General features: G+C 32.8%; 1 protein-coding gene across 1 annotated transcript; it reads right to left on the reverse strand.

The window, feature by feature from the left end:
* Window positions 1–17,146: 17,146 nt before the first annotated feature.
* Window positions 17,147–46,228, reverse strand: LOC148281460 (multicopper oxidase 3-like). Its single transcript, XM_088226678.1, has 10 exons — window positions 45,961–46,228; window positions 44,691–45,247; window positions 29,692–29,987; window positions 28,722–28,908; window positions 25,979–26,102; window positions 24,113–24,327; window positions 21,815–22,001; window positions 21,343–21,558; window positions 19,871–20,089; window positions 17,147–18,047 (listed from the first exon to the last, which is right to left on the reverse strand). The coding sequence occupies exons 1-10, from the start codon at window positions 46,040–46,042 to the stop codon at window positions 17,755–17,757; spliced, it is 2,376 nt and encodes a 791-aa protein (XP_088082804.1). The 5' UTR covers window positions 46,043–46,228; the 3' UTR covers window positions 17,147–17,754.
* Window positions 46,229–72,089: the final 25,861 nt, after the last annotated feature.

Consider the following 72,089-nt stretch of genomic DNA (forward strand, 5'->3'; position numbering starts at 1 on the left):
GTCTAGGCATTTACAGGGCTCATGACCTGTCATTAGCTGGTTTACAGCTCTTTAACTTCACTAAAATCAACAAATGGACGAATTGAATAAATATGGATGTTCATGTTATGCCCAGAACTCTCCACTTATACGTTTTGCTCGTGAAAACATACTTTTTTGTCTTATACTTAGTTTTAATAATAAAGTCTTATTTTATTTTATCTCTAATTCTTAAAATGTTATATATATTTATTTTTTCGACCCTTGTGCAATAATATTTACACTCATGTCCACCCTCATTCCAATATAACACCCACTCACCCACCCTCTCACTCACTTACACTCACACAAACACACTAGTATGAATTGTACTTAATGTATTTCTGTGGATATCTGTCATTGGTTTTATTCTCTGTATATTTTATTTGTTATATTTTTGTTACATGTATTACTGTTGATATCCCCAATAAATAAATAAAAAAATAAAAAAAACAAAGGCAAAATGGTGAATGTTACACAGTGTGTAAAGTGGCCACTTAAACCAGCCAATGACAGGTCATAAGCCCTGTAAATGAATAAAGGAATAATTAAATTGGTAATTAAAAGGTTTCGCAACTATTAATATGCCTTGGATATTTTTTTTCACTGTTTTTCCCGCCTTATCAAAGTACACATTAGATAAAAAGATTAATTTATTGCATTATATCGAAAGGTTACCATAGAGATTCGATACTAATATATACCTATCTATGAGGTATTATCGACATTTTTTTTGCAAATTAATTTCTCTTTTCCACTGCCACACGAAATACAGCGAATTATGATTATCTGTTACCTAAAGGAAAGGTGATTAGTCTTACGATTCAGATGCTAGTCCATTAATATTTCAATATTGCAGTGAACCAGGTCAAAGTAAGTATCTAACGTTGATCGTGCCAGGAATTCGACCCAGGACCTCAAGCACGTTCGAGGGACCTCGCACATTTCTATTTTTATTTATTTATTAATTTGTTTCCATTATAAACAAAGATTAATTTTAAAATCATGTAACCTCACTGACACTTAACAATATACTTTTTTGAAATATTTTTACATGTGAGAATAACAAAAATGACTTAATATCCAGAGATACTTAACAAAATGTTCAGACAGTTTTAAATACCACGCATTTAAGTTTATTTATTCATTTATATCCACCTGTACTATTTTTAGTATAAATCGTGCAATTAAATAACAAAAACATTACATAAACTGTACATTTGTGGAGCAGATTATTCAATATTGGTTTGTCAACAATATTTTAAGTTTGTCCAAATTTTCGTAGACAAGGACTGGATTCAACTCCCTGGAGAGCTGTTGACATTAACATATTACAACAGAGATGAAGAACATTTTAAAGAAGGCAATATAGATGTCTAGGCATCTACACGGCTTATGACCTGCCATTGACTGGTTTAAGTGGCCACTTTACCCACTGTGTAACATTCACCATTCTTCCCATATTTGAACATCTATATTACTTCAATTCTTTCATATGTTGATGTTTGTGAAGTTAAAGAGCTGAAGCCTTTATTTATGCGAGTGAGATTCATCTAATTGAATTATTTCAGAACAGATCAGATCAGATCTATTTCAGGAGACTTCTAAGAGATATTGCATAGATTTATATACTATTAAGTGTGATGTTTAATAATGTTCTAATTCTCAAGGCACTCTCTTAATACCCATCCACCATTCCTCTTTCTTCTCTAACTCATATGGTGTCCATGCGGCTCGACTGTGGAATCATCTCCCAACCACCATCAGAGATGTTACTACATGATCTCTGTTAAAATCACGTCTGAAAAAACATCTTCCTCTTCCTCAATTTTTCCTCCTTTCCTATTTCCTCCTTTTTCCCATTGAGTAATAGTTTTGATTTAAAGTAATTTATAAACAAATACGTTTATTTGTATGATTGATTGAATATGTTCTGTAACTTGAATTATAAAAATAAAACTATTATTTTATTGTTTGGTTGGAAAAAAATTGGCGTTTGGCAATAAGCCTGCCAATGTACAAATATCATTATGTACAAAAAGTTAAATAAATAAATAAAATTAATATGTCCAGATTGAGTAATCATTTTTATTTTTGCTATTATTTAATTATGTACGTGCTTCCACTTTCCATTCTGTTGTATACCAACTCAACACAGGACCCTTGGCCTCATAGAGTTTGGAATACGTTATTATTATATTTTTTGTGATATGTGTGTATTTATATGAATAAAATAAATAAATAATTTAAAATGAAAAATATTTATATAGTAGCAAAGTTAATGTAATGTCTTCTTCTCTCAATATTTCTATTACGCGCTTAAAATGAGGGATCTTCACAAATTAGGAACTTTAGCTCCGCGCATCGTCCATCCCATTCTAATACCCAAAATATTGTCAAAAACTAGGCTGGGGAGCACGTGACCAAGCCAGGTCCACCGCCGCACCCTCAAAACGCTCGGTAAAAGAGACTTCTGCGTCCGTTCTCGGATTTCAATGGAAGTAATCAAATCAGACCACCTTACACCTCACATTCTCCTTAAGCCATACTAAAATATTTAAATAAATACCTTCTCCCCAAATCCGCCTGATCCACTTTGAAACTAAGATGGCGACGAACAAAGGAATTAACATGTAAAGTATGTACACTATGAATTGTTGCATTTTTTATTTTTATTTTTTTTTATTAACGTTTTTACAATTATGATTAAACAGCCTTCTGTTATTCACTTTTGACAAATTCATTCTTTTCGTCGTCAAAATAAATCGTATAATGAAATTCAATGAAGTGTCCGTAAATTTGTGTACTATTTAAAATAAGTTAAGTGGGGTCAAATCGAATTATTTATTAATCCATTGTGGTTTTAAAAATTTAAATCCTGAACATTTTTTTTTTATTAATAAATTTCATAAAAGGTTTTTTTTTTAATTTTATTTAACTTTTTGTACATAATTTTATTTGTACATTGGCGGGCTCATTGCCAAATGGCAATTTCTTCAAACTAAGCAATAAAATTAAAGTTTTATTTTTATAATTCAAGTTACAGAACATATTCAATAGAAAAAAAGACTAAAAAGCTAAAGATATATAAAAATAGAAATAAACGTAATAAATTACCTTAAATCGAAACTATTACTCAATGGGAAAAGGGAAAAAAAGAGGAAAGAGGAAAGGAGGGGAGATTATGGAAGAGAAAAAAGATGTTTCTTCAGACGTAATTTAAACAGAAATAATGTAGTAACATTTTTGATGGTGAATGGAAGATGATTCCACAGTCGAGCCGCATGGACACTATATGAGTTAGAGAAGAAAGAGGAATTGTGGACGGGTATTAAGAGAGTGCCTTGAGAATTAGAACGAAGAATTAAACCATGAACTGATAAGCGTTGAAATTTTTCACGCAGGTATATAGGAGCGTTAGGACTATGAAGTACATTGAACAGAAGTGAGAGGTAGTGATAGTCTCTCCGCTGTCTAATTTTGAGCCATTTCAGTTGCCTACGATAATCAGAAATGTGGTCATATTTCCTAAGACCAAAAATGTACCTTATGCATGTTTTCTGAATTCGTTCAAGTTTATCGAGTTGCTCACAGCTTTAATCAGTCATGGAAACATCAGCGTAATCTAGAATGGGTAGTAGTAATGCTTGTACAATAGTGCATTTAGTATTAATGGGTAAGAATTTTCGCATCCTTCTAAGTGAGTGTAGACTGAAAAATATTTTGCGGCTTAATTTATTAGTATGAGCTCGGCAAAAGGGTACATGATTTTTAAAAATTCTACACATATCTACTATTACACATCTAGTAAATGTTATCACTGTAACTCTCCAAAAAAGAGACTAACTCTTGTGCTTGGAGAGTGACTTACACTGTTGTAGTTGTTTATTGTTTATTATAAGAGTTTATATAATTTTAAATACGAGTACATGAGAAAAAAATAAAAACATGGGATATATAAAGAAACAACATAAAACAATAATACATTCATATTTATTAAAATTTAATGTAGTTTTTGAACGTATTCAAAAAAAATTCTTTAGATTTACTTTAAATACACAAACACCGATATGTTTTTTTTAGTATTTATTTTTATAAGATAAATACGCACGTTATTTCTATTCTAGCTACTACTTGATATAGAAAATATTGCGTTGCCCTCATCAATGTGAAAATATGAGATATTTCTCTGAATTTCGTTACCACAGATGCGAAACTAGCTGGCAGCCATAGAGTTATTTTATTTATTTATTTTTTCAAGAATTAACGATACAAGTACCTTTTACATTATATACATACATAAGTATTTACAGTGGAGTATATACAGTAACAACTTTTTCAATGCTTACTTAGAAAGAACATATTTAAAATATTGATTCCACACTAAAATGTTTTACAAGTAATTGTTTATAAGCTGGAAATTTCAATAAAAATGTGTCACCTAAATCCGAATGCTTATTACCCAGCGCATGTAGACGATTCAGTACTGAATTGCTAGAATATATTGAGATATGATTGTTGCAGTGATAAAGTTGAACTAGCCTAGTCACTCTAACTGGTACTTTAAAACCAATGAGGGCCAAAATTTCAGGGCTTTCCAATACTGAATTAACAATTTTAAATAGAACTAATAAATCATTAATAGTTCTCCTGTCCCTTAATTTAATCAAATTTAATATATTTAATAAACAATCATAGTTACGAAATTCATTACGTATTCCTAATTTAAAATTAACATATCTCAAAAACTTATTCTGAACTCTTTCTATGGTAATTTGGTGAGAGGCATCATAAGGGCTCCATATTGTAGAATTATACTCCAAGATGCTTCTCACCAAGGAGGTGTATAAAATTTTTGAAGTGTTTATATTTTTAAAGTCCTTATTAAACCCAAACGTCTTTAAAGATCTACTACTAATATCAATAATGTGACTGATAAAAGACAATTTCTGATCAAAAATCACACACAAATCCCGCATCTCAGTAACTGAATCCAATGCAGTGTTACCGATTGAGTAGTCAAATAAAATAGGATATTTTATCCTGAAAAATCTCATGATATGACATTTTTTTATATGCAATTGAAGGTTGTTAATAAAACACCATACAGATAACTTATCTAAATTATTTTGCAATATAGCTAGAATATTAGAATATTATTATAGCTAGAGTTAGAATATTTTAGACACCGCGTACGCGCATCAAACTGAAACCGACTAAACTACTTATAAATGAGTAGTTTTACATTTTGGCCATTAGTCGCTCTGTAGACGTCGCTCAGCACGCAATTTTATTCCGATTAAATTGCCGATCTAAATTAAATTAGGCCGTGTTGAGTCGTTTGTGATTGTCAAAATACTGATGGGATTAAAAGGGGAATAGGGTGGGATCACATTTCATGTGCAATTTGATTATTTTACCATCTGTCAGATTGTTAAATAAAACAAGGTGGACATTTTGTTGTTTTTGCCAGGGTGGTCGCTTTTTTCACCCGACTTTCTATAAATAAACCTTAGTTTAATATTGAACGGTATCAATTTACTTAAATAATAAAAATGATTCAAATGAAAGCACCCATCTTTTTCCTGAAACTGTTCAGAAAGACTTGTGTCTTTCTTAAATTTGTTCAAATTCACTACCAATTTTGAAAGAAATTATTAAGCGAAAATGTAATATTTCTTTACAATCAAACCGCGGGAATAACAACACAGAGAATCTTTAAAAGCTTTTATTGTACCCCTCTGTTTGTTCTCAAACCAATAGCGGTACGTAAAAACCAGCACAGACAGAACTTTCAAGTGAGGGGGTCGCTTTTCTTTCTCAAGTCAAACAACTGGTGAACTTTTTTAACTCAAGCACTTTATTATAACAAAGAACAGTTTGTTAAAAATAAAGCGGTGAATCACTGTTGAACCTCCAGATGGTGTCTCGAATTTCTTCTTTGGGCGATCTCCGTTCGTCTCTTTCTTTCGGCTTCTTGTTCGGAACGGTCTGTCTCTCTCATAAACCTAAGCTTAAATAATTACCCTCGATCCCTGGAGCCATTCTCTTTTTTACTACATCTGGGCGCGCCTATTTTCTAGGACACTCCCTTTTTTATGGTTTATTTTTATTCCATACACATATTCTTAATTTAAGATATAATTACACAATACCTAGGGTAATTATTGCTTATATTATCATAGACTTACATATCCTACAATTTTGTATTATGATTTAGATCATAAAAAGTTCAAATAAATCCTTCAAGTCAATGCTACTACTCGTGTTTATCTAGCTAAAACATATGAATGTTAGATTAAAATAAAATTACAATACATTATTCATATTCAGGAAAGACAATGTCATCTTATCATTTACCGGGCCAAAGTATTTCCGTATTATTTACGCAATTATTTCAAATTTACTTACTGTAAGAACACACAAATACCTAGCTCCAACGCAACGATTGCATCCTTTTGTAAAGCGCTGTCTGTAATTGGTGCATTCTTAGCCAATGAGAAGTTGTCTTATGTTTACGTAAATAGTAAAAACTAGCTTCGCCTTTGTCCACGGTATCGATCGTTTACGTAAATTGCATTTGCCAAAAAGAGCCGACTATATCTCCGGTTGCATCCCGCCTCTAGTTCATTTCAGCTCCGACCTTGTCGCCAAAAACACGTGTTCAGGACCCGGTCAGATTTCACAAAATTTATGAGACTCCCTTGGTCCACACTGCATACAACTGCATAAAAAACATTTGTTAGCGAAACAATGTAACGTACTACAATATGTTAAATGGATCTATTTACTAGGTTTTTCAATAAAATCTACCCTACTATATTCGTATTACGTAAAACTAATTTTGGAACTAACACCCTCACTGCAGTATTGTCAATTTGTGATCAATCAAATACACATGGTCAGTACAATCACCTTTTGCTCATTTTCCAGTATGATAGTGAAGGAATACAATGTGAGTTCCAAATTGAGATCGCGGCCATATGCTTCAGATTCCGTTTCGGAAAGGAAGAAAAACGTAGTAGTACAAACAATTTAAACAACGATTCAAAACCCAAATACATATAGGAAACATTGGAATAATTTGCCATATACAACATGCACTCAAGCAACTGAAGAAAAAAAATACGTATACCAAAGTAAGTAGTAAAGTAAAGTAATAAGTACATCAAATTATTAAGACACCACTGGCAAAGTCCTAACACAGATCTCAACATGATCCCTATCGAATTCAGGTGAAATTACCTCTCGTCATGACTCTGATCCCTCGCAAAAACCCTAATTGTCATAATACCAACAGTAGGAACAATTCTGTGCGAAGACCTTAATCGTCCTAACAACCTCTCAGACCTTGGAGCAGACAAAATGGGTCCTAGGGCATGGTCAGCGCGGTTCTCTCGAGTTAGTCGACTATTTAGATTTGTAATTTACCACTTCCCTTCTATGAAACAGGAACAACACAGACGGACAAGAGTTTTTTACTAAATTATTATTTATTAATATTTAAAGCACTGACTTTGAGGTTAAACATTTTACTAAATGTTATTAAATATTTGTATATAACCACTAACCGACTTTTCTATGTCTACCGGTTTTGAGATGTACCCGTCTCTTTGTCGGGACACCAATTAAAACAACATGCAAACCAACATACAAACCAACATGCAAAACAAGGTGTTTACCAATTAAAATGCAATCCTTGTCCTTCAGTTTACGTTGGAAGAACATCAAGAAACTTTTATATTCGTGTTAAAGAACATATGAGGTGTCTTCACAATTATAATTTCTCTGAATTCGCAAATCATCTAATCAATTGACAGGCGCCGTGGCGCAGTTGGTTAGCCGGTTATCTGTGAAACTGGCGTCGCGGGTTCGATTCCCGCCAGTTGCAAGAAAAAAATCCAAGAAAGATTTTTTTCTCAATTGGTCTGGGTGTTGTGGTGTATTTTTCATTACCTTCTTCCATATCCCCTCTATCCCACCTGCTGACAAGCCTCAAAATAGAGGCTTAGCGGGTTATTTCTGTTTATTTATGTTAAATTTATAAAAAAATAAAATTGAAATCTAGACTATAATAAAAATACAGGAGTTAAAATCTTGCATACAAATAATAATAAAATTTAGTAAATACATATTTTTTTTTTACATTTACCCTCCTTTACTATATTTTCATACTGTTATGGAAATACGTAAAATATAATAATCATGATCGGCATTAAGACAATAAATTCATAATGACATGATAAGATAACATGTTTCACACTGAACTAAAACTGTAGATATTTCCTAGATAATAAAAGTGCCAAAGTACAGCGGTGGCCAACCGGTCGATCGTGGCTATTGAGCCCGTTGATCGCGAATCGCGACAGGGCTAGGAAATTGAGCGGTTGTTTGAATTCATAAGGTCATAAGTAAGGTCTTCGCCCTCAATCCTGAGGATCGATTAGCAGCAAAGTCCCGCATCTCATCCTCCACTCTCTCTATTCTCCGCAGCTCTCTTCAGCGCAACGTATGAGGCTCAGTTCAAATCCTCACACACTTGTTCTAAATACACCGTCGGAGGCGCTCTCTGTGATTTGACCCGCAGATATTCCCTCTATTATGTCATGCAGGAGATCCTCATGGTGCATAATATGGCTGATTTGTGGGAAATAAGTTGCTGAGGGTTGGTTGAAGCTCCTACTCCAGTTAGAAATTGACAGAGAAGACACGAGATTGCTGGTTAATGCGGATTTATAACATGCCGAATAAGATACAACTTAGTTGTGTAGCGCGAGCGTGGCGGCGATGATGGGTTGAAGAGACTGCACTGAAACTACATACTGGAGTTGACTGGAGTTGCCACGCCTTCTAGTATCTGTATAGGCAACGTTCCTTTATAGTTCATTTCTTCATGGTAGGGACGATGCGAATGTACTGCAAAACGATGCCCCCGATTTTATGTGCAATACTGTTTGAGTTGCATCGCGTGTTGTACTAGATTCTATAGAAAATTATGACATTGCTTTCTTCGGTCATCGCACTATTTCAGGTGAAACGTTTCAGCACGTGTGTGTCATCGATTATGAACTATGTACCCTACAGATTTATCGGACTTGCCTCTCTGAGATGGTTGTTATTAGGTGCCTCCCTTTGTCGATTCTACTGAGAACTTCGTCATTAATGATGCGGTCTCTCCAGGAAATTCGTAATATTATTCTGGAACATCACATCTCAAAGGCTTCTAGTCTTTTTTTATCTCTTTCGGTAAGGTACCATGTCTCACAACCGTACATCAATATGCTCCATACATTTGTTTTGGCAAATTACTTGCGAAGTTTTAGGTTTATGTTGTTTGACTCGAAAATCTTTTATTTTTTGTTAAACGTAAGCCTTGCTCGATGTATGCAGCAGTCGACTTATCTTTTGGTTCTTTTATTTCAAATGACCTGCTTCCGAGGTAAACAAACTCTTTCGCGTTTTTTCAGAGTGTTAGGTATTCGTTCAATAAATACTTGGAAGTGCACATAACTAAGGATGAAAGCATGCACAAAGAGCTCGCAACCCGCATAGGAATTGCTGGATCAACTTTTAACATGATGCGTGTTTTCTGGAACGCTTGTCTATATTTAGTCAAAACGAAATGCGGATTATTCAACTCTTGTATAATGCCAGTACTCTTATATGGGTGTGAATCTTGGCACCTTACCAAAGCCTAGAACACCAAACTTATGAGTTTTGATAATAAGTTCTTGAAAAGAATATTGGGTATAAGGTGGTTCAATTTTATAACTAACATTGAAGCCGGATGCAGCAGCCTCTTATAACGAGCGTCTTTAAGATGCGGCGGTGGACTTGACTTGGACACATGCTGCGCATGCCTCAGGAGAACCTAAACCCTAAACCCTGTGGCTCTTCTTTAAACCTGCGGGCTCTCGTCATCCTGGAAGGGCATCGATGACGATCTTTCGGCTTTATTCGGCGGAACTTAGGAGCGCTGGATTGACGAGGGAGGAAGCGAAAGTACTGGCTAGATATAGGGAGATAGGGTCTCCTGGAGGCAACTGATGAAATGTTTAAAATTACAGAGATATCTCAAACGGACCATATATCACTGGAAAATTAAATTCGAAGGGGGATTTCACAATCTCCTTAAAAATCCTGATTAGCTTATATTATGTCGAATTTCTGTCCGAAACTTGCCAAAACCGAAATTTCGTTCGGTCACTAATTGAATACTTTTTAATTAAACCTATGGTAAACTTTATTAAAAAACTCTTATTAAATGATTGGTAGATTGCACGGACTCTGGAAAGTGAATATTAGATCTCCTAATCAAATTGACCACCCCTGCTGAAGTAGATAGCAAATAGTTTTAATGTCGTTTTTTTACTATTGACGTCATTCACGAGCTGTCTCCATGTATAGGTAAATAATAAATTAATCATATTATAACAAGAGATTACGGAAGTCTAAGCATTTACAGAGCTTGCGACCTGACATTGGCTGGTTTTAGGAGCCACTTTACATACTATGTAATATTTACCATTCTGCCTTTCTGTTGATTTTTGTTAAGTGAAAGAGCAGAAACCTTTATTGATGCGAGTGAGATACATCAAACCGAAAGTTTCACGTTTTCCCTTCTCATGAATGTTCTGTATACTTTTGTAATATCTTAACCCTAATTCCCTAGGGGGTGAAATCTACTGCTGTTTACAAAACTTAATGTTTAAAAGATTTTGAAAATCACCATGCTGATTGAAACAAAAAAAATAACACAAAATTATAACATTTGTTTAAAGCGCCCGTTTCTGTGATGTAACCGGCGTTGCAAATTGTACTACGATTTTTGTTAAATATTTTAGTAAACCTTAACACATAAGAAAAAAAATATATCACATATTTAGGTGAATAAAATAATTTTAAATGAAATATTTTGTCTATTAGGATACCCGCAAACAAATTATCGAGTACCCTGAGACGAATGAACAGCATGGATTTCGGTCAGGGCGCTCAACCATCACAAATTTGATGGCATTTACGAATTTTGTCCCAAAATCACTTGACAAAGGTTCTCAGGTTGACAGCTCGTACAACGATTTCTCGAAAGTGTTTGATGAAGTAGATCACCAGCTTTTGCTTCAGAAACTTCATAAGATTGACTTCAGCGACATTCTTCTGAGATTTCTCTCAAGCTATCTTATAGATCGAAAACGTCATATGGACCTAATCAATCTGTAGTTTTTCACACCTCCTCGGGAGTGCCCCAGGGGTCTTATTTAGGACCAATGTTGTTCACAATATTTATAAATGACATTCGCAATGAAATAAATTTTCCAAATTTTCATTATTTTTTTATTTATTTCAACAGAGAGGGAAATCATTTTTGAGAAGGGAATATGGAAGTCTAGGCATTTACAAGGCTTATGACCTGTCGTTGGCTGGTTTAAGTGGCCACTTTACACACTGTGTAACATTCACCATTCTTTTTAAGGTTTTGTATTTCTAAAATCATTCCGCATGTGACGTCAGAGGTTCTCTGCCGTTTATCTGTAAAGAATCAGGATATCTTTCACAGCTCACTAACCATAGGTTGATTCATATGAACTAGTGACGTCATTCACAGTAGTTCGTTTTTATACAAATATTTTTTTCTTACGTTTTCAAGAACCTTTGCCGGACAATTTGGTGCTCCAATTTCCCATCGGGCTAAAGTTTCTCATTGTACCCGACCCGCAAGAGCACGAGTGACGTTAACGATCGCGTGCCCCCAAAGAATTGACATATTCATGCGGCCCGCAACCAAAACTTATAGCCGACCGCCGCGTCTTACATCATTTGGAAGTAACGGAAGAAAAGGACTTTAGGCTTCCATTTTTTTGTAGTACATGTAATATCAATTTATTTAGAACTGAATCGGTAATGAAGCAAGAGAGGGACGGCGAGAACGTGAATTTTTTGAACTCTTCGAACCGAAATGATCTGTAGTAGTATTAGTCAATAGACTATTTCTAGCTTAGTACTGAATTATTGTAGTGAGGGTTTCAGAGCTTTTATAGTTGCCGTCCTTATTGTTCGCTCTTCTTCTGAATGGGGAATTGGGATCATGTTCTGTTTTCCCAATTGTCAGCAATTTGTGATAATCAGTATTTTGGACATTTTTATTTCGTCGTTTACATACAGAAAATGCATGATTCACCATGTGCACTGTCCTTATGACGATATTAGATCAAGGGACAGTGAGCATTGATTTCCAGGTGAGTTCCACAGTACTATTATTTTTGCTCTTTGAAACGGGGGGGTCAGGGCTGTGTAAGCTTCCGACATAACTGTGACCTGTGAAGATTTCTTTTCTCCTAGTTCTTCTCTAAGGTTAATTTAGAATTGATCTCGACCGTGCTCTGTACTTTTAGATCAGCCTGGTTGTCTGAGAGAATAAAAATTCTTTCACTGTCGTATTTTTGTGCAAATTGTTATATGCGCAGGCAAATATGTTGTAGAATTCAATTTGGAAGACAATGGGATAGAGGAGAGGTCTAATTCCATATATCTCCGCCCCCATTGTCTATTTTTCTTGGAGACATTAGTGTACCACACAATGTCTCCTGCCCCGTAGGGTAGGTATCAGGTATAAGAACCTTAAAGTGCTTTTGGAAGTTGAGTCCCATAGTCAATAGATTCGATGGCATAGCTAACAAGGGATTATCAATGAGGTATTGATGCATATTCTTCATAGTATTGGATTTTCAGTTGGCATATCTGGAATCCATCTGGAATCTTCTATTTCCCCGGCTGTCAGCAATTTGACATCCGTACTAGGTAATGAGTATTTTAGATGTTTTGATTATTTGTAATTTATGTACAGGAAATGCATTATTCATCCTTATGACGATAGTAGGTCAAGCGAGAGTAGGCATTGGTTTCCGGGTAAGTCTCACAGTACTAACAGATACAATGTTATTTTATTTTAATTTTACAATACGCCCAGGGGGCATTGACAAAAATAATACAAGTACAAACATAGTAATCATTTTTAAAATAAAGAAAAACATTTATTTTTTAAGACATGTTGAAACCAAAAAAGCATACTGTAATGCAAAACCAAAAGTAAAAACTTTGCGCAATAAAAAAAATAAAAATATGGATATACTGAAACATGTTAGGTTTAAAAATATGCATAAAAAATAAATAATTATAGTGAAAAACAGTCTTATTATACTTGTCTTCAAACGGTAATGTTTATTAAAAATAATACATTCTGTACTTGAGTGTTTTTATTAGTCCAAGTTTGATTCTGTTCGGGTTTTATAACTACAGAATTTGTCAGGAAAATATTCAATTGATAAGATTAAGTACTGATAATTCTTATGAATAATTGTTATAGATAAAGCTTTGGAGTCATGAGCTGGAAATTCAAGAATTCGGCGATCAAATAAATCGTCGCCGTTCAGCCATAAGTCACTAATCTTAAAAAGGTCAGTCAAAACTCAAAAGTTGAATACGTCATGTAAAGCGTAAAATTATGTTCTTGTAGAGGCAGAAGTCACGAAAAAAATTTGGAAAAAGTTGCAAAAATCTAAATTATTTGTCAATAAAAAAAAGTGATGCGACTTTCAAAAATATCTCAACACACATAAATTACTGAAGTCAGACAGTTTATGCAGATTTTTATCATTTGATCATTTTTTAAGCATGGCAGTTATAACATATTATAACAGAGATAAAGAAAATTTTATAAAACAATGATTTAGTTACACAGTGCGTAAAGTGGCCACTGAAACCAGCCCATGAAAGGTCTTAAGCCTTGTAAATGCCTGGACTTCCATATCCTATCTTTTAAATGTTCTCCATTTCTGTTGTAATATATGTTAATATTATTTCGTTATTTTAGATCCGTAAAATAAGAGTCAGGTTTATTTAACTTATATTCATTTTTATTATATAAAATATCACATAATAAACAATTGACAATCTAGTCGAAACATAAATAATGTTCACTTTTATCATTACATACAAAACATTGGCATAAAATCTTAAATAATTCGCTTGCACCTCAATTTATAATTGACATTGGTCAATTAAACTTTTATAATCATCAGATAAAATTAAACATCAATAACCAATTAAAAATTATAAAGAATGATTACTCGATGCAATCAGGCAAAGTAAAGTTTTTCTGAATCATTTTGATTATATTGTCTGTGTTTCAATTTTTTGTATTAATTTACGGTTAAAATGTTTTTAAAATATATCCATGTTATTGAAATCACAAAGCTTTTTATAGTTTTAATATGTTCTTAGCTATAATAAAGTATGATATAAAAATAGTAAAGATTCTTATAGTTATTTGTCCATTATGAAATCAAGTTTAATTAAGTGTGTTTTAAGCACAAAGCAAAGCTTACCATTTTAATTTTATTAAGTCATTCATTGTTTTTATTTACAAAATCAGAATCTTTTTAAGATTCCAAAGACAATTTAGATAAATAGTCATTTATACAAATTTCTTGTGTTAAAATAAACATAGGAAACTAAATACAATAATTTATTATATAAATAAAACACGAGTGATACTTTAATCCACAAATTTGGAGTATCCAGTGACCGGTTTCATCGCTTTCGCGACATCTTCGAGACTGGTATATTTATAAAAAAGTTAAATGTATTTATACAGAACAGAGGTAAGGATACATAATTCAAAGTTATATGTAAGTAAATTAAATAAAGTTATTTTTATCTTAAGGATCATTATCGACAAATTTTCTATGGGTTAACAAATGAATCTTCGAAGATGTCGCGAAAGCGATGAAACCGGTCACTGGATATTCCAAATTTGTGGATTAAAGTATCACTCGTGTTTTATTTATATAATAAATTACAATGAACTTCCATCAAGAATTTTCACTTACAAACTTAAATGTTTTAAATACAATAAATTACAAAAATTATGAAAATAATAAGAACTAAATACAGTGGAACATAAATATTTGTCATTGATCTGTTCTTGGGCGTCCTAATTAGTCGTAATTTTTCCTATTCAATAGAACACGTCAATAAAACAATTTGCAAGCTTCAGATATTTAGGGATTGATATATCCAGCTATACTGATTTGTACAATGAAGTCCAAGATCAAGTCAACAAAGCCTCTCGAGTGTCAGGATATCTAAAAGAGATAATATGAAAAAATTAAAACATGTGTTACGACCCATAATGCCAAAAATTCTAATTTGTGAAAATTTGTAAAACTAATATGGGTTACAAAATTGACATCAAAATGTGACGATTATCAAATATTATGAATATGAGGGTTGATGAATATTGAGGTTCCACTGTATTGTAAACTATGACAAAAATAATACATAATTTTGTATCATTTTAATATTTTTCATAGAAAACTTTAAAAATGCTTTAAATTCCTTGTCAACAGAAATATTTTTTTCTATTAGTACTTTTTTAGCTGATGTTATTTGTTTACCATTTTTATGTATAAGCTTTATGGACGCCAAAAAAATTTTTTTTTTAAAATATGTTTATTTAAATGCTCAAATTTAGTAAGAAATGTTTTTAAAATAAAATATGTAGTATTATAAGTTTGCCTGCTGCTAATACAATACCTTTTTGTAATGTTAATTTATCATTTTAATAAAACTGCAAGTACTATGTATGACAAGGTAGAAAAAATATTTTTCCAAACAGTTCTGCTCTTCTAAGATGTAATTAATAAAAGCTCCCTCACCATGGGTAGCTTGTGATGCACATATTATAAATATAGATGGATAAATAAACAAAGATTTTTTAAACAAATATAGTATCAAAATAATTCGAATTAACAATACATTAGAAATATAAGCTCTTTGAAGGCACGTCTCATTTAAGTAAAATTAGTGTATAATCTCAAAATAACATTATCTTAATTAGGTGCGTTGGTTGTCACTGTTATCAACGTGTTTGCTTTTTTAGTGATCCGTGTAAGTTGGATTCGTTCCGACGTTTCGGCTACCGTTGCAGAAGCCATATTCAGGGTAAACTGTTTACCTGATTTGTAAACATCAGTTTACAAATCAGGTAAACAGTTTACCCACTCACTCAAAAAAGGTACATATTGATAACAGGCTCTCAATCCACAAGAGGTCAGTCAAACCTTTTGTTTGTTTTATAATCAACTGTTCAATTTTCATGTACGTATAGTGCAGTGTATTGAAGTGAGAAATGTGCACACTTTTTACCGCGTGGACATTACAAATATGTTTTAATACCTCATGCATTCATTCAAAATGTACTACAAAATTAGTCCTGCTGGCCTAACCCGTTTCCTCCAGGCTGTCCTTCCAGAAACGAATTTCAGAAGAACACATGTTGAACGTTCTATTATTTAGCTATTCCAGAAAAAAATGTATTCAGAATATTAAGCAATGCTTTTCTGAATTTTTTCTCTTGTTTAAATTCCCAAGTCAATTTTCAATGTGAAGAACATGACAAAATAGTTTTATATTTTTATAAATCACTCGACATTTTTATTTTTAATACTTTATACTGTTTCCTGTTTATATTTAGCCAATAAATAAAGAATAATAGTTTTTTATTATCCATAGAAAATACTGGTTTGAAAATTAGACATATAGTAAGAGTAGAATATAAAATGTTACTTTATTTTTCTATGCTTTATTAAGTTTGTTCATAACATCTTAACAGCTAATATAAACTGACATTACATTTCATATCAAAATTAATTTCAAATAATATTTAAGGGCTTTCCATTTTATTAATTTCACATACATAAAACCAATATTGTAGTCCGTTCATTGTGTGCAAAAAATTCAGTAGTGTAAAATTCCTTATTTGAAGGGCCTTAGGCATATCTAACTATCTCAGAAAAGAGTATGTCCGTGGTTAATTTCAACATAGTTCGAGAACAATCACATTTTCATTATTATTATTGGGAGTCGTATCTAGAACTCTTGTGCCTGCGGCAAGCTTCCAAGCCATTAAACCACGGTTTCCTAGCCCCTATATGTTTTTATAAAATTAAAATCTACATAATATGTACCTTAAAATAAGCATGTAAATTAACAACTCTTATCAAATTAAGCATTAAAGTTTATTTGATACAAAATATCAATCAACCTCAGTATTTTTGTTTCATTTGTATTATTTAAAGAAAGGGAACATATCCTTAATTCTTAAAAGACTTTTCTGAAAAATTCCAATGCAAACAATATTGTGATTTCTCGTTACAATAAGAAAACGGCAAGATATTTCAAAATGCAGGCAGGTATTTGAAAACCCAAAAATAGCATAGTATAAACTTATATAATATACAGTTTAATAACCTAATTTCTATAACTTATAAGAATACTGAAATAATTGAAGATGATTATAGAGAAATACGATATCAATATTTAAAAAAAATAACATTGACCTAATTGTTGTAATTACCTCATGATATGACGCCATAAGAGAATTAAGAAATTTAAAACTAAACCAATAAGTTTGACTGAAACTTTGTATCAAAAACTATCCAGAAATTATCTACGAAAATCATCAATACTATTTATTCAATCAATGTTTGCATTCTTAATTATACAAATGTTTCCATTTTGGTGGCATTTTGTTTTAGTTGTAAAGAACCGTGTAAAAAAAATGTGGAAGAACGGAGTTCAAACGCGAATCGAGAGATCCGGAGTCTGCGATACAACCGCAGGACCTAAATCATATTTAGTAATAATGTTATTCTTTTGAATTTTAGAGTTTCTGTTCTAGAACATTCTTGCGATGATTGCTACAGCCACTGCAAATATCGCCGCTAGGTTTCCAGTGCCGGGTTTGGCGGAGTTGTTGAAGTATTCTAGGGGCCACCAGTGGGTGATGGATATGACGGGCTGGGTGGGGCTCTGGTCCCTCGGAGGAGGCGACGCTCCGGGAAGGAAGTCCCCGCAGGTCGGGAAGTTGTCCGGGACGGGAGGCATGTCGGAATGTTCGCCAACCTTGAACAGAAGGGCCATGCCTATCTCAGCGTGGAATTCTATGTGGCAGTGGAAGAGCCAGTAACCTGAAAATAGAAACGTGAATTAGAATTATAATTTGAAACTACATATATAAGATATCATTACATCATGACAAAAAACTTTCATCTCATAATAATGATGCGATTTATATCAAATTACCGTTGCTATGATTTATTTTCATTTTTACTCTTAGAGGTGGGGGTCAGTGATATGCAAGTTCCTGATGTCACTGCGACCTGTGAAGATCTATTGTGACGGGTGAATAGTTCTCGCTCTCCTAGCCTAGGTCTATAAAGAGCTTAGCTACTGTGTGGAAGGCGAGAGTTCTCATTTTGCTAAGTCTCCCCCTCCCAGCCCAGATCCGTAAAGTATCGGGCAATTAGGTACGAGGTGAACTCTTAAACATCCTCAGATTTAACCAGTGGTCCCCGAGGATAAGACTCTTTTTATGATGTAAAGCATCACATTCACATAGAATGTGTAAAGGTGTTTCCTCATCTGCACTGCAGAACCTACATCTATAAGTTTTGTATAGGTTCATTCTAGCAAGGTGTTTGTTCAATCTGCAGTTCCGTGTAAGGGCTCTCCTGATAACCTTGCTACGATTACTTTAGTTCATATTCCTAATTTGCTTAGGTCGAATATATAATATGTAAAATAAAATAAAAGTCCTGGGGAGGCCTCAAAGGAGGAATAAAACATAGGACCTCAAAAATGATAGGCAAACACACCAAATACTACACTATGAGGCGGACTTTTCTCCACTTGATTTTATTTTCAGGATTTTTAACTGATAGTTGCAACAAAAAAAACAAAATTCAAAAACCAAAATACTCGTCCAGGATTCTGGTTCTATTTTACACACATAACTGTATTCTTCATCTGCCCAGACGCAGACAAAATAAGTAAAGCGGGTACTCATATTATGATTAGGAAATACACCTCTCACATTGTGAAATACTCATCCCGTGATATGAAGTACTCATTCTATGATAAGGAAATACTCCTCATATTATTATTAAGTACTCAACTCTTCTGTTCATCCCATTTTATTATGAATAAGAGTAGTACAGATATATTACACCAAAGCAATTATGCGCTAAACCAATACTCGCTTACATATTCAAAATCTATTCTCACTCAAATGAAAGACATAACCCCTACAATACAACACATATAAATAATACAATCACTAGATCCTCAACACAAAGACAACTTAAACAAAAACATACTAAAACCACTTTTGGACGAAGGGATTTTGAGTATAATACAATTAAAATGGAGGCCTCCGTGGTGTAGTGGTCAAGACGCTTGACTCACACACGGGAGGTTCCGGGTTTGATTCCCGGTGAGAACACAAAAATTAAAATGTGATTTTTCTCAAGCCTGGGTGCTCTGTGATGTAATTCACCACTGTAATTAGGCCTCCTGGCCTGTTGTGGTGCAAAAAAAATGTAAAATGTAAAAAATCTGTAACCTGCTTCCACTGTCTATTAAAACAATTAAAAGTGAGAATATGTTCAAAGAGGCTATAAAAAAAATGGTTAGTGGAGCTGGGTAGAAGTAAAATGGATTGTCTCATTTGCCTAAACCAATATTGAATCAACTTCTCCACAAATGTAGTTTATCTTATGTTTTTGTTCTTTTATTGTGCGTTTTATAATATAAATAATATAAGTGTACATAAATGAAATATAAACTTAAATACGTAATGTTTAAAACTGTCTGAACATTTTGTTAAGCATCTCTGTATATTAAGTCTGTTTTGTTTATTCACGCAAGTGTCCTCGGCACAGGTGAGGTCACATTATTTTTATTGTTGATCTTTGTGTGTGATATAATAAAAATAATAAGAAAAGTGGCTCACCTGGATTATCAGCGTACCAGCGGATGATAGTGTATCCTCCGTCTGGGATTGTCACCGTGTCCTTGAGGGGGGCTCCTGACAGCTTGCGGTGGACCCCGCCTGCCGCGTCCAGGTCCTTGATCTGCTGAGCTGTCACATTGGGCCCGAGGCGCTCCATTCCCACCACGCGGAAGGCATAGCCGTGTAGGTGGAACGGGTGATTGGCGTCAAAAGCGAAACCTGCGGGAAAAACCACAAATGGTTAGTGTGCCTGTATTAAGTATGTATTATTTTTTTTATTTTTTTTCGCTATGATTTTTCAATTACTCCACGCGTGACATCACTACTTCTCTTTGGTGAATTGTCCTGATAGGTGGGTTGTCTTCCCGGAAACCAGAAATCTATCACAACACTCTATTATTGGTTGATTTGGAAGAACTTGTGAAGTTATTTAAAGTCGTTCGTTTTTATTAAAATCGTTTTAATAAAACCAACTACTTTTGTTTATTTATAATTATTTATTTTGAATCTAGGAAAAAATAATTAAAAAAATAAAGAAAGAAATATTGAAGTCTAGGCATTTACAAGACTTAGGATCTGTCACTGGTTTAAGTGGCCACTTTACTCACTGGTAGTATCGTTAAAGTAAAAAAGCGATGTAGGGCATTCTAATAATGAAATATATAATTTTATTACTTTTGTACATTGTTAAATGAATGTTTAAAAAATACTATAACCAACAGGCTTATGAAAGCCCTAATAGCTTGGCATTAATGAATAAATATATAATAACACTTAATCTAAACTATTTTTAAATCTTTTAAAATTTACAAAAGGTATAATTATGGCATAATCTAGGCGGACATAGCAAGTGTGTCATCGCGAGTGATAACACCGCTTGCTTCTTGAATGCTTCCCCTTGCTGTAAGAACACATCAACAGTACAGTTTTATGAGATTTTATTCACTGCTCTGAGGGTCTTTGGCAGAGGGCAAAAGAATCCGATGTTGGTTTTATAATTTCACACAGCAAAGACAGCATTGGTACGTAAGTTACGATGAGGTACTTTAAGGTTACTCTGAGTAAGAATATCATGGACATCTATACAGTTAGATAATAACTTTTGCAAGAATATCAAACCAGCCAAAATCCTTCTGAATTCTAAACTGAAGAAATGAAAGTACTCTAGCTAGATGATCATAATAGTATTTGATCCAATTCTAAATATGATATTAACGATTTTAAAAATTATATGAATATTATAATTAGGAGACCATATTATAGAATTAAGTTCAAGCAAGCTACAAACAAATGATTGAAACAATGTAATTGCAATTTTTGAGCTTTTGAAAGGCTGATATTCGCAAAAAAAAAATTAAATTTTTATTTACTATATTGAAACCATGTATAAAAAAAAGTGTAACACGGGGTTCCAGTGTAAACATGGAAACCTGTCTTAGGCATGCTGATATTTCTGTAATGCCAAGTGTTACCTTCATCTACCATCACAAGCTCCACCACAGAGTTCAGTGGAATATTGATGAGGTGTGAGCACTCGCAGTAGTCTTCCTTGCAGCCCTCCACCGTGGACTCGTTACAAAACATGGAGGGTACTACATTGGCTCTTCCTGGCAGGACGGGGAATGAAGGCAGCTTCATGCTGATGTGATTTAGTTGCGGAGTGTACAGTCTCGATCTGTTGTCTTTAACTAGAAACATTGAAAAACAATTAAAACACTTACATCCTCAGGTTTAACCAGTGGTCTCTCAAAGATGGCTTCTTTTGCAGTATAAAACATTTCATTATCTGCACTGCAGAACCTGCCAGCAAGGAATTTATCAAATCTCCAGTTCCCTGGATTTAGTGATAACCCTCACTTGGTTTAATTAATATTTTGCATTAAAGTTATAAATTATTAGAATATAAAAATATCTGAATGTTAGTAGTACATTTGAATTTCTCACCTTGATAAAACCCGTAATGGGGATATTTGTGGTAATGGAAATTGTCTTTAGAGTAGAAGTCATATGAGATATAAAATTGAAGATCCGGTTTCTCCTTCAAAGCAATGTCATCATCATCCAGGGCTGTCAGTTCTGGAATACTTGTGGTGTTAGTATGTCCTGAACCCATGTTCAAAGCATTTACTTGCTGAAAATAAACATCAAAATCGTTTAGTGTTTTTAGAACACACTCCCGTAAATTAGTAAAAATACAGTTTTATGACATAGTTCTTCATAGGATTGTCATCAAAAAGACTTTACAATTGATATCATGACATATAAGACTAGTGAGTAAATGGAAAAGCTTGACATGGGAATGGTGAAGATTAGGCCAAGCTAAAGTAATGTAACTATCTTATCACTTGGTTAAAGTCCGATTTCAATTTCTGCTGTGCATTCATTTGGGTGTCTCCAATGAGGAAGTTCAGTGTTTTTTTTTGAAAAAAAAAATTGTTATTAGACTGTTCAACTAAGTCAAAATATATTTTTTTAAATTTTTAAATATCGTATTATCGGCGCTACGATTTTTCAAAGTTTTGTATTTCTGAAATAACTCCGCATGTAACGTCAGAGGTTCATTTCCGCTTATTCTCATTCAGTTCTTCCCATTGGTCTAGAAGCGACAAGCAGACCGGAAATCTTCCATAGCTCTTAGATTATAGGTTGATTCACATGAACCAGTGACGTCATTTAAAGTAGTGCGTTTTTATCAAAATATTTATTATTATTTTTTCTGTACATTTTCAAGAAACTTTGCCGTACAATTTAATGCTCTAATTTTTACCCCGCGTAAGAAAACATTTTTTGCATCCAATTTCCCGTAGGGCTGAAGTTCCTCATTGCTACGATAGTAGTATCGTTTGCAGATGATCACACATCGATTGGGAGATGGCAGTAGCTATGAAATTGCAGTTGAACAAGTATTCTAGGGTATCAATAACTAATCCTTGGGTTACTCTCGTACTTGTCAGTGGTTTTTTAACTGTATGTGTCTAATATTTTCACTATTACGCGTCGATTTTTTTACTAGTTATCCAGTTATTCTTGGTATTTTCCTCTGATCTCAACATCATTCAAGCATTCTTCATTCTCATTCTTTAAGACATAAGCGAGGATATCGAAGACTTTTGCATAGTCTACAAACATAACCGTGCTTGATTTATAATATTTGCAAATTCAGTTGGTAGCTGCATTAGGTTTTTTTTATTATTTTAAATAAACAAGTACCAGTATGCTTAATAAGACAAGTCTATTAATCGTGTATACTACCAGTGATGACATACGGACTAGAAACCATGTCTGCAATACAGAAAAGTAACCAAAATGCACTCAACAATCCATGGAAAGACACATGCTAGGTGTATGCCTAAGAGACATTAAGAAATGAAGAAATTGGGCGCCGAACCGGAGCCATAGATATACAGCAAAATTAAAATGGCAGTGGGCAGTGGCATTGACGAGACAAAATAATAACAGGTGGAAACCCAGCATAATTTTTAGATCTTTACTGATTAAATTTTTTAAGATTCTCGTGACTTTTTAATTTGTTTTTACTATGTTTTTTTCTTCTTTTTACTCGGTATTTAGCTATGTTTTTTGAATATGCTTTTTGCTATACACATATATTTATTTTTTTACTATGATTTTAAATATGTTTCTGACTATGTATTCTGTCTTTACTTCGCATTTTACTGGGTTTAAAAAAAAATCCTCAAATAAATATTATTTTTCTGTTTTTATTGTGTTTTCACTAGATTTATTACTTTTTACTACGTTTTTACCATGTTTTTGCTTCATTTGCTTCACAATGTTTTTACTACATTTTTTACTTTGTTTTTTACTTTGTTTTTCACTTTGTCCACTACCTTTAAAACTGTTTCTATGCATTGATTACTGTTTTGTTTTTTTTTTTTTTTTAATTCTCTCAACGTGGTAAATAACTCTAGTTAGATAGTCAAAGCAACTTTGTGTAAATTACAATTTTGTGTATGTAATATAATATGATAATAAATAAATAAAATAAATCAATTAACTGAAGGCCGCGGGCAAACGGAAAAGGTGTTGCTAGTTCACAAAAAAGATGGGCCGACGGTATTGCCAGAATACCCGATAGAACATGGATGAAAAAAGCGGGAGATAGAAAGGAGTGGACACTTTTGAAAGAGACCTTTATCTAGAATATAAGAATACGAAGTAAGTTATTGTTTATACTAGGTACTAATGTGATTTGATCTTTATGCCTCATATTATGGGACTCACCATGCCCTCCCTATGACTCTCTTCCCACGTGGGGTCCCCGGGAGGCTCCTGTTCTAGGGCTCCCTCGTAGTGTAAAACGGCCACCTGTCTCGCCTTGGTGAAGCGTTCATCACAGTCCATGAGGCCTCGGAACCGGATCCAGTAGTTGTCTATCTCCTGGTTGGCTTCAACGATGAAGTCAAATCGCTCACCAGCGTATGTCACAAGAGATACAGCTGTAAAAGAATGAAATCTTAAAGAATATTCCTCTTGTATAAAATGTGATATTTTGCTAGGCTTATTGTATATTGTATTTTATTAAATTTACGGACGGAATCCATTTAAACATATATTATAAAGAAAGACAAATATTATAACACATTCTTCTTCATCCTTCATTCCATTTCTGCTCCCAATGGTGGATAGAGCACTGCGTCGGTACACCAATCGTAGCGCATCTTGATAATTTTTCGTACATGAAGGTAAAATGATCAGTCTTACACTTAGGAGCCAGTCCAGGGATTATGAAACATTCAAGGGTAAAAACACCTTCTTAAATTACACATCAACAATGTCGGGAATCAAACCCGATATCCCTTACATAGCAGGCAAATGCGCTGACCACTACACCACGAGGTCGATATTATAACATATAGTAATATAAAACTAGACACGAAACAATAATAGAAAAGGCAAATAAATATAATGGACAAGTGTTATTAGATTAAGGTTGATTATAGATGTAATGAATTTATTGACTATTATAATGTATTTTTTAATTTTCATTATCAAGTCTGATTGTCCTGGGTAGAGGTCCCTGAAAACCATAATAATTAGTGTTATGATGACTGAGGAACAGAATTTCATTATTTCTAAGTCTACTAAAAGGAAGATTAAGAGGTTTAAGGATATTCAGGACACCAAATAAACTGTAAAGTATTTTGAAGATGCAGATTAAACCTGCATTTAATCGGAGTTTTGAAAGATTCGATATATTGAGAAAAAATTCCATTACATTAATAGGGTTGTGGTCCGTGGCTAGTGTCTCGGACTCACAGATCAAAGGTCCGTGGTTCGAATCCCACTCTACCCCAACACGATTCCCATTTTCTAATAGTGAGTTATTTACAACTCGTTGAAAATGGCCCTCAAAATTAAATATTTGGGTAAATCATAGAATTAAGAATAGTCAAAAGGCGAGTAAACTACTCATAAATGGGTGGGTTTACGTTTTGACCCATTAGTTTCTTTGTAGACGTTGCTCAGTACGCAACTCCTGATTTGAATTCAACTATGCCGAAAGTGGGACATAGTGGAGGGATTTTAGGACACAGTATATAAAATTTATATTCTAATGTAGAAAGAATGCACAAAGAAATTGGCTTGCTCACAGTAAAGCAACAAATTAAATATAATGTGGCAATTTTTATACATAAAATAATTAAGGGGATGAATAAAATAAAAACGATAATAAAATTTAACCAACAATGTCATACATATGAAACAAGGGGTAAAAAAAAGATAAGATTACCAATGAGGAAAAAAACAGAATCTCAAAACTCATTGTACGAGGGATTGAAGCTGTACAATGAGTTACCTGAAGAAATAAAAGAAATAGATAAAATTTAAATATTTAAAATGAATTTGAATAAATATGTAATTGAGAAATTTTGATAAAAAAGTTGTAATATTATTAAAAGTTTATATTAGTTCTTAAAATGTTATGAACTAACTTAATAAAGCATAAATAAATAAATAACAGTCCGATGTATTCAAATATGATTCTACGCTCCTTCTGGACTATTTTTAATTCTACGGGGTAATTGATAAGAACGCAAATATTTATTATTAAAATCAAAAAATATATATGCAGCATTAATTTATTACCTTCAATGGGTTCGATGTCATTGCCATCTGAACTGATAACCGTAATCATGTGATTATCTACTGAGATTTCTATTGGGCAGTTCAAGAATTCCGTATTGATGACTCTGTATCGGTAACGATAGCCCTGTAAATGTAACATTTGATAAATATAGTGCGTTTTAACATGGAGACTCAGTTATCGGTAAGTTACAGCATTCAATTATTATTTTTAGGTGCTGCATCCTTTCTCCCTTCATCCTTCCATTTAAGTCTGGGTCTTCATTAGGAAATATGTTCAGGAACATTTATGCATTTGAAACTCCAAATTGTCATTATTATCACTCGGGTGTGCTATCACAGCGTAATTACTACAACTTGGTAACTTCAAAATCAGCATTAGTGAGTTACTTACTAAAAATACATTTTAATCCTCCTCCACGAATGCTACAAACAGACCATTCGTGCATTGGGAAAAACATATAGCTAAACTTACAGATAAACACAGATATTTATCTTATGTTTTCCAAAGACTGAAAAATATCTTAACCAAAGAAAATTTTAAAATGGTATATAACGCTTTAATCCAGTCGTCGTTAACATATGGTATAATAGGGTGGGAGGAGTCTTGGACGCGCATAGTCGCTCAATAGAGATTGCACAGAAAAATATAATTAAAATAATTTCCAAAAAACATAGACTATTTCCTAGTAATAAATTATGCGTAGAGAGTGGATTCCTTAGTTTTAAAAAATTATATTTATTTCATTGCCTGAAATATGTTTACTTGAATAGGGAATTGTTTAGTAATAATTTAAATCGTATTAGTAATAGATCTGATAGTGTACATCAGTTCCAGGATGTAGAACTAAGTTCGCACAGAGGCACTCCTTACATGTTGGTCCAAGATCCTTCAATCTTTTGACCAAGGAACTACAAAACATTAAATCACTGGTACAGTTCAAAGTAGGTTTGAGGTCTTGGATTAGCATGGAAGGAGCAGATAGACACATTCTTAAAAAAAAAAAAAATGCATACTGCAAATAAATCATATTTTTGTAATATTAGCATATGTTACGTATGTTTTTTCTTTTATTTTTCTTTTCTTTCATTTTCCTTTTCTTTCATTATTCTTTTTTTTCTTTTCATGGTCATGTCATACCATTTATATGTGCCATAAACTTTTTAATAATTGAAAAAGGAACGGCCCACGCTCAGACGCTGAAGTCCTTGTGGGCATTTTTTCCAATTCATGTTATAGCTTAATTTTAAGATGTATTTTTCAAGTGTATTTTTGTAATTCTATGTAAATTAATATATGTATGGAAAAATAAACAAATAAATATATAAAGTTAAAATCATCTTAATATGATTTTAATGAATCACGACTTGTGTATTTTTAACATTCATGGAGGAAGATACAAATGTGTGTTTTTGATGGATGCTGGTGGTTTAACTTAAGCTGGCGCGTTCAGAAAACTCACACTAACGCATTTAAAATCTACAGGTGTTGATTAAAAAAATATTGCATTAAATTTTAACCAAATGTGCTATCTTTTTTTAAAATTCGGTGTTATATGAAAAAATTCAATTGGTTAAGAAAATGGCATTGTAATCTGGTGTTGTAATCATGTACCAATTTGTGTTTCTACTCTGTCGCAATGCATGCTGACAAATTAACATAAAACGGCTTTGCTTTTAGCAATTTACTTTTTTTCTGCAGACCAGATTCAAAGCAACACAAGCTTCTTTATCGAGGTATACTTAACTAATGAATTCTATTCTATTTTATTTTTACAGTGATTATTAAATATTACTTTGACATATATGAAGCTAATAAGTCAAGTGTTTTTGTCATGTTGTTCTTTAAATGGCGGAAAGTGTGAAGTGAGATGGGTACTTAGAGTATATGATATGACTTTTTTCATTTTTTCATTTCATTTTTTTTGCACCACAACAGGCCAGGAGGCCCAATTACAGTGGTGAATTACATTACAGAAAAACCAGGCTTGAGAAAAATCATATTTTTAATTTTTGTGTTCTCACCGGGAATCGATTCCGGAACCTTCCGTGCGTGAGTCAAGCGTCTTGACCACTACACCACGGAGGCCGCCTGGACAGGAGTGGAATAAACGGAATATGTGTCTTATATTTAATTATTTGTTATTTATTTCTTATTATGAATCGCTTTTTTAATTTCTAATATTTCCAAGTTGTCTAATTTTAATATTTTATTTTATTTTCAACATGAAGAACTTTTAATCCAGTGTCTTGATTTTCATCCAGAAAACAAAACGAACAAACAAACCATCACGCCGTTTCCCCGTAAGGATAGGCAGAGAGCATAGAACGCCAGATCACTCTATCTTTGCATACATATCTCGCTTCCTCAACATTCATACATCTTCTAATGCACGCGCGCCGATTATTCCGACATGTCCGTCTTCAAGTATTTGGCCTAATTTCATCCCTGTTTTTCCAAGTCCATACTTCGCTCCCATACATCGGGGTCGGGACCAGGACTCCATTATAAACTGCTAATTTTGCCTCTTGCGACAAATATTTATTTGCCAAGGTTTTATCTGGTGACTTGTTTTTTACTTTCTAATAGGAAGTTATTTACAACTCGTTAAAAATGGCCATCTTTGCCAATACTGGGTCTATTGTACCGTGCGTTGTTCACACTTTTTGACAACCTGATGGTGGACGCTGAAAATAACAAAATCTACATCTAAACATAGGTGAATATGTAAACAATGTATGCTACCTGTTCCACGTTGAATTTGGCAGTTGGCAGATAAAAAGACCTTCCTCCACTGAACTCCTGGAACCTCCCCCTCCCATTCACCAAGAGGGAGGGAGGCTTGTTGGACCCGTTGGAGTGGTGGTGGCTGGTGAAGGCCGCAATGCCCAGGGTGTGTGTCCAGTCCATTAACATCATTATCTCCTCAGATCTGAAATGCAATCAACTTCATGAAAATAAGTGCATTAAGTTGTCTTAGACAAACATATTTGGTGGCCAATTTCAAGGAGTTGTAAATATTTCAATTTGTTGCAGCAGAGATTGAAAACATTTTTCAGAAGGAAATATAAAAGTTTAGGCATTTACAGGGCTTATGACCTGTCATTGGCTGGTTTGAGTGGCCGCTTAACACACTGTGTAACATGAAGGTAAGATGATCAGTCTAACAACATTTACAACACAGATCATAAGCCCTTTAAATGCCTAGACTTCCATGTTTCCTTCTCAAAAATGTTTTCCCTCTCTGTTGCAACAAATTCAAATGTGATTAACCCCCTAAGGGAGAAATCCAGCCAGTCTGCAAGCATTTAGATATGCTCAAAACATTGTTGAGTTGTAAATAACTCACTATTAAGAAATTATATTGATTTAAAGGGGTTTTTTTCTCAGTAGAATATTTCATATCCCCTGGATTGGCACTTGAAGCGTGAGACTGATCACTTTACCTTCATGTAATAAAAAAATAATCAAGATACCTTGCGATTATTGTACCAATGCAGTGCTATATGCACCATTAGGTGAGGAAAGGGAATTACGATGATGATGAGAAAATGGAAATCAAGTTGGGGTTGACTGGAGTTTGAACCTCGGACCTCTGACCCGTTAGTCCGCAACACTAGCCACCGGATCACAACCCATTTCATAACTTTGTGCGGGCTTGTTTTTTAAAAACTTGATATTTTGACGAATTTATTTTTCAGACATTATGGCTTACCTGTCATAATCATAAAGTTCTTTATGTCTATCCGCTGGTTCCCTCACAATGAAAGCTCCAAAGGCGCCATCGGCTCTCTGCATACCCGCGTGGGAGTGCCAGAAGTGCGTTCCGGCGTGCGCTGCAGCCACCCTGTACCTGAACGTCCCCCCGACGGAAATGGGGCACTGGGTCACAAAGGGGGTGCCGTCCATGTAGGGCGTCCCCCGCTGGTGGTGGCCGTGCCAGTGGATGGTTGTCCCTTCTGACATGAGGGAGTTTGTGACGTCGACAATCACTGTATCTCCGTGGCAGACCTAAATAAAAGAAAATAGCCGTTAAGAGGAAACGCGGTCTGACTCTTCTTTATACAAACGGATTATTGTATTTTCTCCCTGAATTATAGCACTAGAGCAGTGATTTTTTTAAGCACTATAGTGCTATAACATATACATATGTATAACGTATTCACCGTCGGCGTGTCCTTATTTATTTTCGGTTCATAAATGGTAAAAGATATCACAGTTGATCGCGCCCCTCGCCAGATAGCAGATGAACGCTCGAATTTGGCTTGTTTTACTGGTTCGCGGAATTGACGTTGCTATGTGTTATCGTTTATCGGCCTCGTGGTGTAATGGTCAGCGCGTTTGCTTACCATGCAAGAGATCTCGGATTCGATTCCTGACATGGTGATGAAATATTTATTTAAAGGGGTGTTTCCACACCAGAATATTTCATAGTCTTTGGACTGGCACCTGAAGCATAAGAATGGTCACTTTACCTTAATGTTAAAAAAATGATCGATATATGCTGGGATTGGTGTACCAACCCAGTGCCCTGTGCACCATTAGGTGCGGAAAGGGAATGATGATGATGATGCGTTATCTTTATTTAACTTGCCGCCATTGATTCATACGATAACACAACATAGTGGATTGGAAATTGGAATGACTTATTTATGGCTAAAATAACTTGTTAGCGATCGCGGTGAGAATATCAAATCACATGTACATTCGGTGGCAGTTCAGTTGTTATTAAGCCTGCGAGAAGAAATATCGTACCCACAGTAGGATAATTATAAGATTTTTACCATGGCTCAGTAGGTAGCAATAAATTTAACATAGCAACCTTATAAATGTGCAATACGCAATAAACATAGTAACTACCTATTGCGCAACCAACAGTATATATACAATTCATAAAATATAAAAAAATAATAACACTAAACATCTTTCACCAATTATATGTGAACACCAATAATCACATTCGTTTCTTACAAAGTCAAACCACCGCACACCCGAGATTCTTCTGAGACATCTATTCTCAGAATTTCGAACTCAGAACTTTGCTTTTTTGGGCCCTAGTGAGGTGCCTTCTTCTCTTAGTACCCTGTCAGGTATCCTCAACATGGGCAACCACTCTGGCAAAAGTCTCTCTGTCCTGTGCTGCCCGAAAAATCTGCTCCACAGTCCCGAAGCCAGTCCAGTCTCGTATATTTCGCGGCCAGGACATTAAATGAAGCAAGTGGTACTTTTCTCCACGCATTATATGCCCCAGATACGAAATTTTATGGTGGTTAAGAGTTCTCTGTTCGTTCTAGCTCGACTTGAGACTTTTGAGTTTGTTATCAGGTCTGTCCAAGATATCTTAAGCATTCTCCGATGCAACCACATCTCAAAAGCCTCCAGCCTATTCATAGTGTTCACTTTCAGAGTCCAAGTCTCATGGTCATACAACAATACAGACCACTCATAACAGTGAGGTGCCTAGGAGGCCATATTCTAGGGAGTGAAATCCAGCCTTGTCTACAAACATTTGGATATACTTAAAATACTAATGATTCAACTGATTTATCTGACTGAATTATTACACCTACTGGGCAACGCCTGAAAACATTTCTTAACATTTGTACTTCTTCATGCATCAGTTATTGGTTTAATCAATAATGTTCGTCTACAAACATTTGGGAAAATTCAAAATTTTGTAGATACACAATATTGACGAAAATTTTGAAATAAAAAGAAAAATAGCGAAAAAATTTAGAGTTATTTTTAATATTATCAAAGTAAAATATGTATCGTATTATCACATCTATGATTTATAAAAAGTTCGTTATTTTAAAATAAGCCTTTCCGTGACGCCCCAAGTTGTCGCCGGTGAGTTGTGTTTACGTTTAAAATTAGAACCCCGAAGCTGTCAAAACTCACTAAAAGTTGAAAAAACTGGCTACCCGGAACCAGAAATCTATCACAACACGTAACAACGCTATAATTGATTTATTTTTGTTCACACAAACCTATGACGTTTCAAAGTATCGTATTTTTCGGAGCATGAGACACTTTTTTACTCTTAAAATTCAACCTATCGTCAAAATATTTTTTTTTCTAAAAATTGATAAATAAAATTTTGGAGTGCGTCTTATGGTTCAATGCGTCTTATCGGCAGCAAAATATTGTAGTTCATTGTTGTAAATGTTTTCATACATTTTTGAGTAACTTTGCCGTACATTGAACTGGTTTAATTTTTACCCAAGAAAAAAAACTATTTTCATGTCCAATGTCCCGTCGCACTGAACTTCCCTTTTGAAATATTTAAATGTATTTTGTTGTTCTTTTATAATTCAAAGATAAAAAATACAGCGCAACAAAAAAACTGCCCAATCATCTCTGATTACCAAAGTTCTATTATCTCCTCCAGCGGCGAGCCGCCCAATAATAAATTACGTATATTAAAAATTATGACATGACCATTTCTTTGAAGCATTAGATGCTTAATGTTGATTCTGTTTTAGTCAGTTCTGATAATTTCTCAACGCTTGAAGAATCAGAAAAAAATAGCTGTAACTCTTAACTAAATCTATATCTACCTACCCGTCCTTCCTACGTTCTAGCGCACGCCACGTAACAATAATTCTACGTGTGAGTGCCGAAAACAGCGTTAAATTTTTAGGTCTAATCTAACATCAAACAAGTGAAGTGTTTAACAAATCATTCAACGAACGAGCTGTGCCAGCGTCCATTTAGACCGCCAACTCCATACAAGCTGTGTCAGCGTCTCACGAACGCCAGCTTCAAAAGCAAAGTTTCAGCAAACGTCACGTCTCATCATCAGCAGGAGTACTAATTATTTGAATTCAACTCATATCCGCATAAGGCGACCTGCAAATCAATACAGAGATGATTTAGATCTTTGTTTTATACCTCGCCTTTGATAGTCAAGTGTTGTGTTCTAAAAATGAATCGATTGCGAACTAAATCAATAATTTTATATATACTCTTGCGTTTTTTGTCATTGTATGATGTTTTGTTGTTTCTTTGTTGTTTTACAGAAAACGTATCGAGTAGCTATTAAATAACCAAGTTGTTTATTAGACATCTATACAGTGACAGAATAAAAAATAAGAAATTAAGGTGCCGAACCGGGGTCGTATCATGGATCGTAAATCGTATCATGGATCGTAAATCAAAATTAAAATGATGTCAAGTGGACACCCAGAATAATAAAATTTAGACCATGGGTAAACAAAAGAGATGTTGAAAGGCCACAAAAAATATGGGCAAAAAATATTGCTTCAACAGCCGGTAGAACATGGACAAAAAGGCGAGTGATAGAGAGGAGTAGAAATGTTCTGAAGAGGCCTTTATCCAGCAGTGGAAAGAACAAGGCTAAAGAAGAAAAAGAAAGACAAGGATCAACAATTTTTCTTCTTTTCCCTGCCCCTATATCCCGGTTCATCCAAGGTCGGGCCTCCTTGTACGTAAGCGCTAGGGTATTCTGTCCTCGGTTTCACAATGCGAACATTCTGTGCTACCAAATCCTCAATAGTAGATCGCCATGTTGCTGGGAGTCTGCCTCTACCTATAGTTTTTGCTGGGATGTTGAGCGCTCTTCTTCCTAAATAGTCCTCATCTCTACGCATGACGTGACTTTATCATTTCATCCTGTTTTCTTTCAGTTTTTCAGCTATAGTTGCCACTTTGAACGACCCTTTGATGTACTCATGCGGATTCTGTCTATGCGTGTTACACCATCTGCCCAGCGCAACATTTTCAATTCAGTTGTGTACAGCTGTTGGTCTTACTTTTTTTATATTTTCCAGCATTCTGCACCGTACAACATTGCAGGTCTTAGCACTGTTTTAAATACTTTGCCTTTATATTTATTAGGCATCCTTTTTGTTTTACCCTATGGTGGTACAGAAGATCAGTAATAAGTCTTGCTACGGTTGACTGATGTTTATTATAAATAGTAAATATTACTGTGGTTAAAGAACGACTATTTACTAGGTGAGAAAAATCTAGAATGACTTGCCAGGTTGTGTGGGTGTGCAGACGACTGTAGATATATTGTTGTTACCAACATATATTGTTACCAACAATAAATCTACATTCCTTACACTTTTATCACAAAGTACGCCAAAAAAGGATCTCCACTTTAACTATGCTGTATTGGTACGCTGATAAACATCTTTATCTACACGGGCACTAGTCGTCAACATAGATTCAAAGTATTTGAAGTGTGACACCTTGGGTAGCTTTGTGCTGTTATCAATATGTATATCACAGCCTACGTCTTCCGCTCCTCCAAAGTCACACTCCATCTATTCGGTCTTTGATTTACTCACTCTGTCAGTGCTTTTCCAGTTCTTTCACCCACTCGTTAAAGGTCTCTTGTAGCTCCAAAACTTTCTTATATATAGTTGGATAATTTATAAAGCGCCATTTTTGTGAAAATCACCTCAAGGGCGCTGTACAATTAATAAATATCCCAGTACGTCTTGCAGCTACAGAGCGCATGGACGGTTGGGATTCTAGTTCCTCGTTTTCAATTAAGATCAATCAAAAATTATAATAGATAGGAGCTAGATTACAGGACGTCTTGCAGCTACAGAGCGCATAGACAGTTAGAAATTTAGCCCCCATTTACACATTTTTAAAATTGACAAATAAATTTAGTGTATTACAAAATAATAATAATATGAATAGTAAAAAGGAGTAAGATTACAACACGCCTTGCTGCTACTAAGCGCATAGACGATTGGAATTCTAGACCCCGTTTACAAAATTAAGGTATTTTAAAGTTGAAATATGAAAGCTAGATAACCAATCATCGTGCAGCTACAAAGCGCATGGATGAGAGGAATTCCAGCAAAGTTAAGACAATATCAATAAATTTATAAAAAATAGAGTATAGTAGTAAATTGGTCAAGTGTTCATACCAAGAAGTAAGCAATAAAAAACTAAATAAATAAAGCACTGTATCAACTCCATGGTTAACAAAGGGAGATAGATGTCCGAAGAGAATCTTTTGTAGACAGTAGGTAGATATCGTCACCATGTGGTCCACTAGGCTGCTGGAGAATTTCTGGAAACGCACGTGTGTAGACCCCAGGATTACGCCTATTGTTCCAACGACTTGGTGTCCATTTTGGTCCGTATTATTTCGTTTTATGAGACGCAACATTCCTGTTCAAATTCACTTCTTTACATGTGCAATACCATCAGCGTACAGTAAGCACCACGGTATGGTTAACATATTACAACAGAGATGAAGAAAATTTTAGAGAAGGTAATATAGAAGTCTAGGCATCTACACGGCTTATGGGGCTTATGACATGTCATTAGCTGGTTTAACATTCACCATTCTGCCAATATTTGAACATCCAAATTCCATCATTATTTTAATCTGTTGACGTTTATGAAGTTAAAGAGGTGAAACCTTGTATATGCGGGTGAGATTCATCTGATTGAATTATGTCACCTTCATACTAGGCAACGTCTGAAATTTTTAATTTTTCAATGTTTATATTTCATTATGGACCAAGTGGATTTATCAACAATATTTTGAGTTTGTTCAAATTTTAGTAGACAAGGACTAGATTCAACTCCCTAGGAAGCTGTTAATATTAACATATCCCAACAGAGATGAAAAACATTTTAGAGAAGGTAATATAAAAGTCTAGACATCTACAGGGATTATACCCTTTATTTGGCTGGTTTAAGTGGCCGTGGTATAGGTTGTTGAAATGTCGTTGTTATGTAGTTCATGGTGAGGTTGAAAAGCAATGGACTCAATGCTGATCCTTGGTGAACACCCGCTTTGATGTTAAAAAGATCAACAACTTTAGAATGAAGAATAAAGTTACATATTAAATAATCCATTAAGTAAAAACTCCTCTCCAGATATTCACCTGACCGAGAATAATGGCCTAGGGTTTACGGTCACGTGATTTCAGTATTGCGAATCCCGTTTTGCAGATATCAACATTTATAAATATGCCATAGAACGTAAGCATTTGCCCATGCATGCAGTCTGCATCCATTTCTCATTTTATTACATATATTTTTACTGTATAATACGAATTATCGTATTTATTTTTCCGGTACATAAATTTGTGACGTAGGTCAGATTTATTTAGCGGGAGTTGTAGATTGTAGATCAGTTTTTTGTTCATTTCTAATATAAATTTACCATCTGTATTTTTCAACAATATTTAGAGTTTGTCCAAATTTTTGTAGACAAGGACTGGATTCAACTCTCTGGGGAGCTGAGAATATTAACATATTACAACAGAGATGAAGAACATTTTAGAGAAGGTTATATAGTAGTCTTGGCATCTACAAGGCTCATGACCTGTCGTTGGCTGGTTTTAATGGCCACTTTACACAGTGTGTAACATTCACCATTCTGCATATTTGCATATAATATTCCTTCAATTCTTTCATCTGTTGATGTTTGTTAAATTAAAGAGCTGAAACTTTATTCACAGCTAGGAAGTTGAATCCAGTCCTTGTCTACACAATTTGGACAAACTCAAAATATTGTTGATAAATCCACCTGGTCCATGAAGAAGTATAGAAGTTAAAAAAAAAAAATTCAGGCGTTGCTTAGTATGTAGGTGAAATAATTCAATGAGATAAATCTCACCCGCATAAATAAAGGTTTCAGCTCTTTAACTTCACAAACATCAACAGATGAAAGAATTGAAGGAATATAGATGTTCAAATATGGGCGAAATGATGAATGTTATACAGTGTGTAAAGTGACCACTTAAACCAGCCAATGACAGGCCATAAGCCCTGTTGATGCCTAGACTTCTATATTACCTTATCTAAAATATTCTTCATCTCTGTTCTAATAAGTTAATATTTATTTGTCTTTGCTCTTTCTTTTATAGTATCGTTTCTAGTCATATGTTACTGTAGATGATTTATAAATTGTAATATAACATGTTCTAAATGGACCTTGTTTATAAATTAAATTAAATTAAAAATAAAAAAAGTGAAGAAATCAAATTTTCACGGGATTTTATAATGTAGACTAGAGATGAAGCGGATACCCGGTATCCGGCATGAGGTATAGTAGCTCAATATCCGGCGGATACCTAGTATTCATCAAACTGCGAAAACTTTATGAAATCAACGCAACTAAATTGATTTATTGATATTGACCTTGATGAAATGAAATAACCGCCATTATTTGAAAAATTGTATTTTTTGCATAAAAACGTTTCGAATCTACCAAACACGTCGTGAGAAATAAGAGACAATGGGTCGGATATCCGGCTATTCGGCTTAGGGGCTCGCCGAATATCCGGTATCCGGCCAAACCACTACCCGTTTCATTACTAAAATCTGTACCTCAGAAGCAGACGGATGCAAATTCAGAATTTTGTGAAATGACATTTCGATTTTCATTACATTTTTCCTTTTCTATATAAACACATAACTGGGCATTACCCGTGTCGAGGCATTCATTCACATTATTTTTATATTATGTTCTAGTATATAATAAATAAATGTAATATAATAGATAACCAAATTTTATTCACTTTGTCCCCATTTAGATATTTTTAATATAAAATTTTGTGAAAAAAAAGATTTTTTGAAACACTGTAAAATGAAACAATTGTCAGTGTGTAATAAGTTTATGTTCCTATAAATATGTTTATTTTATTATGATATCAAAATTTTGAATTGGTCAACTATATTATGAAAATCCTTCTCTTCCACTCCTCCACTCTATTTCCTCATCCTTTACCTTCTTACGAGCTCTTTTTTTCTTTTCATGTCTTATATAATATGTTATTTTTCTCTTTATTGTGTAACATGTTCTCTCATTATATTTGTGGAAAACTTTAACTGGATATATGGACTATTTTTTATATTTTGTATTCTTACATTACAACTGTTGTTTTTCCTTAATAAATAAAAATAAAAATAACACTGTATTGATATAAACATAAATAGTAACATGCAACAATAATTCCTACTTCAAATAGACTACTGATTATGACCATATCCATTGATTTTGAAGAAATGAAAGCCTTATAATGAATGAACCCATGTATTAAGATACTGAAAATACAAATTAATGCTATAAATTATTATTAAAAATTATTACTTAGAAAAAGTAGATTCTTTAGGCTTGATTTGAACATTTAATGTTTGGATTTGCATCCGTCTGCCTATATGGTACAAAAATAGATTACGTATTTTATGTGCGTATTTTTTAATCAATCGTAAAAATTCGGCCATCATAATATATTCTGATACAATAAACGCTTTTGAATGGCATGTTTCTTTCTCTTAAGCCTTAATTAACAATATAAATAATTAGCACTGTAATAAATACGCGAATTTATGTTTTTAACCTTATGGAATCGAAGGATAACGTTTTGAATGTATTTAATTCGCCATATTAAATTTCATAACATTTTTTCGTAATTTAGTAAATACATTACAAAAATTAGTAAAGTGATCATTTTTATCGTATTTAATATTTCGTCTTCCAAATACTTTTATTGCAATATTTTATAGTCCCTGAGCCGCGATAACAAACGTCTTCATCGGTACATATCGAGACGGTATAAATTTAAATCGATATGTATTTACGAAAATATGTATATTTGACTGAAAATTTTAAGTATCTTAGTCAGTAACCTGACATTGAAGATGTTTAGAAAGAAAAGTGTTTTTTTTTTTTACAAAAACATAATTTTACTCTGTAGATAAAATTTAAAATAAGTGTTAACTTCCCATCAATGCGTATCCTGGACTGGATATCGACGCTGGAGAAGAAAAAGTTATCAAACGACTTGTAGCTTTACAGAAGAGGCAAGTGAAGTTTTTTTTTTTTAATTAATAAAAAATTTCGAATTTCGAATGCCACAATAATACGTACTTATCAAAAAATAAAGTGGAATTGTTAACTTTTAAAATCTTTATTTATTTTTCTAAATCTATTTCATCGCCTTCAAAGTATTCCCCTCCCGATACAATACACTTATGCCAACGTTATTAACAGAACAAAAAATTACTTTTGTAATTTTTTGTTTTGTACACTATTTTGTGAAAAGGACGTAAATTATATTGTTGTGTTATTTGCTACAATCAACATAGTGTAAAGTTTCCGCAAACCAAGTTTTGTAAAATTTCCATTGAAAATAAACGAAAAAATGGCATTTTTCAATAAAAAGTGATAAAAGCGCCATCTATGAATGATTAATTTTATATTTTCGTTTAGAGTCGCCTTAAGGTAGATTTCGGAATGGCCTTTAAAGCGCGCAGCGTTTCGGTTTTTATATCTTCAATCGTGTCAAAACGATGTCCCAGGGCTGGTATTCCAAACGCTCTCGTGGCCGTATAATCTCGTCTATTTACATACAAAATACACGAGAAAAACTGATTTCTCGTGCCACGAGAGTGGTTCGGAATAGCACCCTAGCGGTCTGATTCTGAATCCGTGCTATCGCAAGTTAAAGCTGAAATTAACACGGCCGCGCTTTACTTCGAACATAAATTCAAATCCGTATTCTGGGTTGGTATTCCAAATGCTCTCGTGGCCGTATTCTCTCGTGTATTAACATACATAATACACGACAAAAACTGTTTTCTCGTGATTCAGAATAGCACCCCTGTTAAGACGAGCTCGTGTTAAATTATCGCGAGCTTAGAATCAGACTGCAGGAGCGGTCTCTTAAGCTTAGAGGATATTTTCAACTATTGCCCGTTGATGGGTTTTTTGGTAGAACAAAATATATTTTTAAAATGTCAAAATTTCACTAAAAAAAAGCCTTTATAATATGAATGTAGTTGTGCAGAAAGCAGCAAATTGCAGAAAAATGAAACTGAGATAATAACACCTTTGTGGAAAGAGTGAATTATCAAATCAACACAACAGTTGAAATGTTTTTGACTTTGAATGATAAACAATGAATACTCGTACATAAAAATGTTTATATTACAAACAAGAATCTAATTATGTATTTCACCAATTTTCCTAATTTTTAAGTTCTATGGAGGGCATCAGCAACAAGTCGTGAGGTCGGCAGAGCCGAACACCTCTTTGGCCCGCAACGCGTAACCCGATGAAACGTCAGCTCGGACAAGTTATTCAACGTCGTGTATCGGAAGAACATTCACCTGGATGCTCTCCCAGCAGAGGTGCGAGGCTGTGAAAGTGAAGCGATGTTTCGGAAAAAGCTTAAAACCCACTTGTTCTCTAAATCATTTGAATAAATCCGTAGCATGTGACAACAAAATAAATTATTTTAATTAAATTACAAATTTAAAATATTCACTATGTAAAGCCCCCTTGAGGTATTTTGTTACGAAAATGGCGCTATATAAGTTATCCATAATAATAATAATAATATAGGTAAGCGGTGTTAAAAATGCAAACTTTGGTTTTAATGTTGGGTAAAATGTAATTTGAAAATTAACTATTAACAATTTATATAAATAAACACAATTTAAAAACATTTACGTGTGATTAATGTTTAATTAGAAAATGGCTGGAAAACTGTGTTGTTTTTCCGCGATGCACAAATAATTGACCTTACTCTTGAATCATAAATCATATTTTACACGCACTTGCTATTCGCAATTCCGCCACTTATAATAAATATATATTTTAATGGGGTTCACGGAACAGGATTAAATATTTTCCAAATGAATAGTCTACATTAATTGTCTAATTACGGAAATAATTTATATTGATAATGGTAATGGTGGGTGAGATACGTCATTATAATTGCCGAAGCAATAAGAAGCGTCCATTTAGTCAACTTTGCTGTTTTTTTGCTATCGTAATTAATGCTAGTCCCCCTGGGTTATACTTGATTACTAGATTGCCCAGTTTTTTTATCAGGTCATGGTAGATTTAATAAAAACATTTTTATTTTTCTACTTCTCTTAGTGGCCTGTCAGGTATCCCCAACGTTGGCAATAACTCTGGCAAAAGTCTCTGTCCTGTGCTGCCCGGAAAATGCCCAGTCCAGTCTCGTGTATTTCGCAGCCAGGGCATTTGTTTTTAATATTATTTATTTTCCACACACGTTTACAAAATTCTCGGAACCCTAAATTTTAAAATAATTTTATTTAACATAGATAGATGCGATCCAACTGACGCTTTCAATCATTATACATATATGTTGGGAAAAAAAAACTTTAAAAATCTTCGAGGAATCTTAATTGATATCAAATATTAAAACATCTAAATCTAGATTTTTTTAAAACACATGAGACCTACCCTATCCTGAACAGCATACAGTAGAATATTATTTATCTTTTTAAATATAATATCTTATTTTACAGAACTTGTTTTAGATAATAAAAATTAAATGTAAGTAAAATAAAATATCTTTATTTATAAAAATTCATGTAAAACAAACTCTATTGAAGAGGTAGAAACATTATAATTAATAATGCATGTACAAAGCATTTGTAATTTTATACTTATTTTGTAAAAAAAAACAGTAAATTTACAAAAAACCCTTCTTATTTACCCAGTATTTCAATTTTCAGGGTCATTTTTAACGAGTTGTAAATAACTCACTATTAGAAAATGGGAATCAAGTTGTAATAGAGCGGGATAGGAATCTCGGACTTTTGTAATGTAATGTATTGTTTAGATTTAAAAATTCAAAAATTTAAACAACTAATTATTACTTACATTATATTCAATAAACGTATAATTTAACTAATAACTTCACTTCAATTATACCGCAGTTCACGCGTGAGCGCTGCAAAAATGAATACACGACGGTGTTTATTAGGAGCGAGTTCACGAATAATATTATTTTTTCTTTTCCAAGATATATTGGAACTGTTCAAAAACGAAATAAACAATCATTTGAAAATAAATTACAAAAACGCTAATTTTAATTTTTACTCTAAAAAGTTTTTGAAATCTAAAATCGGTTTGTGGTCCCGTGGTTGCGGACTCACGGATCAGAGGTCCGAGGTTCGAACCCCACTGTACCTCGACTTAATTCCCATTTTCTAATAGTGAGTTATTTACAACTTGTTTCAAGAATTGAAAGAATTTTAAAAAAACATTTAAATCACCTAAACTATCGTCAATATTTACATTTCAATATCTATGAAGAATCTGCAGTACATCACAAAATCGATTCCTTACAATCTAGAAGAATCATCAATGATACCGTTTTCCTTTACAAAATATGCAATGACAACTTAGATTGCCCTCAACTGCTTGAGAAAATTAAAATTCGTATCCCTCAACGTACAACTCGGCTGCAACAATTATTTCATGTTGATGTTTCAAGAACAAATAATAATAAGAATGCATCTTTGCCCAGAATTGTAAATAATTATAATACGTTTTTTGCTGAAATAGATATGTATTTCCTTACTTTAAACAAATTTAAAGAAAATGCTAGAACCCTAATTAAAAATAATAATTATAATTTAATCTAACTGTACCTACCTAATAGTTTATTTTTTTGTACACTTTAATATTTTTATTATTTTCTCTTGTTTGAAAGAAATGAAGGGATGACTGGTAGCTCCGTATTACTCCGTATGGATCCGCTGGCGAAAGGATTTTTTAGTCCGAGTGAACAAAAAACTTTTTCTTTTATTTTTTTATTATTTCATTATTATTGTAATGTTTTATTTGTTTTTTACGTGTGGAATGATGCGGAGTGGCTATTTCAATGTACGCTTTTTTTCTTATTTTTTTGACATCGTATTTAGTAATGTATAGAAAACTATAATTGGCCTATAATTTTGGATTATTTGTAAATATTTTTTGTTGTTGTAATGGCTGTGGTTTTCTTTTAATAAATAAAATAAATAAATAAAAATGGCCACAATGATAAGAACGCAAATATTTTCTTTAAAAAAAAAAATACATGTTCTCAAAATACCGCTTTTAACGTAGATAAGTATATTTTTTAATTGATTTAAAATATTTTAAGGTAAAAAAAAATCAGGTAAATTTTATTACTAATTTTAATAATTGTGGTTGATTATACTAAGTACCTATTTGCGGAAACTTTACAAAGCCACTTAGCGTATTTTTTTGTCCAACTGGAGAATCCCCTTGACTCAAATGACCTCTCTCATTATAGAACAAGCAGGATTTTCCCGAAACTGATTAGCTACCTATCCGGCTTTTATGAATTTACCAGTAATAAAAACAGAAGGACACTAGTTTGTGAATCACGACTTAAGTCGAGTGTTAATTATTTATTGAAAATTTAAATTAGAAAGATTTTGATATCAATTTTTTTTATGGTAAAGCGGAATAATAAACCATGAATCAATCAAACTTAAGTTCAAGGAAAATTTCTAACCAATAAGTTTAATGACTTTTACTCTACAAACGTTTGGGCATACTCAAAACATTCTTGATAAAACTAACTGGTGTATAACGAAGTATCAAAATTGAATAGTGTTTTCAGGCGTTAAGTAGGTAAAATAATTCAGCCAAACGAATTTCACCCAGGTCAATAAAGGTTTCAGCTCTTTTTCTTCACGAAAGTTAACAAATGGAAGAGTTAAGAGTTGGCAAAATGCTGAATGTTACAAAGTGTGTAAAATGGCCACGCAAACCAGTCAATGACAGGTTATAAGCCCTGTAAAAACCTAGATTTAAATATTTCCTTCTTATAAATATTTTTCATCTTTGTTGCAATACATTTAAAATTAAATTTATGTTCATACTTTTTTTTGCTTATTAAGATAAAAAAAAAATCCCCCAAAGGCATGGCCTATGTGAGTATAAATTTAAAAAATACAAATTTAAGTGTACTGGAAAAATACGATAGATAAAAAAAAATTAAAAACTGCTAATTTTAAAACATAAATGTTTTTAATAAAAAAATAATTTATTTAAATATGCATTTATTTATCCAAAATTACTTAATATACTTAAATCGATACAAATTAAAATAATTAATATCATTATCCTAAAGAAATGCATTGAACAGTTTTGGAGCTATATAAAATGAGTGACTTTATTTATTTTTTTAATGTATTCTTTTCAAGATGAATAAGAACGAAGAAAAAAGAATACTGAGGCTCTTGTGTTTGGCAAGTGAAAAGAATAATAATTAAATTCAAAGAAAAACTATATATTTATAAATATTTTAATTTAATAAATATTGCCGCATAAAAACATATTTATGACACTTTTGACAACAAATTTATGATAGCTTCAAAAGTTCAGATTCCTGGAACAATTGGTTGGAAGGAAACGTTGAAATTTTATTTAGTATATTTTTTTTAATTTTTTTTTTATGGTTTCTTAAGGCTGAATATGATTATTATAGGTTTTCCTTTTACAATTATTTCACAAAAAAGAAAAAAGAGTTGATAAACCATTTTGCTAGTGTTCGGGTGAACATAACAAGTTAAACGTTTTAAAACATAGGTCAAATATCTCAGTTTGTTAACAATGTTTTTCAATATGATTAGTCCATTCAAATATTTGTCGATTTAACCGTAATTGATAAACAATATTTCAACAACATTTTCAGTATGTCTAAATTGTAGTTAATAAGTGCAAGATTCGACGCTCAAAATGTTGTATCAAAACTGATAGGAGATGAATCAGGTGAAGAAAAAATTACTTTAAAAACTGACAAACGTATGAATTATACTGCAAATTTACAAAAAATTAAAAGGATAAAAAGCTAATCCAATTTAGATAATTTGTTTTGACGGTATACTCAAACTTATTCCCATAAAGTAATATTTAAATCAACTTACCTCAATACTGGGTCCTGGCATCTTCCTGTTGATTACCGTCAACGGTCTACTCACACCATCTCCAGCAATGCAGTCTATTCTTTCACAATCTGTCACATTGAACGGACAATCGTAGCAAGCCTTGCTCATAGACTGGTACCACTCAATTTCAAACTTATAATAGCATTCCATGTTCTTGCCTGGCTCACACTCTCTATAGCAAGGATGGTTAGCGCCATCCTTTGGTTCTTCAATAACCTCTTCATCATCGCTCTGGCTTTTTACTTCTTGTTCACCGGTTAATTTGGTCGTCTCTTCTTCCTTTTCTTTAACTTCTTCATCTTCAACTACTTTCGTTGTTTCTTCATTAATTTCATCGGCTACTAAATCGTTTCCTACGTCAACTTTGGTAGTTATGTCATTTTTACTTGCTATCACCAATGCTTCTTCTTTGCCTAATTTGACTGTTTCTTGATCAGCGATAAGAGCAGCCATCGTAATGTCAGCTTTTTGAACTACTGTATCTGTAACTGGCTCTTTCAGTTCGGTTTCGGTCGGCAAGGTGTCCTTCTGAAGATCTGGAATAATAATTGTATTTGAATTATTACTCAATTGTTGAACGCTCGCTACTTGCAAAGTTGATAAAAGTTGTATGCTGTCCCATTTAGCAGCTGGAGTAAAAAGATTGACGTATCAATAGCTTGCTTTGATTGAGTAGTGCCTTGCGCGTGGGTTAATAATTTTCTCAAATAAAGAAAGATATCCCCAAGTATTTATGTTCTCTAAGATATGCCTAAAATTATATCAACGTATATTATTTTTTATTTGGATAGTTTATTTCCATTGTTTTTTACGGAATTAAGTTTTTATTGTTTCTTTTTTACTTTTTAAATTTATAGTTTATGAAATATGTGTCTAAAAAAAAACTAAAAACTCAAAAAAAAAAAAAATCTAACGATTAAATATATTTTGCGGTTTATTTACGCAAATAATGAAAAATAAAAATATAGAAACACTTTTAAAATTATATATAATGCATTTTTAGTTATGGGTGTCTCACACCCAGTTCATTCGCAAGTAGTGTAAAATATGTTCATTGACGCCGTTTTACATAGTTTACATGTTTTGCATAAGAATATTTAAACACGAAACAAAATAACTGCATCGATGAAAATTCTTGTTTGATGTACAATGCTCAGAAGGATGCACTGGAGTTGGTTGGCGTGGACATAGGGTCTAAGAATCCGGAATGCAGACATGGTTTGATAATAGGACTCAAAGAGACACTTACCGCTGAGAGCTGGTACTACGCTGGCTGATAGCACCAACAATAGGAGGCTGCTCCAGGAGACATGAGCTCGTGAGGGGGCCATCTTTTCTTGGTTTTCTGAAACAAAAGCAATCCTTTATTTCAACGTCTAACTAAAACTAAGACAGACAACTAGAAGCACCCGAGCACCATGTATCGATAAAATTAAAATATCAATAAAATAAATAGGGGAGTGCGATTGGACTCAGCGTCAGAGACGTCTGCCGTCCTCGGCGAGTGGAACGTGAATAAATCGACATTTGTAATCTGGTTTTTTTGTATGAAGATTTGTATAGGATTTTTACACCCTTAAAATGGCGACAGTTCATACGATATAATGACCCAACAAAACTTATTTTAAAAAAAACGAGATATTGAGCCTTAGAAGAAGATTTCAGCATAACGATAAACTAAAAAATAAGGTTGTACCATATTTACAAATACGTTAAGTACCTCTTCTAAAAATGACTGTTTTCAGTGATTTCATAATCTTTGAGAATTTTTTTCACTAACTTACAAGATAAAAATAAAAAAACAAAAGATATTGAGCCCTAGAAAAAAGTTAAAATTTTGACAAGGTATTTTTAAAATTTGGCTAGGACTACTACAAGTACTTTAAATATCCCATCAAAATATCACATTTTAGCATTTTTCAGGCCACTCCCCCTTAACATGTACTTATAGTGGGCCGATGATGTATGAAGTTTTTTTTATTTTTTAGACATCAAAGTAAAAGGGTCTAAAAAGTTGAATTTTGGATCATTTTAATATTCTATACTACTTTTGGCCTTAACCGAGGTTTGAAGTTTATCACTGTCTAAATATTTCGTTAATTATCCATATCGATACAATTATTTTTTTGTTAGTAAGATATAACAAATTCGAACACGTTTTAAAACTACCGAATTGCAAAAAGTTTACACTCTGCGGAACTAACTCCGTTAAGCGCCTGACGAATATTGACGAAAACAATGGCTAATTAAAACCATGCTACCCATTCATTACAAAATAAAGCTCAACTCACGCCCTTAGATGCTTATTTAATAAGGTTTAATGCACATTATAAAATTTAATTGGACTGGTTGTCTTACTTAAATACGAAATGACGAATGAGGTGTGTGAAATAATCCGTATCATATTGCGAGGACAGCTCAAAGCAAAATATCATGTATGAAGAAGACGTTTCTGTTTAAAGAGAGTGGTACCACTGTAGCATAAAAAAATATTTAAAAATAATTTAAGACTTATTATTTCTGGCTGCGATACGATCCCACTTACTATTTAAATGATGCTCACACTTACACGCATCTGAACACTTACTCCCACACTAATACACATAAACACACATTTACACTTACTCTCATACAAATACAAATAAACACACCCTTTTGTTGTAACATAATATAATAATACGAGTATGTATGATTCTTATTTAGAAACTTCGCTGGTCTGTCTTTAAACCGTAATTTTTTTTAATGTTATGATATCGTTGTCGACTGTTTGTTTCTTTAAAATAAATAAATAAATAAAAATCATTATAAATAGTAAATAAATAAATAAAAATAGCAGTTTTGGAATATTTTCCATATTTACACCGGTGAAATTCAAATATGTGATTGCGCAGCAGGATTATACGTAGCGAAACGTAAATATTTTGACATTTAATATTAGGTGCTCACGAATGTTCCATTGTGCTCGCGAATACGATAAACAACCATGGTGAGAAATTGTTATCACGTCGCTTATTAGCACGTTTAGAGTTTTTTTGTGATTGAACTACTGAAACTTCTAGATATAGGGTCTGCAGTACAGATTATGAAACACCTATACGCATTATAAGTTAACGTGACGCTTCATATCCTGATCCACCTGTTAATGCGCTTGCCCCCTATCTAATACCCCGATACTTTAAGGATCTGGCCCTGAAGAAGGAGATTTAGCAGTATGGGAACATTGTTTTAAAATTTACAGGGACCCGTCACAATCGATCACACAGGTTGCAGTGATGTTGCAAACAAAACACTGACCCATATTTTTTAGAATGAAAATAAGTAACCAAGCAAATAATTAGACATTTATCAGTTTATTGAATACGATTTTAATTCACAATGGCAAATTAATGAAAGTCACCGTTGGCTGCAGACAACATGGCGCTGGTCACCCGAGCATGAGATAAATCCAACAAATATAATCATGTAGATGCTTCTGTGCATTAACTGTGGATTGACCGCGGAGTTCAAAATATATTAAACTAAAAGTCCGCCTCGTTGAGCAATGGTCAGTGCATTTTTTAGAAACGCGCATGAGGTCCTGGGTTCAATTCCTGTCAAAGTCGATGTGAAATAATATTAATCTCTGCCTTAAAACTTGATCCTGCTATTGGATCTCATAATTTTCTCCCTTTTTTATGTACCAACTTGTAAAAACAATTATACCTTGAATTCATTCATAAGTCGTACCTGTAGAAATTAAAATGGACTCAGTATTGATGTAGACATTTTTAACTGCACGTTGCATTTAAACAGAAAATTTCTTCATGGGGTCGATTATTTGAGATAGTTGCTGAATGTGCATCTTGAGTGGTTTATGCTATGTATATGTGCCGCATGTAATGTATATGTTTGTGTATGTTTTATATGTGCGTTCATGTGTGTGCGTGGATGGCTCGGAGTGTACATTCCGTATTTTCATTTATTTTAATTTATTACCTCCATGGAAAACGCAAAAGTTAACAATTATTCTTTTCTCACTTGAAATTCTTATTTATTTATTTTTTTGTCACATATAATGTTTGTATCTTTTGCATAATTTATGAAAACTTAATTAGTCTTTTTATGTTAAAAAAATGTTGTTTTTAATACTTTTTATGTATGACTGTATGTTTTCCGAATAAAATAAAATAAACTAAAAAAATAAATTTACATTTTTAAAATCAGATAAGTCAGATTTTTTTTATATTTTTAGTAACAGATTTCTTTGTTTTTACTTTCCAAAATATATTAGTTTAAATCTGAACTTTGAGGTTCTTAACAAATTTTTTTTAGAACACACAAATAAAGTTTTTTCAATGATTTCCTGCATTAAAAAAAACCTCGGGACTTGGGAGCGTAGAACTAATCATCTAAAACTTCTGTCACGAGAATCTTTATGTATTTATTTCAGATAGTTGTACAAATAAAATTTTAACATTTAGTTATACCTTAACTCAAACAATATATACACAAAAATAATTTCAATAACTACACATCGTTACAAAATCCAGACGCTTTCTGATGACACTCTATTTACCTATGTGGATGTTTGTTTTTAACAAAAACCATCGCCATCCCCCGAAACGATGCGATAGACCCAGCATCCTTAATTTCTTTCGGCAATTCATTAAACATCTTAATTTCTTTAAGATATAGTTTTTTTTTTAAAAATATATTTGGACCCGTTTAATTAGTAGCCTTACCTATCATGTACAAGGCTAAGGCACTCGGAAAAAAATGTTTTTGTTTGTCTTGGAAATGGGATGTTCGATCGCTGATTTTGGTTTATTACCTATATCAGTCCAATCACCGTTGTTGTAAAGTCCAAAACAATGTTGCGTGATAACGACTTTTAGGATATTATTTTTTCCTGCATTCTGCTTCAAAATTATGGCGTTGTAAACTGAAAACTGGGCACTGAAATAACAGATGTTCGATACTCTGAAGAAATAGCTTATGATATAAATTCTTTCAATCCCGATTAGGCCTTGTTTCAACAGAGAAGCCCAGGGAAAATTTGTTGATGCCTTATTCGTAATATTGAGAAGCAAAAATTGAGTTTTTATTTGTGATTTTTTTTGCACCACAACAGTCCAAAATACAAAATTATAGAGGTGAATTACAGCACAGAACACCTAGACGTGAGAAAAATCACTTTTATTTTATTTAATCTCGCCGGGAATCGAATTCGGAACCTTCCGTGCGTGAGGCAAGCATTACAAATCTATCGAAGTAGTTATGAGAAAGTCATATGAGTTTTATGTAAAATAGATTCTTTCATTTTTCAATAATAACCCTGATAGCATTGAACCGAAAGAATGTCAAAATAATATCCTTCGCATTGAACTTGGCATAACTTGTTATTCCAGTTTAGTAGCTCGTTCCGAAACAGTAATTATGGCGGCCTTCATTGGCGAACCAAAACTTGGTAAAACCCTTCAAACATTCTTCGGGTCGATCTGTAGTTTTTTGGATACTAACGTTGATTACTCGGTAAAATATAAAAAACATGCAGCGGAAGTTTTCGTTCTCGGTAAATAATTTACTGATTCAGAAGACGGCAAAAAATTTATTGACTACAGTAACGAGTAATAGTTTCATGCAATCGTGCAAAAATATTATTCTTAGGATTCGAATGACGCACGCATCAATAAAAAGTGTGTTTGGTATATTTTAAGCATGGTTTTCGTTGTATTCGAACAAGTACTGTGATTTTTTTTTTTTAATTTGTGGATATCACCAGACACCTATCTTTAGCCTGCACTCTCGCCTCTTGCCTCGTCAATCCCGCGTCTCTTAGTTGTCGTCGTCGATGGCCTTCCAGCTTCCGAGACGGTGGAAGCCGGCAGGTGTGGAGATGAGACAACTTGGGTTAAGGCTCTCCTGAGGCGTCCGCAGCACGTGTCTAAGCAAGGAGCCTTATGCTGGAAAGATGTGACATTTTGTCACTTACTCGACAATAGTCGATTGGGGGTCTCGATTGCTTTGTCATAATGCTATTCTTGAAAACCCTCCGACAATTCAATTACAAAGACGAATGAGAAAGTGGCAACACTAACAAATCCGTATTTATCTATGGCTCTCATGCCACACGTAAACTTTTATTGTTTCTCATGAGACTTCTTCCGTTGAATATTTTGTTTACGGAATATTATGAAAAAAATAAAAGAAAATGTTTTACTCAGGCAATGCAACATTTATAATTATTATTTGCCTTTGACATAACACACATCCACATGTTATTAGAAATAATTCATATTCATTTAATGGATTTTAAAAACATACTTTATAATATACATCTCAAATACGTATTTAGACATTGACGAGCGATAAAATATTTTTTAAATCATGTTTCTAGTGAAACTTCATTTGATAATGGATTGAAAACAAGTACAGTTTTATTTGTTGCACATCTGTTGATACGTCATCATCACAACATTGATCATTGTTGTAAATTTTAAGTTAAAATACAACAAAAATACCTAAATACTCGTCATTCAAACATGAATGCCGAGCGTTTTACAAGTAGGAAGTTTGACAGCTGAAGTTACGATGTCGCATTCGATTGTCAATGTCGAGTGCTTTGGGGCACTCGATATAAAGTCGATTGGTTTTCAATCGACTGCATTCGTATGGGTGGTTCAAGAATGCCATCACTCGTCGAATTACGGAAGTCGCATACGATTCTAAAGACGAACGAGTCGAAATGCTCATTATACAAGGCTGCTTCAATGTTATTTGTAGAATCGAACCAGGGACCATATGCTGGACTCATTCGCCTTCAGAATCGTATGCAACTTCTGTAATTCGACGAGTGACAGAATTCTCGAACCACCCATACAAATGCAGTCGATTGAAAACCAATCGACTTTATCTCGAGTGCCCAAAGAACTCGACATTGACAATCGAATGCGACATCGTACCTTTAGCGTCAAGCTTCCTTTTTATAAAAAGCTCGGCTTTTATGTTTGAATGACGAGTTTGTATTTTTGTTGTATTTAACTTAAAATTTACAACACTGATCAATATTATAATGATGACGTATCAACAAATGTGCAACAAATACAACTGTACTTATTTTGAATCCATTATTTAATTAATTTTCACTAGAAACATGATTTTAAAATTATTTTATCGCTCGTCGTATTTGAGATATACTCGTATATTATACAATGTTTTTAAAATCCATTAAATGATTATAAACTATTTCTAATAACATGTAGATGTGTGTTATGTCAAAGGCAAATAATAATTATAAATGCTGCAGTGTCTCAGTAAAATATTTTATTATATTTTTTCATAATATTCCATACACAAAATATTCAACGGAAGACAAGAAACAATAAAAGTTTACATGTGGCAGGAGAGCCACAGATAAATTGGGATTTGTTAGTGTTGCCACTTTCTCATTCGTCTTTGTAATTAAATTGTCGAAGGATTTTCAAGAATAGCATTAAGACAAAGCAATTGAGATGCCCAATCGATTATTGTCGAGTGGGTGACAAAACGTCACATCTTTCTAGCATAAGGCTCCAGCTCATACCTAACATTCTTCCCAAGCACTTACTCTCCGAACTAAGAATTTTCCTGTCCTGGCCGTGTTCAGCCTCTCCGTAATAATGGGTAGAGGATCGTAAAATCGAAGATCGTGACCTGCACAAAGAGCTGGCAACTCACCTAGGAATTGCTGAAGCAACTTTTAACGTGACGCGTGCTTTCTGGAGCGCCTACTCCGTCAAAACGAAGCCAAAACTCAAAGTACATCTATCTGTTTTATAATAATCGTATTCAACTGATGCCCTGTTATATACAATCAATAGTAACTCGCGTTCAAAATGTCAATTTTTTGTGCTATGTTTTCAATAGTTAACTTATTACACTGGAAATATCGTGTATTGCCCATCGTGGGGTGTGCTATCAAACTGAATTCTGGCCGTTAAATAAAACTAACACGATACGTTATTTACCATCGGTCCCTAACTTGTATATATTTTTTCTTACATGCTCAATGGTCGACCATTGACTGATAAAATCGTGGACTTGGGTCCCAGCAAAAGCATATTAGGGGAGGTACGCCTAAGAGTACGCAGTTCATAAGAGTACGCATTGTTTTTCATTTATTTCATTTTATTGTAACTATTATTGCTATAATTATTGAAATACGTTTAAAAAAACTTATTACTACTACGAGACTTTATTAATAATCTAGTAAAATTATATTCGATTGTATAAATTGCATCTATCTTCAATTAAATTTTATTAAAATTTATCCTTTATAAATTCTAATAAACTGCTTTAATAACATAATAATGAAAACTAAATTTTGGTCTATTTACAATTTTTAATTTTTCTTTTGTGACTATTGGTGTTCACATTTAATTGGTGAAAGATGTTTGGTGTTATTATTTTTTATTTTACAAATGTGATATCTTTTACTGCTTGTGAATTGAAAATAAATAAATAGTAATATCGAAGATTATAGTAAAAAAACAACAAAGTTGAAAAGTTGTTAGGGTCTTCAATCGAGACGACATGAGACCTTTTTATTTACTCATTTATTTATTTATTTACGAACATTGTACATTTACAGTATTTATAGGGATGAATATTACAATATAGAAATACAATATTTGAGTTTGTCCAAATGTTCGCAGACAAAAGACTGGATTTGGACAAACTCAAATATTGTAATGAAACCAACTGGTTCAAGAAGAAGTTTAAAAATTGAAAAATTATTTTCAGGCGTTGCCTAGTATGTGAAATAATTCAGTCAGATGAATCTCTTCACAACAATAAAGGTTTCGGCTCTTTAACTTCACTAAAATCAACAAATGGAAGAATTGAAGAAATATGGATGTTTAAACATAGGCAAAATGGTGAATGTTACACAGTGTGTAAACTGGCCACTTAAACCAGCCAATGACAGGTCATAAGCCCTGTAAATGCCTAGACTTACATATTCCCTTATTTAAGGTATTCTCCATCCCTGTTGTAATTTGTAAATGTAGAAATAGTTAAAAACATTCAAAACGAATAAAAGAAGCATTGACAAACATAGGGGATATCAAGACAAGATGATTTATTATTTTTTTATTAAAAAGTAATTTAGTTTTTCTACGCACGCCATTTTTTGTATTTTGGATTAGAGTGATGGAATAACATATTTTTTAATGAACGATTCTTCTTTATTACATTTCGATAGCTCACTATAGTCCTTAAAATATAGCTTGATTAGAATGACAGCTGTCAAACTTATTTCATTAGTGATGGGAAATTACTGATCACTGATCAAATCGATTTTATAAGTTGTTTCATGCAATCATGAAACTCCGTTTCCGACAATTGAAATAAAAACGCAAAAACAAGCCTATTATAGTGTGTTTATGACAATTATTCTCCAACAAATAAGAAAAATTTATACTTTTTTCATGAACAACATCAAATTAATTACTTTTTTATTCGATCAATTTACAGTTATCAATTTGTCCCATCTCTAACGTTTTTGCAAAATGATGTAACCTTGCAAGAACGTCGTTAATAATTAGGTTTATTTTAGTTTTAAAGCTGATTTTATATATTTATGTTGTTTTATGTTTCAAGCATTGTATTAAAAAAAATAATTAACACGCGAGGTACAAATAATTTTTCGTGTGTCAATATAAATAACTCCTTTGACGTTACTACAAAGTTATGTCGTCACTTTTTCTGACAACTGTCATTCTAATCATGTTACATTTTAATGACTATAGAACTTTGTTTTAGGTAGAATTGTGATTCTGTTTTATTTTGGACAAGATCATTAATCCTTTATTTGTTATACATATAACATACCAATAAATAAGTCTAATTAAAATATATGTTTATATATTTGTTGTTGTTTTAAATATTAATGTATTTTCTTTCGTCAATAATATATTTTACAATTGAAGTTACAAATACAGTGATTGGAGGTTATGACCCAAAAAACCATGCCTATCTACGCGCTATCGAGTCCATCTGTTTATATTCCCACAAGATTTTTAAATTGCAAAATTTTTCAATGATCACAAGTCAAGACAGCTGTTCGAAATTTCGCGATAGTCATCTTTGTTGAATTTACCTGTCTGTCAATTTCCACCTTGTTTATTGCGATGGAAATAGGTACCCATTGCCTACCTAAGATTGCTGCAAAACGTTAGGCGCAATTTGTTTATTTATTTTTTAATTAAATCGTTTATGGCAAACAAATTAAACAGTGAAGGTTCCCTCCACAACTCCACACACAAGATCTTGCTGTTTTTTAGAGAGGAAAATAATGAAAAAATACATCAAAATATTTTACTTAAAAATATAATGTTGAAACTGAAATAAATAATAAATCAGTTGCTTAAATTTGTTTATAGAAACCTTTTCGTTGATAATGTCTTTAAAACGTATTATTTTTCTTGTGATTTATACTTTAATACATTCACATTAGATCGAACGAATTTACTAATCAAAAGATAAGTAATTTAATTAATGAAATAATAAATCCACCTGGTCCACGATGTAGTATGGAAATTGAAAAAATAACATTTTCAGGCGTTGCTTAGTATGTAGTTGAAATAGTTCAATTAGACGAATCTTACCCGCATAAATAAAAATTTCAGCTCTTTAACTTCACGAACATCAACAGATGAAAAAATTGAAGGAATATAGATGTTCAAATATGGGCAGAATGGTGAATATTACCACTTAAACCAGCCATTGACAGGTCATAAGCCCTGTAGATGCCTAGACTTCTATATTACCTTCTCTTAAATAATCTTCATCTCTGTTGTAATATGTTGAAATATAAGAGATAGGCGTATCGGTTATTGGAATGGAATTATTTTTAGATATTTGTACGAATAAAATTTGAACACCTAATTGAACGTAGTTATGCAGAAAGCAGCCAGCCATAGAAAAGTGAAACTGAGATAATAGCACCTCTATGAAACGAGTGAATTATCAAATCTTCACGACAGTTAGAATGTTTTTGATTTTGACAAATGATAAAAAATGAACACATTACTTTTTTTACATTACAAACAAGAATATAAATATGTATTTAACCAGTTTTAATGATTTTTAAAGTACCGTCAGAGTTTTTTATTGCTGTGGGTGTTTTTTGCAAATTAAAAAATGGCGTTTTTGTGATCGACACTTTTTTCAGTAGGTGATTATTACAATTTAGTTGTATGAAAACGGTCTAGCTGTTTAAGTAGAACATAGAATTGACCTTTTTGCATCCGAAAACAACAATATCAATTTTTTTCAAAATTGTGGACTGGCTGCTTTCTGCATAACTACGTTTAATTATACCTTAACTAACAAGCAATTAACATACAAAAATAATTTCAAAAACAAAACATTGTTATCAAATCCAGACGCTTTCCGATGACACTCTTATCTACCCATATGGATGTTTGTTTATAACAGAAACCATCGCGGTGGTAGTGTCGATCTATGGTCACTCAAAACCATGGGGGGAAGGGTAAAATAGAACCAGAACCCAAGACTGTTGTTTTTAATTCGACGGCTAGTCTCCTGACAATCCTGAAAAACAAAATTGAGTGGAGAAAAGTCCTCCTCATGGTGTAGGGGTTGGAAAAGGGAATGATGATGGAGATGAATTTAATTTGCAACAACTATGGGGAACACTAAATTAAAATGACAGAAACAGACTACAACTACAGCAAAATAAAATATTGAAGCTAGTCTATGACCTCCCTAAAGAATTCTTTAAACCAGCTAAGCAATTAAAAGTAACTGAACTCTTTAAACAAGAATCCTTATAATGTATTCATAAATTAGCCAATAATGTAATCGTAGGTGAAGAACTAAAACGTACAAAAAAATGTAGTAAACATGGACACAATACGAGAATATCAGAAAAATATCATATCCAACTTTCTAAAACAAGACAAGGACAGTCGAGACTAATAAACCAGGGACTGAAATTATACAATAAACTACCAGACAAAACTAAACAAAAGACTCAGACAAACTTATCAAAAGGCGTAAAAAATATAATTATCAACAACAGAGTATAAATAAAAAATGATATATTATTTTTGTAAAATGAATGTAATAATCCGTAAAGGTTAATAAATAAACTTCAAATAAAAAAATATCAAACAAATATTTTTTATGATTAAAAAACATAAGTTTGTTATAATGTTATTTTAATGAGTATATTTTTGTGACTTACAATAAAAAAAGTCTCCAATCTCAAAGATTTCGTAAAGGAATGAAACCGGTCACTAACTATTCCAAATACTTTTAACTCAAATTTGTGAAACTCAAATTTACTTACATATAACTTTGAATTATGTATCCTTACCTCTGTTCTGTATAAATACATTTAACTTTTTAATAAATATACCAGTCTCGAAGATGTCGCGAAAGCGATGAAACCGGTCACTGGATATTCCAAATTTGTGGATTAAAGTATCACTCGTGTTTTATTTATATAATATATTCCAAATAGGATTTATATGTCACCCGAATTTTATTTCCATCAATAGTTAAAATGTTCGAACCTCCACCGATAATTTTCACTAGCAATCTTGTATCCATAGAATCATAAAATTCTATGCTCAAATCTATATACGAGTACATCCAGATATTCAAAATTTTGGGATTTAAGTATCACATTAAGTTAAGTTCGACCCATAATTTTCACTAAAAAACTTGAATATTATATCATTCTCACTGAACTTCAGATAAATTTTGGCAGGTTGTTTGAAAACTTTGACTTGCTATATTTTATGCAACAATTACGGACTCGGTTAGTAAAAAATAATCATTTTGCGCAATGTGCAGACTATGGACATAGATTTTAGCAGATAACAGAATGCAGATCGTATGGCAACCAAGGTTTTGCTATCAGCTGTTGATCATACAAATAAATTGTTTACATTCGCACGTGGACAAACTATACTTGGATAACAATCAATAACCCTAGAACAAAATATGCCGTGAGTCAATAAAAAACATTTTTGCAATACGCCGTGTGATAAGCATTATAAATTTATTAAAATCATTGGTCAATTTTGTTTAAAAATAAATTAAAATAAATCCCAGAGAGGTTTTTACAATGAAATCTCAAAACACGTATTTAAAAAAAATAAAAAAATTCTAGTAATTTTACTACTACTACTACCATCACGTCATTTTCCCGTAGGGATAGGCAGATAGGATAGACAACCACACGTCTATCCCGACATAAATTCCTAGTTTCCTCCACATTCATACATGCCCTTCGGTTGTGTCTGCTTTTGACGTGACCTGACTTGAGATTTTGATTTATCTGATCATGTCACGTCTTTCTTAGTGGTCATTACCATTCATTCGCATCATCAGCATCATTCCATGTCCGCTCCATAGTTGGAGCATATGGTGTCCAAGAAGAACCTCCAAACATCTCTGTCAGCTGCCAGCTGCTGTGCAACATCTCATAGTTTTGACACAAACTCCCGACAGTCATCAGAGGACGTCCGGGACGTCGAGAATCTGATGTCTTGTAAAGTAGGCAAGCGTGGTTAAGGCTCTCAGGAGGCATTCACAGCACATTATTTTATTTAGTTCTATGATTAACATAGTCTAATATATATTTACAACACAATATTTACATCTATACTTATTCTAACAGTATTTATCACTATTATACACTTAATATCCTAATTTATAATATTAACTGTTTCATATGTACATTTTCATTAATTATATTCACTATTTACACTATATACTACCTAATATTTTTCACATATATACTTTTTACATTTGATTTTAAATATATTTACATTAATTTCATTTTTTATGCTTTCTGGCATTTCCTCAAATAGTTGTATTCCCTTGTACATGCGGCAGTTCTGGGACATTGCTTTTGATTTCTTTTCCAGTCTTATATTTTTGGATTCTCTTGTTGCATAGTTTCTATGAAAGAACTGATTATTTTTTAGTTGATTTTGAAAATATCTCGGAACTATTCCTTTAATAATTTTGTTTATTTCATTAGCAACATTGAATTTGTTTCTTTGATCAATTGTCGTGATATCTAGAAGTTGAATCATTTTCTTAACTTTTGCTCGTCTCCCACATCTTAATATTATCCTCATCGCTTTGTTTTGTATTATTTGGAGTCTCTTTAGATCTCCTTCATTACTTAAATATAAAATACTGGAGCAATAATCAATGTGGGGAACGATAATACTTTTAAATATCAGCAGAGAGGTTTTAATGTCTAATTTATTCCTTATCCTTCCTAACAGGGATACCTTCTTTGCGATTTTCTTACTCGTATAGTCTGCATTTTTTGAAAAAGATAATTTAGAGTCAATCCAAACTTCTAGATATTTTATGCTTTCAACATGGCCAAGCCAACCGTATCGCCTCCGCTAGATGGCAGTTGTCACCGGAGTTTGCTGCGTCCATTATCTTATTACTTCGTTCCTTACAAAGTCAAACCACCGCACACCTAAACTTCTTCTGACACCCATTCTCAAAACTCAGAATTTTGCCGTTTTGGTCCCTAGTGAGGTGCCACGATTCGCATCCGTAGAGGAGAATAGGTGTTTCACTAAGTAAATAGCCGATCTCCAGACAGCCTTTATACTGTTGAACGTGGCGCCTGCTATTCCTAGCCGCACTCTCAGTTATTTTTCGAAGCTGTCATTTTCCGTAACATGTACTCCCAGGTATTTGAAACTCTTTAGATTACTTGGTTTGACAGAGTCAATGAATTTTGGGCATCAAGGCATGAAGTGTAACACAGTACATGGGGTTTTGCAATATTAATTTTTAATTTTTAGCCATATGCATCTGTTTAACCACATAGACAACTTAAACAAATACAAACTAAAACCACTTTCGGACAAAGGGATTTTGAGAATTATTCAATTAAAATCTATGGAATACGCTTCTCCTATTTGGTCTCCATTCTACAGGACTCATATTGACCATATCGAGTCTGTCCAACACCGTTTTCTAAGAAAAGTGGCATGGTTGCTCGGATTACAAAGGGGTTATTATTCTTATTTTGAAATAGAGCAATCTCTTAATCTGTCTTCATTTGAAAGACGTAGAACTGAGATGGACTTTATATGCATTTTCAAAATACTTAATGCTTTAAGTGATGTCCCATCTCTGTTGCAATCAATTTCTTTTCATGTTCCCAACCGTGTCACCAGAAGTCAAAATCTGCTATTTATAAAATCTTCTAAGAACAACTTTGGTTTTTATGCCCCAATGTCCAGAATGTGTAGGATAGTCAATTCATCACACGACTTAGAATTTTTTGGGATAGATCTTCCGGCTTTTCGTAGATCTCTTCGCGACTAAACAGTGTGGGATGAAATTGGATTGGCATGGTTTAGCTCCAAGTTTTTGGTCTTTCGTTTTTTTGACTATATTGTATACAATTATTGTTTTGCCCTTGTTTGTCTTTGCTAAATAGTTTTATGTTCTTTTTGTTCAGTTTCTTGCATTTATGTTTCTTCATGTAACTGTTGTTGGCTTAGGTCGTATATATATAATAAATAAATATAAATATAACCTACTTCCACTATCAATTAAAACCATAAATAACGAGCAAATATTTAAAAAGGCCATAAAAAAATGGATAGTGGAGCTAGGTAGAAGTAAAATGGATTTTCTCATTCGCCCATACCAATATTGAATCAACTGCTCCACAAGTGTATAGCTTATGTTAGGTTTTTGTTATTTTCATCGTGTGTTTTGTAATATAAATAATATAGATGTACATAAATACCTTGTTTTTAAAACTGTCTGAATATTTGTTAATTATCTTCGTTTATTTTAAGTAAGTCTTCTTTGTGAATTCTCAAATGTAATTAAAATAAAGTATATTGTTGAGTGTCCTCAGCACGGAAAACCCCAGTGAGGTCATATTATTTTTATTATTAATTATAAAATGAATAAATAAATAAATAAATAAAATTATTTTGTCATCCATTGTCCTACATGATCAAACCATCTTCAAGACCCTTTCTTAATATTTTCAATTAAACTTTTCTCAGATTTTCACTCTCGCCTGGTTTCACCATTCGTAATCCTGTCACGCATTGATATCGCACACATTCGTCTAAGCCACCTTATTTTTTGGCGGCTTCCGTGGTGTAGTGGTCAAGACGCTTGACTCACGCACGGAAGGTTCCGGGTTCGATTCCCAGTGAGAACACAAAAATTAAAAATGTTATTTTTATCAAGCCTGGTTGTTCTGTAATGTAATTCACCACTGTAATTGGGCCTCCTGGCCTGTTGTGGTGCAAAAAAAATGAAAATGAAATGAAAAAAAAAAATTGACCGTATTCACTCTGCTTTCATTCTTCGTATGCCAGTTTCGTGTCTTACTTCCATACATAAGTGTAAGGACGATTACTCCGTTGTGCACTGCCAGTTTAGCTTCGATTGACATATTTTTATTAGTAATCACTGTGCGACGTTCATTTTATTGTTGCGCGTAAGCTCAAAATCCAGAGATTATGATGAGCATTGGTTTATATGTTTCAGATTATTACCTAAGACAGCGTCAGCATGGAATGTTTCATATTTAGATATTCATAACCAGCCTGTTGTTGGTGCTCAAAGGGCTACCGCTGGACAACATCGCTCAGTAGCTCAATCACAAATAATTATCGACGTGCTTAAAAACATATTAGCATTTGAGCGATCACAATGAACAATAATGAACATGCTTAAGTTATCGCAGTCATAAGTCAACGCATGTGTAATCTCTAAGTCAACGCTCGTGTCGATTTGTTTTTTGTTTTCCTCGTAAATAAATACAGTTCACTGGCGAAAAAAATGTCGTTTACTATAAAAAATAATACAATATATTGCATTTGCAAAATAGTAAGGAGTATCTAGTACAAAAAAAAATCAATTACAATAACTATGGCGACTGCTTTTTTTGACATTTGGCTTGCCAACATAAATAATAAACAAATAAATAAAAATAGCAGTATTGGAATATTTTCCATTTTTACACCGGTGAAATTCAAATATGTGATTGCGCAGCAGGATTATTCGTCGCGAAACGTAAATATTTTGACATTTAAAATTAGGTGTTCACGGATGTTGCATTGTGATCGCGAATGCGATAAACAACCATGGTGAGAAATTGTTATCACGTCGCTTATTAGCGCGTCGATAGTTATTTGTGATTGAGCTACTGGATGTTAATCTGTTTCGTGTATCTGAACGGGATTTCCGGAACAGGATTCTCCTACTTCTTTGACAAGGGTCTCTTTTATATATATTTTTATTTTTGTAATATGTACGCCTTGAATTTAAGTTCGAAACTTTTTTTTTTTAAATAAATTAATTGAAAATCATTTTATGACCTATGTATGTAATACGACCTTAACAACGCCGAAGATTTTTATATTCTCTCCTTTAAAAAAAACGTTTGGCTTCGATTAGATTTCTCTATCAAAGTATTTTAAGAAAGCAACAATCGATCATACATCTCGCAGACATAAATCAAACAACAACCTTATGAAAATGAGCAAAAGAGCCAATAATATTAATTTCGCAAGTGTACGCCCACAGCTACAACATAGTTTCATAATTAATTTTACAATACCATCTTAATAATGAACTTATAATTACGGTGTAAATTAGCATGTTTCAATAAGTTTATAATGATTTATCATATTCTTAGTAAACCGTTAGAAGGAGAGTTTGCAAAACTATCCTAATTAAAGCTTGGAGATTGGGAACTATATTTTAATCATCATTTTAATCTTTCATCTCAATCGGCATTTTTAGTTACCGACTATAATGGCATCGTCTTATTTATTTATTATTTATTTATATACGGAGTTTAGATCAAGATTATATGTGTGAAATAAGCTCTTCTCCGTCGAATATCACGCGGCTGGATTGTTTATTTCGAAATTCTTGTAATAATGAACAGACTTTAAATGAAATTAAAGCTGGGACAAAAAAATTAAAAATAATTACAACCTCAAGACAAGATCTGGTATATCTTGGTGATTGTATAAATTTAGAAAGACTTGCATCAAAAAAATCCATTTCTTGTCTCGAGTTTACAACGCTTGTGCAAGTCTTGTATATTTTCCAATGAAATTGTGTGTAGGTACAATTTTTAAGATCTAAATTTATAAATTTGATGGTCCCCTTTTCCGAGATATTCTGTTCTGAGAATTGCTGCGTTTTTGGGCTATGTATAGCGTGTGAGCTCGCCAATATATGACAGTAAAAAATTTATTGTCTTTGAATTTCCTAGAGTTTTAACCATCGAAAAAAAAGAAGATTGCAAATAAAATCAACAGACAATGGAAATTTGATGTGTATTATTTTAATAGATTGTTTATAACAGAAAAATACATAGAGAAATATGCATTTTTATTTTTTGTAATAAAAACAGTCTAGTAAATTCGAATAAATAAAAATACGCTTTATATTAACAATATTAATTAAAATGCAAAAATAACATTGAATACTTGAAAAATAAATATTACTGAGTGTTACAAACATAATTTAAAAAACGGATAGCGATTAAAAGTAAAAACTATCTTTAGTTTAATTCTTATAGCGATAAATACATAAACATTATAAAACAGGAGTTGTACAAATACAAAAATAATATTGTAAATAGGCGGCTACCTACACGGTTAAATTTCGAAACACCACGCAATTTCTTATCTCGGCTACGCTATGTAAAATGAAAAAAAATATTTAAATTAATAATTTCATCACGTCATGAAGTCGCCCCTGGGTAGCGCCTGCTAACGTCAATCAACAAAAACATCCTCGTTTTAATTACAATATTTCGGCTACGCCATAAATCTCTTTTTTTAAATAATTTCTCACGTCACAAAGTCGCCCCTGGGTAGCGCCTGCTAACGTCAATCAACAAAAACATCCTCGTTTTTATAACAGTATTTCGGCTACGCCATGAATTTCTTATAAAAAATGTCAAAACGTCACAAAGCCACTCTCTGAGTGTCGCTACTGACATCATTTACAAAAACATAATTATTTGTGCTTTTTTCAGGTACGCAACATTTTTTTTAAATACACCTACCTAACCGATAAAATACTATTAGTAATTAAACCAAGGTGTGCTTTAAAGTTCCGTATGGCCAAATAATATTATTTATTATTAGAATATTATTGACATGTAGTTCAAGCATTGCTGCATTCAAGTTGCTTTGCTTCTGAGAGCTCAACTGCTATGTTTTTCTATGGTTATGTTAATGTCATCTGTCATGTATCGGCGAGCTCACAGGCTATACTTACGCCGCGTTTTTTTTTAATGTAATTTTTAAAACTTTGCAGGTTATTTGTGACAAAACCCCAACGTTAACGTTGAGTTATCTTTTGCGTTTTTCAAAAATAGTTATTATACATATGTGTAATATTGTACGTCCAAATATGGTTGATAAAACTAGGCACTTTTAATGGTTTTTGGATGGTCTTAGTTTCCTTAATAAATAATTCATCAAAAAAACCAAACAATGGTATTACGACAATGGTGAATATCTATATTGTGTACAAAAATCATTGCTCTAGTGCTATACTCCAGGAAGAAAATAAAGAAATACGTTTGTATAAGGAAAAGTCAGACCGTGTTTCCAACGAGGTGTTATGAAATGAAGATAATAATTTTGACGTTAGGAACGCGGTACATTTTTTGCAATTATTTTGCATGTGCATACGTAATGCGTAGGTAAATGTATTTAGGTTATAGAAAATAATATATGTAACGCTCGTAAATGTCAACAATGTATATCATCATGTGATTTTATACATATACCGACAAAACATGTTACTAGGAACTCGTTTGTCAATTCGCGTTGTAATAAAATATCAAAATGTGGTAAAAACCGTTGAAATAAATCATATATAGGAATGACAGGTGCAAAAATGTCGTAATCCGTGCGTTATGTAAGGCTGAAACAAGCATTATCGACAAAATCAAGAAAGGAGTCCAGCGTTGTGGACACGTAGACATAATGGACGGCGATTTTTTTTATAAAAGAGTATTTACTCAATTAAATCCACATGTATTACAATATTAATACATTATGTAAATAAATACAACCTTCGGTCAAAGAGAATTGGCCTACTACTCGGTTAAAGTGCATGATCTACTTCCATTATCCAAAAGGACAATTAGTAAGTTCTCACAATATAAAATTTCTATTAAGAAATGGATAGTGGAGGTGGGTGGCACGAGGATCGATAAGTGGATCAAGCCAAATAGGTAAAATGTGTGTGCTGTTTATGAAATTTGGTCTATTGGTCTATATGAAATGGTTATTTTAATTTATATTGTTTATTATGTTAATTATAATTAGGTTAATTGGATTAATTACGTTTTTCATTGTTATTATTATGTTAACTTTGTTAAATGGCTAATTTAAGGCATGTTTCGCATTTTGTAAAGTGTTTCCCCCGGCACGGGACACCCCAGTGAGGGAACATTATTCTATATAAAAAAAGAATACAAGCAATGTTAAGGTATAAATAAATAAATATGAATAAAACACTAAGTATTAAAACAGATTTCATCGCTTTACTTCGTTTTTTGTCCAACATACCATTTTTAGGGAAATTTTATTAAGTGTATAGAAGTTCTAAAAAAGCCATTATTCATTAAATTCAAATGAAAGAAATATATATTTTTTTGATTGTTGAAATGGTTTTTTAACGAGTTTTTAAATAAATTGTGGTCATTATTTATCAGACTATATATATTGTTATTTTCAATTAAACGTTTGATAAACGTACCCCATAGTTAGGACTTTGACTTATGTAATGTGTAGTGTGAATGTAGATACGCTTTATACATAGTAATGAGGTAGTGTTGGTCGCCCGTATGGGGATATTATTAATTTATAAGGCTTTAAAACGCTTGCGGTACTCTAACATAACAACAAATTCATTCTAACTATGTGATTTTTTATACTTCCATTTGTTGGTCGGTTAAAAAGCGAGCTTGACAGCCAATGTGCAGCCGAATAGCAGTTACATGAATATAATAAAGTGATCTTATTGATTAACCGGACTATTAATAAAAATATTCCAAATCGGAAAAAAAAACATGGCGTACAGAGCATACGTTATAGGCTAATTGAGCTTCATGATTGCCTTATGAGGAACCGGTAATAATACAGACATAAAAAGGATACAAATACGACAAAATAAAATAAAATACAACAGACTCTACCTGACCCTTACGACTGAACTGTATGAAAATACACACCGGTATGATATAAAATACTTATATATTTTTCATTTATTTTTTTAGAAAAAAGAAATATTTGCGTTTTTATGATTTACCCAAATATTTAATTTTGAGGGCCATTTCCAACGAGTTGTAAATAACTCACTATTAGAAAATGGAATCGAGTTGGGGTAGAGTGGGATTCGAACCACAGACCTTTGGTCTGTGAGTCCAAGACTTTATTAAGTTAGTTCATAACATCTTAAGAGCTAATAAAAACTTTTAATAACATAACAATTTTTTTTTTTAATTTCTTAATAACATATTTTTCAAATTAATTTTTAATATTTCGATCTTTCCTTTCTCCTTTATTACTTCAGGTAACTCATTGTACAGCTTCAATCCCTTGTGCAATGAGTTTTGAGATTCTGTTTATCTCCTCATTGGTAATCTTATCTTTTTTAAATCCCTTGTTTCATATGTATGACATTGTTGGTTAAATTTTATTCTTGTTTTTATTTTATTCATCCCCTCAATTATTTTGTGTATAAAAATTGCTACATTAAATTTAATATGCTGCTTTGCAGTGAGCAAGCCAATTTCTTCTTCCTATTTTTTTTACATTTGAATAGATATTTCTTTTGAGGATAATCCTAAATACTTGACGAAAATTAAGACGACAAAAATTGTACACAAAACTGTAGTGGGAAATATGCAATACGATGACAAAGCATTTACCAAAAAAGAACTAAGCAACAACAGCACTACCACATTGAACAAGCAAAGACAAACGTAGGACAGTCAAAAATACTACACAACGGGCTCAAACACTCCAATGAGTTACGTTACTACCTGAAAAATTACTCTGGATTCACATTTCAAATCAACCTAAAGAAACACATGACAACTGCGCTAATCAGACAAGACATAATATGACTAGACCATATATTTCTTGTCGGCTTCGTGGTGTAATGGTCAGCCCATTTGTCTACCATGGAAGAGGTCTCGGGTTCGATTCCCGACAGGGTTAGTATGAAATATTTATTCAATAGGGTGTTTTTACGCTAAAATATGAGCCTGAGGCGTAAGACTGATCATCTTACCTTCATGTAACAAAAATGACCAAAATACGCTGCGATTGGTGTACCAATGCAGTGCCCTATACACCATTAGGTGCGGATGGGGAATTATGATGATGATGATATATTTTTTATATGGTAGTAAGGTAGTATTTTTTTTTTGTTCTAGCTTTAATTTTATTTGATTAGTACCTGTATTTTATTTTATTTTTATTTTATTTTATTAACATAAACGGCAAATCTGCCTTTTACAAACATTTATAATATAAACACATTTGGCGTAATATTTTTTCCTTTTTTTTCAAAAACATGAATTTTAAAAACAAGATTTATAAAAAAAAAAAAAATTAAATCAAAAATTATACAAGATTTATATTTAAAAAAAATAACCTTAAAATTATACAGCATATTCAGTAGAAAGTTTAAATAATAAAACATTCTACAGTAAAACACAAGAAAATCATAAGTACTGTTTCACACAGCTAGGCAAAGTGAACAAAAAACTGTATATGAAATGCATGAATAAACAAATATAATTACCATTCACCATCTTTGAAAAAGAAATTAAATTTACCATTGTTGGAGTGGTCTGCATAAGTCCGTCAATAAATAAATAAATACATAAGTCTAACGGACTTTTCAAAATAATCAATCAATTGCAATAAAGCAGAAAAGACCCGACATAAAGTTTTTACGTTTTTTAGTAAATTTTAATTAAAAAGTCAGCATGTTTTAGGCAACAATAAAGCAACTATTTTGATTACGCTTCAATCAATTTATATTGAAAAATTATTTTATTTATTTATTCGTATTATTTTGTGACCTTTGAATTTGTCGGTACTTTAGAGCGACTCGAAAATTTTAGCAGTTCAACTGAAATACTTTTCATTTCACCTTAACTTTCTCTCCGACAGCCTCATAACACCGCCATGTGATAAGTTTTTGTAACTTTTATGATCGTAGGTGCATTTTATGCAATCGGCTACCTGGGGCTAATTAACACACAAATGATGATCTGATGAATTTAAGAAGATTAAAAACACCTAAGGAACAACTTATCGTACAGCGTAATATTATGATTATCTTTTTTTAGTTAAACGGTTTTGATAAAAATACTGGTAAAATTCCCTTGTTAATATTAATATATTACAACAGAGATGAAGAACATTTAAGAGAAGGTAATATGGAAGTCTAGGCATCTACAGGGCTTATGATCTGTCAATGGCTGGTTTAAGTGGCCACTTTACACACTGTGTAACATTCACCATTCTGCCTATATTTTAACATCCATATTCCTTCAATTCTTTCATCTGTTGATGTTTGTGAAGTTAAAGAGCTGAAACCTTTATTTATGTGGGTGAGATTCATCTAATTGAATTATTTAAGTTCCCTTGTTAAGTTTTACTTTGTTTAATTTGACCGACGAGCGCTCTCGCCTAATTATTTAGATCAAGAATTATCCACAATACGTAAAAGTTTGAAGAACGTCGTAAACTTCTTAATACCGAGGACGCGTACGATGTTTGCTCGGAGACACTTTTCATATATAGCTCCAAGAGTGTTCAACGTCTTGGATGAACATATGAAGTTCTCCAAAACAACGTCTATATTTAAGACGAAGATCCATAACTGGATTGTATCGAGGGGTAGAGACCACTGTATGAGATTGCTTCGGGAATAAATGCATAACATCGCTGCTGTTTTCATTATTATCCATATACGTATATCGTATATGTGTATGTCATCACTGTCATACGTATTATTATATAACTTTTGATTCCATTTTCGACATGTATTATAATTTATTTTTTTTTATTGTATATTATATTGTATATTTTTCTATTATTATTTTGTATATTGTTTTGATTATTTTGCATATTGTTTTTGATATATTGTTTTAATATGTAAATAAATATTTTTGATTTATATATCGAAGAGTCCCGACTTAACACGGAATTTTCTAACAAGTCGGGACATAAAAAACATATAATTGTGTCTATGTAAAATTGTGTATTTTGTGTATTAAATAAATAAATAATTTCATGGGGTTGACTAAGGGCTTCATTTCTTTGAACTAGGCATGCAGGTGATTCCATGCCAAAAAGATTTTATACTCTTCATCATTTCATTTTCCATACACAGCGGTTTATAGGGCACTGCATTTGTAAATCAATTTATTTATTAATTTATACTTTTACATTGTTTTTATTCTTTTTTTTGTATTGAATAATGTTCCCTCACTGGGGTGTCCCGTGCCGAGAGAAACATGCTTTAAAATAGCAATTTAACAAAATTAACATAATAATAACAACAAAACAAACGTCATTAATCCAATTACCCTAATTATCATTAACATAATAAACAATAAAAAACTAAAATAATCATAAAAGACATAACCAATTTATATAGTCCAATAGAACAAATTTCACAAACAATACACACATTTTACCTATTTGGCTTGATCCACTCATCGATCCGTGTGTAACCCACTTCCACTATCCATTTCTTTATAGCAATTTTATATTGTGAGAACTTACTAATTGTCCTTATGTATAATGGAAGTAGATTGTACACTTTAACCGAGTAGTACGCCAATCCTCATTGACCGAAGGTTGTGTTTATTTTTTTATTTTTTTGCAGCATCAGCGTGGAGTATCTAGTAACTCTTGTATTTGTAATGGAAGGTAGAGAATAATGTTTACGTGCGTAAAGTAACAAATTGCATGATATTTTATTAATCTGTTACATAAAAATAAGGTGATCAGTTCTACGCTGCAGGTAGCAGTCCAGAGGTAGTATTCTGAATCCTCCCTACCTTCTAGAAAGCCGTTCATTTAGGGATTTTTATTTTTTGCATGCGACTACGCTTTGCTTCATATAGTGGCCACACTAATGATTTAACGTCAAATGACGTTTAAAACTGTTTGGTTTGGACAATTCAACCTAATTAAGTGTTTTAGGTAATGCTTCAGATCGCAAAAAGGTTCTAAATAAAAATAATAATTGTTGGTTTCAAGTGTTATTATTTGATTAACGTTTAATCCTCAATGTAGCCATTATATGAAGCAAATAAAAAAAAATCAAATTAATCACTCTCCAGGGGGTAGAGAAGATCCAGAATACCGCCCCAAGGCTGCAATTATGAACCTTCTTTATTCCCTAGAGAGAGTTTTTTCAGATTTTTCAATGTAATATTTTTCCCTGTTCCTGGACTGGCACCTAAAGCGTAAGACTGATCACCTTATTTTCATGTTACACATGGTTAATATATTTACTTATTTATATAGCAAATTGCAGTCAGCATTGCTTTATTGGTTATTTAACCAGCTATGTTATGCAGACTGTAAATCTCATGAAAAATAACAAAACGAATGCATATTAACTTTTAAAAGGCTGTACTACAAAATTCCTTTAAATGCGGTAATGTAACATCGTGTTACCTCAACTAAAAGACAAAATATTTTAAAGTTCAAACATAAAAATTTTTTTAAAAAAGACATGCTATCGAAAAATTCCATCTCCATAATTTAAAAGAAATATTATATAATTTAGGCCTGTTATAGCAAAACAAATTAAAAATCACAAATACGCCGGTCATACCTACAACTAGATTGCGCTCCTATTCACTGCCAATAACCGACTGATTGAACGAATTCGTTCTTTTTTTGTCTTTTTCACACAAACACCGGCCAAAAAACAGAGTATTTTTCTCTTAAACAGTAAAACAAAATATTTATTGTGGAAGGTATAGATAAATTTTTTTTTTGCATTACTATCCAACATATTTTTTAAAAAAACTTTCCTAATACGGTGTAAAAATATATATTTAAAGAGTAGAAAAAAAATAACCTTATAATTTAAATAATTAAGAGAGAGGTATTAAGTTTTGTATCTTGTGTATACTCGTCTTACACCACAGTCACACAAGAGTTAATGAAGAGAAAGGAAAAAACCTAAAAATGCATTATCGACAGAATCGAGAAAGGGATGCTGCGTTGATTTGGACATGTGGAGCGAATGGACAGCGAAAGAACGGCTTAAAGGATCTACTATGCGAATGTTGATAGATGTAGAAAACGAGGAAGACCGAGAAAGACATGGCATGATCAAGTCCATCAAATACTTGAAGATGGACCTGTCAAGGGCAGGAAAAATCAGGGTGCGTGCATGAGAAGATGTATGAATGTAAAGGAAGCTAGATATGTATGCAAAGACAGAGTGATATGGCGTTCTATCCTCTCTGCTTATCCCTACGGGGAAACAGCGTGATGGTTTGTTTGTATTTTCTAATTTCTTTTAAAAATCAACAATATTTTGAGTTTGTCCAAACTTTTGTAGACCAGGACTGGATTTAACTCCCCGGGGAGCTGTTGACACTAACATACTACAACAAAGATGAATAACATTTTAGAGAAGGAAATATAAGGTTGTGGAATTCTGCCTTGTTTTCGTACGGCCTTTGAAGGGTTAAAAGAACATTTACCAGGGGTACGCCAGGTCAGACTCTGTGTGCCCTAGAAAATTTTGTGCCTGCCTTAGCCGACAGCTAGAACTTGCGCCTTATCAAAATACTCTTGCCAAATATATATATATATATATTACTAGCGGACTCGTCAGACGTTGTCCTGCCCGAACGTTGGCTTGCCTACTATTAGCTTGGAAAGAGACTTTTTATTGATAAGTAGGTACCTAACTACTTTTTTGTGATTAAATTCCAAAATTAAAAATTGATAATATTAAAATATTTCATTTAAGTAGGTACCTAGGTACTTGTTTATGGTTGAATTCTAAAGCATAAAATAAACATTTTTTTTCAAATATGGCATTCTTTTTGCAAACGTCAAACTCCGGTCGTCTCACCAATAAAGGGGTGTACTTATGTAGGAATACGATTTGAAAAAATGTATTGAATTTAATATTATTTTAGTATTACCAAAAATCCAATAAAAAGAAATAAATGGGTAGAAATTATAAGGAATTTAAGGAAAGAATCTGATTGAGATCCGCAAAAAAAATGCTGTTTGTAAACATTCAAAACAAACTTTTCTTATACACTAAAAA

Source organism: Micrasema longulum, unplaced genomic scaffold, assembly GCF_059751315.1.
Source record: "Micrasema longulum isolate JH-2025_06_02 unplaced genomic scaffold, ASM5975131v1 h1tg000457l, whole genome shotgun sequence".
NCBI lineage: Eukaryota > Metazoa > Arthropoda > Insecta > Trichoptera > Brachycentridae > Micrasema > Micrasema longulum.

Coding starts and splice junctions, on each gene's coding strand:
- LOC148281460 (XM_088226678.1), bottom strand. CDS start 46,042: ATGGCCCCCTCACGAGCTCATGTCTCCTGGAGCAGCCTCCTATTGTTG. Junction 24,328..25,978: donor TGACATCGAACCCATTGAAG/GTAATAAATTAA, acceptor ATTCTTTTACAG/CTGTATCTCTTGTGACATAC. Junction 21,559..21,814: donor CCATTACGGGTTTTATCAAG/GTGAGAAATTCA, acceptor CAATGTTTCTAG/TTAAAGACAACAGATCGAGA.